Source organism: Anomaloglossus baeobatrachus, chromosome 1, assembly GCF_048569485.1.
Source record: "Anomaloglossus baeobatrachus isolate aAnoBae1 chromosome 1, aAnoBae1.hap1, whole genome shotgun sequence".
In the NCBI taxonomy this organism is placed as follows: Eukaryota; Metazoa; Chordata; class Amphibia; order Anura; family Aromobatidae; genus Anomaloglossus; species Anomaloglossus baeobatrachus.
The window spans coordinates 891446001-891518089 of record NC_134353.1 but is presented as its reverse complement, the minus strand read 5'-3'; the positions used below and the strand labels follow the sequence as shown (position 1 = coordinate 891518089).

The 72089-nt window shown below is 47.5% G+C and overlaps 1 protein-coding gene across 1 annotated transcript; it reads right to left on the bottom strand.

The window, feature by feature from the left end:
* Positions 1 to 41354: 41354 nt before the first annotated feature.
* MRPS30 (mitochondrial ribosomal protein S30) lies at positions 41355 to 63779 on the bottom strand. Its single transcript, XM_075326747.1, has 5 exons — positions 63188 to 63779; positions 61904 to 62049; positions 61224 to 61329; positions 53537 to 53713; positions 41355 to 45145 (listed from the first exon to the last, which is right to left on the bottom strand). Exons 1-5 carry the CDS (start codon positions 63729 to 63731, stop codon positions 44883 to 44885), a joined length of 1236 nt encoding a protein of 411 aa, XP_075182862.1. The 5' UTR covers positions 63732 to 63779; the 3' UTR covers positions 41355 to 44882.
* Positions 63780 to 72089: the final 8310 nt, after the last annotated feature.

Sequence of the window (72089 nt, the reverse complement as noted above, 5' to 3'; positions counted from 1 at the left end):
GACCTGTTAACCTCCTCTGTTGTCTGTTTCCATCAGTGTCTCTCCCGCTGTCTCCCTGTTCGTTCCTTATCTGTTTACCTTTATTCTGTCTTGTCTTCCCACTCCCCCTCGCCTCTAGGCTCTGATTTCCCGGCTACTGACTATTTGCTTCCCTCTGACTACGTTTAGACTTTGCCCTTGTGTACTTACAAGACCTCATGTTGTGACACGGCTTTCTGACGATTCTACTGCCATCTAATGGGCTTGACTAGTATTACCTCTGCTAGGGAATTCCCTGCTCATATGTTTCCTCCACTTTTACGCCCCCTAGTGGTTTACCAGCTAACTACCTTCTCAGATAGTTTCAGGAATCCTCTCAGTTCCACATTACTGCGCTGTACTGCTATTGTACATCTTAGAGTACAGCGTGACACCAGGGCATCTGCTGAATGACCATTACTGTCAAATGGGTGTGGCTATGGGATGTGGCTAGGGGTATGGCGAAAAATTGCCATGGTGCGCACAGCACGCTGCACAGTCCCTCTTTCCTTTCTTCAGAAGTTGGGAGGTATGATATTGTCAGAGTATTACTCCACTTTTAGGGACTGATAATAAAGCATACAAAACCGTAGAAAAAATGGATTTTACAGGAAAATATGTTAGGAAACATTCTTTCCTGTATAACCACTTGTAAATAAGGCAAAATGAAAACCCTAAATAGCCAGGCCATCTCTCACCATATTTCCCCATCATCTATGACTACAGTAAATGACAGTAGAGAGGAAAATAAAACTAAACCCAATGGTAGTCACCAGTAAATGTAATTTTAACATTTTACTACCTTATCTGGGAATGTGATGTGTGACAGGGTCAGACATATCCTGCTTAATTATGAAAGAGGGACTCATACTCACAAACCTATGCGGACAATGCAAGAACTGGCAAAAATTAGAAGGAAAAAGGACTCTGATACACCCTGTATTAGACATAAAGCAGGGCCTAATACACATTCTGTTAAAATAGTTAGGTAATGGGACTCCTAGACTTATAAAGCCTAAGCACCATGTACAAAAGCTGCCAAAAATTAGAAAGAGGGACTGCAATACCCCCTGGAAAACCTCCTTTTTTAAGGAGTGGGACTTCAAGACTGGGAAAGCGTATGCACTAAATGCAAGGGCTAAAAAACATTTACCCCTGGGGGTATACATCTATATATGTAATAGAATTGTAGAGGTAAGCCTTATACACATCCTGAAAAATGAAGAAGGGCATCATAGACACCCTGGAAAAATTAAGAGCGAGGGTCGCATGATGACTCGCTAAAAATGATGAGTGAGGGCAGCCTTTTTACTCTCATAAAATTTGGAGCAAGGGCCATCTGATGACCCTCTAAATATTTTGAGAAGAAGGCGCAGGATGTCCCTGTTGATATGATGAAAGAGGATGAGGAGAAGAAAAAGAGGAAACCATGAACTGTATACCTTTTTGTGTGTAGACTTGTACTGACCCTTTTCTTCTATGCTGACAGTAAAAAATGGACATGTGTCCTTGTGGATCACATGCATATGTACCGCCCCTGCAGCGGTCGAACCGCTCGGATCCGGGGGTGATTATTCGTGGCTCGAGGGTCTCCGAACCTGGGGGCTAGGGGCCACACTTGAAGGAAGAGGGCGTATTTACAGAGGAGATATAGTTTGTGATGCCACCCGTGGTATATGGTAATTGGGAGTACCGCTGCTGCCGTTGGGAGTACCTGGGGTGATTGAGTGGGGCAGCTAAGGTGTAGTCACCCTCCACGGGTAGGGGAAAGCCCTGGGACTCAGTGGGATGCCGTGGGATGCAGGGGTCACTCTCGTACTCACTCAGTCAATAAATCTCGGGGTATCACTGTCGCTTGAGGGGAGCTCGTCCGGGTCCCGTCCCCTATAGTGTTGCCTGGTGATCCGTGACCTGCCTTCTGGCACTAAGTTTAACTTCAACGTGCTGGCCCAGTAGTCTGAAACTTGCTGGGCCTCGCTCCCCACTGTGGCTAAGTGTGGGAGCCTGCTCTCAGGGCTCATGCTTGGAATTTTCTGGACCATTTTGTTGGAAGGCCCTATCCCCCTCGTTGCGCTAGTGCCCCGATTCTGGAGCGGGTGGGAACAGATTATAAAGGCTCCGTTCTCCTCAGGTTAATGCCTGAAGCTTCTCCCCGACTTAGGGTCCGTGTACCACATCTTGCCTTTGGTCCCGGACCAGTGACAGTGCCAGGCTGCTGTCTGTCCTCCTTGACAGGTCCAGGCACCTAGCCACAATCCCCTGTGACTGGGGGTCTGACTCCTCTAGGTCCACACCACCGTCTGCAACCTAGACAGCTTCTCTTGGGAGCCACCACTCCCCACCTCCTCTCACTCACTCTGTCACTACAGACTCCCTACACTATTCACCTCCCCTCAATGACCCCCCAGGTGGGTGACTCTATTCCACTCAAGCCGTCCACTGGTGTGCCTAGTGGGTGTGGTCCAGTGTGTATCTAGGATTTGATTTGCTGTTGGAGGCAACACTGTAAGATAGGAACCCAGAATCATGAGGGACTTGGAATACTGCACGGAAGGGCAGTTTGTGCAGTACCCTGTGACGACCTGATAGTCCAGGGGCGTCACACATACACGTAGGTCAAACAGATGCATGGGCTGTATGAAAAAATAGAGGTGTGAAAATCAACATCTATTTTAATGGGTATTTGTGTGAACGTGTGTCTAGTACATGTGAAAACGGAAGCCACACATACTGGAAACACATGTGAATGGGACCCTAGAGCAACTCTCCCCGAACCGCTTCTAGAGGAGAGTGTGCCGAGCATCGCATCACCAGGTCTTATATAAGACCAAATAAAGCGACGCAGCCGGCCAATCACAGTAATGTCAGTAGCCAACATAGCTACGGCATTACCGTGTATGGCAGGCAATCCTCGCTTATTTATTAGCTGTCTAACAGCTGCAAAACATGCAGGGAGGGGACTCAAGCATAGTGCTCAACCACCTGCGATATTCAATCGACTAATGAAAGTAACCAAGCGCCCCAATGCTCAATCGACTATTTTTTCTTTACTTTTTCCTTTATTATTCCTCTTAGGGAACTTGTGATCGTCTGAACACTTTTTCTATACACAGCAGTACCTTATGTATATCGTAAAAATCACTTCTTCTATGATTCACAGCTACAGGCTGAACATCACAGGAGATTACGTGACAGTCATGGTGACGTTCAGCTGACTCCTGGTTATCATAGCAACTCATTGGTTCCCTGCAATAGAAGTCGGTGGCTATTTGAATTGATGTGCAGGCCGGATTGAGATGTTTAAATGCCTCCGTAAGCACTTGACTGGGGCATTTAAAAGGTTATCAGCAGCAATTGTGACGCCCTGGACTATCAGGTCGTCGCAGGGTATTGTGCAATATGCCCTTCTGCACGGTATCCAAATCCTCCTTGGTGACGGGTCCCTGTCCTTTGGTGTTGCTAAGAGCAGAGCCAGTCAAAACCGTAGGAACACTCTGCACCACACCCACCAGACACACCATTGAGGGGGCCTAAAGGGAATAGGGCCACCCACTTGGGGGGTTGGTAGAGGGAAGTGAGAAGTGTTAGATGAAGGGAGGGAGAGTGGGAAGTGAGAGGAGCAGGAGAGAGGAGGTCAAGAGCAGGGCTCCCTGAAAGTACTAGGTGGCAGACGTTGGTCTGGGCCTGGTAGGAGCTGGAACCCCAGTCGCAGGGGATCATGTCAAGGGGTACAGATCTGCCGAGGAGGGCAGCCGGTGGCCTTGAGCCATCTCCGGGCAGGGGCCAGGGCACGATGGGGTACATGGACCCTAGGCTGGGAAGTAGCTTCACACAGCCCAGTAATTTGCCCGACGAGGGTGAAGTCTTCAGAATTCATCCTCCACCCGCTCCAAAATCGGGGTACTAGCACAACGAGGGGATAGGACTTTCCCAAACATAGTCCAGAAAATCCCATGCGTGAACCCTGAGAGCAAGCTCACTCCGTTAGCCATACGGGTGAGCGGGACCCGACTAGTTCCACACTACAGGGTCCAAGTAGTGAAGAGAGTGCCACAGAAAAGGTCACAGGCTAACAAGCAACACCAAGGGGCACGGATCCACATGTGCTCCCTTCCTGCTGCAGCGGTGCTCAGAATTCTAGTTTACAAGTTGTCGGTGTCAGTATTCTTGGACTGAGTGAGTACACAGAAAACCCTTTCCTCCCCAACGGCACCCTTTCACTACCATCACCGGGCCCCGGGGCAAAACCCCCTACCCACGGAGGGGTTAAACACCTTGCTGCCATACCACCGCCACCGGGTGCTCCCAACAGCAGTGGTGGTACTCCATCTTACCACGCACCGTGGGTGGCGTCACGAACTTCTAACTCCCCTGTACATATCCCCCCTTTTTAATTTGAGTGTCCGCATGACCCCTCCCCGGGTCCGGAGACCCCTTGAGCCACCGCGGTTCCGGATCCAGCGGCTCGGCCGCTGACAAGGGGGCGGTACAAAATCGGTGGGCATGCCAATTACTGCTGTTAGATACAGATGTCAGTGTCGTGGGCGGAGGAGGGGACGCTGCGCTCACCCACTGCTGCTGCTGCTGCTCGGTGGTGGCTCGAGCGGTGGGCCGGATCCCGGGGACTCGAGCGGCGCTCCTCGCCCGTGAGTGAAAAGGGGAATGGTTGTGGGGGATTTATTGTCCATGACGCCACCCACGGTTGTGGTGAGGTTGTGACTCCACCGCTGCTCTGGACGGGGATCCCGGGAGCGATGACAGGGAGCAGCTTGGATGTTGTTTTGCCCCTCCGTGGGTAGGGGGTTTGGTTGTCCCGGGGCCCGGTGAGGGGAGGATGGCAGGTGGGTTACGGGACCTGGGGAGGTGCAGGGTCGCGGGGGCAGCGCGGTGCCGCACGGCACAGTGGTACTCACTCAGCCAATGATGAACACAAAGTCTCCGGTAAAACAAACGGCTGGATAGACGGGTCCCAAAGACGGCTGCGGTGGTTCTTCTCCCGGTAGGTTGGCGGTGACTGCCTTTCCCTGCACCTGTGTTGTGTTCTCGGTTCTGGTGGCTTCCCACCGGTAACCCGCTCCCCAGCTTGGATGAAGGCTGAGGGAGCCCCTTTTGCCCGCAGGCTCTGGCCCTGGGAACTGTAGCCTTGGCGGTGACTGTATTTCCCTTCACGGTTTGAGCTGTTGCCTTCAATCGGGTCTTGGCTGCTGGGAAACCCCGGAGGTTCCCTTCGCTAACGGATTTGACCAGTTTTACGGCAACTCCAAGCCTGGTCGTGGTCCGTAGGCCCTGCCGAATGGTGCTGGCTTCTCTTTGCTCCCCGATCTGGTACCGGCAGGCCACCGCCCATCCCCGGTCCTTACGGTTCACGTCAATCAGCCCCTCCTGCAGACGGTCACCACCGTCTGCCAACCTTGCGGTTTGTGCCCGGGCCACGCACCCGGACACGGTCAGTCTCCTCCACTACTACTTCACTCTCCAAAACTGATCTGAAACTCCCTTCCTTTTTCCGCCTCCAGGACTGTGAACTCCTCGGTGGGCGGGGCCAACCTGGCTCCACCCCCTGGTGTGGACATCAGCCCCTGGAGGGAGGCAACAAGGATTTTTGTCTGACTTCGGTGTGCCTAGCCGGGGTGTGGGGTGTTTTGTTGCAGTACCTGTGACGTCCTGGCTTGTCCAGGGCACCACATTAGCTTTATAGTATTGCCGACAGCTCTCTGTCTAGCCGCTCTACTTCTGAGCCCCTTCCAAAATCTCTGATAAGCTGCATGATGGATATATCTGACATGGGGAGTTAAGGGGTTAAAATATATAAAAATATGAAAACATCAGTCTAACACATTGAACAATAAGGCTTCATCCAAACGGCCCTAAGAGCAAACCACCCCTCTATCAGGCACCACGAATTTTAAGATCTATATTGCGACCATTAGGTTTTAATGTATTTAATTTAGGTATACACTGCAGCATTTTCTTTTTCAACAATCTTTCCTTATTATTGCCCCATCAGGGCATAAGAACATAAACAATAATTTGAAAACGTGGATGTTTCTATGTTTTTGTTTAGTGAAATATTTGCATACAGGGAGGTCCATCCTCATTTTCTCTTATGGTATTGTAAGAAGATGGACATGCTGCCCACATTCCCTCTTGAAGACATGAGTACTGTTATGATGTGTAATGTGTATTGCAAAATGCGTTATTGCTGATAAGAATGTTTTGCCCAACAGTAGAGGGAGTTAGAGTTAAAGTTGGGACTAGCCAAAAGTGGGACTGGCTAAAGTGAGGGGACAGAGACAGTTTCCTTTCCATCGTAGAGATGAGCGAACTTGTTCAGTTCATGTTCGCCAATTTCAGATTCGGTAAGAGTTTTGGCTAGTTCGTTCGGGCTTGGCTTACCGAACACTTTGCTCAAAAGTCGGCAATATTCGATAAGTGTTCATTTGCAGAAAACCCACTCCCAGCCCCAACACAGCCATGTCAAGTATTGGCATGACTGTGTTTGGCCAGGAAAATCACTGTAAAACAAAGGAAGCAAAAGGGTCAAACCAGAACATACTTACTGAGTCTCCCCGTGGCTGTACCTGTTCACACGGCTGTACTTCTGCGGCCGCTCAACCTTCTAACACAGTGTTCCCCAACTCCAGTTCTCGAGAGCCACCAACAGTGCATGTTTTCAGGATTTTCTTAATATTGCACAGGTGATCATTTAATTACCTACACAGGTGATGATTCCAAAACCTCAATGCTATGGAAATCCTGAAAACATGCACTGTTGGTGGCTCTCGAGGACTGGAGTTGGAGAACACTGCTCTTACATATACACTGCATTCCCTTCCCTCCAGTATTTTTGATTGGCGTCAGTAAGACCCAGCTCCCAGACAGCGTCTGTGATTGGTTGAAATCACAGACTGCACGTCTATCTCGTGGCATAAAATAAATAAATAAAATTGGCATAGGTTCCCCCATCGATTGATACTAGCACAGATAAAACCTACAGCTAGAGGCTGCAGCCACCATCCGTGCACTTATCTTGGCTTGGTATCAAAACAGGAGGAACCGCATGCGGCTTTTTTTTTAATTATTTAAATCAACAATTAAAAAAACAGCATGTGGTCCCCCCCAATTTTGATGCCCAGCCAATAAAAAGCCCAACAGTCGGGAGGTGGTACTCTCAGACTGAGGAGACCCATGCTTATTGGGCCCCCCAGCTGAAAAATAGCAGCCTGCAGCCACCCAGGATTGCCGCATCCTTTAGATGTGCAGTCCTAACACTTTACCAGGCTCTTCCCGATTGCCCTGGTGCAGTGGCAATAACGGGTTAATCGAAGCTTACAGCTGCCAATAAGCCCTAGATTAGATGGGAGGTGTCTATGAGACTTCCCATTACTAATCTGTAAGTGAAAAGAAATAAACACAAACACCGAAAAATCCTGTCTTTGAAATAATGTACAAAAAAAATCCCTCTTTCACCAATTTATTAACCCCCAAAAGACCCAAATCCGACATAATCCACACAAGGTCCAGCGACGATTCCAGCTCTGCTACATCTGAACTGACAGCGAGTGGTCATAGAACATGACCTCCCACTGTGGTCTTCAGGTAGAGACTGAGCCGCATCGGTGACATCACTCAGGTTAGTTGCTATTCTATACCTCCTGGCAAAAAAATGCATCAGGTGGAGGACCGAGGGAACCTCCAGCTGTGACTGCAAATAACCAGAGTGACATCACCACTCATCACTGTGGCTCATTCTCTGCTTGAAGCTCACAGCGGGTGGTCATATTCTACGGCCACCCACTGTCACTTCAGATGTAGCAGAGCTGGAGTTATCATTGGACTTCATGTGGATTATGTCAGACCCCTGGGTGTTTTGGGGGTAATAAAAAGGGGTAAAAGAGGGTGTGTTTTGGTATTCTATTTGAAATAAAGGATTTTTTTGGGTGTTTGTGTTTATTTCTTTTCATTTACAGATTAGTAATGGGGGGCCTCATAGACGCCTCACATTACTAATCTAGGGCTTAGTGGCAGCTGTGAGCTGTTGCTAACCCCTTATTACCTCAATTGCCACTGCACCGGGGAAATCGGGATGAGCTCCTGGATTGTCACATCTAATGGATGCGACAATCCTGGGCAGCTGCAGGCTGCTATTTTTAGGCTGGAGGGGCCCAATAAGCATGGTTTCCCCAGCCTGAGAATACCAGCCTCCAGCTGTCGGCTTTATCATGACTGGGAATCAAAATTGGGGGCGAACGCATGTCGATTGATTAAATTATTTAAATAATTTTTATAAAAGCTGCATGCAGCCAAGGTAAATGCATGACTGGGGGCTGCAGCCTGTAGCCATATGGTTTATCTGTGCTGGGTATCATAATATGGGGGAACCTACACCAATTTATTTATTTATTTTTACACTATAGGGATACACACACAGTGACTCTGATTGAAACTAGTCAGACACTCTGTTACACAATGTGGGGCCACATCTGACTGCAACCAATCAGAGATGCAGGGACTGCCAGTGGGAGAGAAGCTGTGCATATGTATGAGGTTAATGAGCGGCCTCAGAAGTTGCGTTAGAGCCACGCATGAGACTCGGTAAGTATAACGCGCCTGTTCATATCCACCTATCCCTTCTACCACCATTTTTAAGCTCCGGAATCGGGTCCACATACACTTATATGGAGACAGACATCTGGCCAGATATGCAGGATTAATTGAGGGTTCAAAACGGGGATTTTTTTAAACCTGATTGGACCCTCCGATCCCGGGTATCTGCGAGTCCGCAAATCACTACTCATGGCCTGTAATATATAACTTGTAGAGCAAAATAGCATATTTATTTAATAATTGAATTAATTTGACATTTCTATATTATCCAGACTTCTCTATCAGGACATGATATTTCCTGGAGATGAGCTTGAAAGAACTCCAAGCACCTTCATCTGGGCTGCGGGCCCTCCTGGCTCGTCTGCCTTCCTTTTTATGCATGTAAGTCAGTTATGGTGAGAATTACTGACAGGTGACGTGTGCATTACTTGCATCATTGCTTTACTTAAAAATGTTTTTCATTATCAGTCATTAACAGTAATATCTTTTGACCTGCGAAGAACATACAGTACAAAACAAAAAAAAAAAAGGTTCTCTACAGAACATCTCCCGCTAAGAAAGTCCAGACATGATGAACCCAGAACTTTGCCAGGTGAACTTTGCTAATTTGAGCGTTATCAACCTAGTAACCTCCAACCACCATTATTAGGGTAAATTGTAATTATCATATGAACTATCTGCTATCACTTTACATGGCTGCACATATCCGAAAAGGCAATGGCTGTAGAATCAGGTATACAGCTTAGATTTGTGCTAGTTCACATTTGCAGATAAAAAAAGACTGAGAGTGGAGCATTTACTTTTTTACCTACATTGGCAGAACTAAACACAAGAGTGAACACTATGTAATAAAAAAAAGTGTTAAAAACTATATAATAAGGGATGGTGCTATACATAACAAGAAAGGAGGCTATATAATAAAGGATAGTGATATAAATAACATAAGACAATTAGCCACTGTGCAACCGGAAATTCAAAATAGAACTTGAAAAGGCAGCACAGTGCCCCGCATTAATTATAATTAGCCACTTTGCCCCAAACCAAGAAAAATATAAATTAATTGGCCATCATGCCTCTTCCCATCCATTTTTTTTGCAATTTCATGTCAGATGTCCTAACCCTTAAGTTCATTGCAATTCCATGTCCTATCTCCCACCCACACAATGCATTACAAGTCGTGTCTAGTGATGAGCGAGTATGCTTGTTACTACTCGGTACTCGCACGAGTATCACTGTACTCGGGCTACTCGGCGGGGACCGAGTAATCTCGCGATACTCGTGCTGTACTCGTGGTCTTCATCCCTGCATGTTGGCGCTCTTTTGAGAGCCAGCCCTCATGCAGGGATTGGCTGGCAGACCACTGCAATGCCACAGCCCTGTTAGTTGTGGAATTGCAGTGATTGGCCGGCCTGCACAGCGTGACCGAGCCTTTATACCGGCGGGCGCGCTGTGCTCTGCACACAGCCATCTTATATTCCCTGCTTTCCCCGCCCACAGGCGCCTATGATTGGTTGCAGTGAGACACGCCCCCACGCTGAGTGACAGGTGTCTCACTGATACCCAATCACAGCAGCCGGTGGGCGTGTCTATACTGTGCAGTAAAATAAATAAATAAATAATTAAAAAAAACGGCGTGCGGTCCCCCCCCAATTTTCATACCAGCCAGATAAAGCCATACAGCTGAAGGCTGGTATTCTCAGGATGGGGAGCCCCACGTTATGGGGAGCCCCCCAGCCTAACAATATCAGTCAGCAGCCGCCCAGAATTGCCGCATACATTATATGCGACAGTTCTGGGACTGTACCCGGCTCTTCCCGATTTGCCCTGGTGCGTTGGCAAATCGGGGTAATAAGGAGTTAATGGCAGCCCATAGCTGCCACTAAATCCTAGATTAATCATGTCAGGCGTCTCCCCGAGATACCTTCCATGATTAATCTGTAAATTACAGTTAAAAAACACACACACTCGAAAAATCCTTTATTAGAAATAAAAAAAAATAACAAAGTCCCTCATCACCAATTTATTAACCCCGACAAACCCTCCATGTCCGGCGTAATCCACGGACCTCCAGTGTCGCTTCCAGCTCTGCTGCATGCAGGTGACAGGAGCTGCAGAATACACCGCCGCTTCGGTCAGCTTTACACAGCAACTGAGGTGAGTAGCGCGATCAGCTGCTGTCAGTCAGGTAACTCACGGCCACCGCTGGATCCAGCGGTGGCCGCGATTAACCTCAGTGACAGCTCAGCTGATCGCGATACTCACCTCATTTGCTGCGTGGAGCTGACCGGAGCGGCGGTGAGTAGTGCGATCAGCTGCGCTGTCACTGAGGTTACCCGCGGCCACCGCTGCATCTACCGCTGGATCCAGGTAACCTCAGTGACAGCTCAGCTGATCGCGCAGCTGTCTTCAGTTGCTGTGTGAAGCTGACAGGAGCGGCGGTTTCTTCTGCAGCTTCTGTCACCTTCATGCAGCACAGCTGGATGCGACGCTGGAGGTCCGTGGATTACGCCGGACATGGAGGGTTTGTCGGGGTTCATAAATTGGTGATGAGGGACTTTGTTAGTGTTTTTTATTTCTAATAAAGGATTTTTCGTGTGTGTGTGTTTTTTAACTGTAATTTACAGATTAATCACGGAAGGAATCTCGGGGAGACGCCTGACATGATTAATCTAGGATTTAGTGGCAGCTATGGGCTGCCATTAACTCCTTATTACCCCGATTTGCCAACGCACTAGGGTAAATCGGGAAGAGCCGGGTACAGTCCCTGAACTGTCGCATATAATGTATGCGGCAATTCTGGGCGGCTGCTGACTGATATTGTTAGGCTGGTGGGCTCCCCATAACGTGGAGCTCCCCATCCTGAGAATACCAGCCTTCAGCCGTATGGCTTTATCTGGCTGGTATTAAAATTGGGGGGACCACACGCCGTTTTTTTTAATTATTTAATTATTTATTTCACTGCACAGTATACACACACACACCGGCTGCTGTGTTTGGGTGCAGTGAGACACCTGTCACTCAGCGTGGGGGCGTGTCTCACTGCAACCAATCATAGGCGCCGAAAAGCAGGAAAGCAGGGAATACGAGATTGTTTAATGAGCGGCCGGCTTTTTCAAAAGAGGAAAAGCCGCCGGAGTTTAGTGAACAGCAGTGCAGCGCCGCGGCAGTGATCGGGGAACGGTAAGTAAGAGAGAGGGGGGAGAATGACTGACAGACTGTGAGAGGGGGACAGACAAGACAGAGAGAGACAGACAGAGCGAGACCGACCGACGGGAGATAGAATGAAAAAAAAAATGACCGACATCGCTAGTAAAAAGCACAAAACGTGCGTTTTGTACATCGGAGTGCCACACAATGTTTTACGTAAAATCTTTCATGTATTAATCTCAAAAAGTAACATACACCAGCTCTATCTCACTATTGGGTATGTGCCCTTAACATTTCCGCCATGAAAATTCATTTTGGTGTCATTTTGGAAGGTTTTCTGGTGAGTCCGTAAAAATGGCGTAAAACTCGGACAAAATTGTTCACAGCTGTGACTTTTGAGTGATAAATGCTTCAAGGGGTCTTCCCCATGCTGTTGCCATGTCATTTGAGCACTCTTCTGAGACTTTTGTGACATTTTTAGGGTTTCTACATGCTGCCGGGGGTCATTTCAGAAAAATACTCGGGTCTCCCATAGGATAACATTGGGCGCGGTGCTCGGGCCGAGTACACGAGTATCTTGGGATGCTCGGCCCGAGCATCGAGCACCCGAGCTTTTTAGTACTCGCTCATCACTAGTCATGTCCTATCTCCCACCCACACAATGCATTACAATTTCATATCCTCTCCCTCAATTCATTACAATTTACTTTCCCCTCTTCCACCATGTAGTTTAATAGAATTTCATGTCCTCTCTAATTCCCCCCCTTAATTGCCTACAATTTTACCTCCTTCTCCCCAATTAATTACAATTATGTGTCATCCCAGCCTCCAATTGATTTTAGTTGCATGTCATCTCCCCCACCCCCAATTAACTACAATTCCATGCCCTCGCTCCAACCCACTCCCACAATTTATTGCCATTTAATTTCCTCTCTCCCATCCACTGCCCCAATTCATTGCAATAGTATGTCTTTTCTCCCCTGCTATGTTAAAAACATAAATAAATAAAAAAAAGAACTGCTTACTTCTTCAGATGATCCCCCGCAGAGCCATTTCTTTCAGTGACATTGGCCTCCACTGGCATTCATCATTGAGTTCATTGAGTTCAAAGTCTTCACCTGAGGTAAATTCACTGAGTTCAATGAGTTCACTTGAGGTCACACCTGGGGTACTGTGGGACCATCCAGGTTTGACCTCAGGTGAACTCACTAATGTCACCACTTTTCACATCACATTTTCAAATGTGACCAAGCACGGTGACCTCAGATGTATCAAAGCCGGATTTGTCATGGGACGTCATGGTATAAATTACGTCGGACCTGCAGGGGTGTTTTGTGGGTTAAATTGGAAAAAGAGGGTGTTTAATTGATTATTTTTAAAATAAAGGATTTTTCCCTAATTAATTACAATAACGTGTCCTCCCAGCCTCCAATCAATTCTAGTTGCATGTCATCTCTCCCACCCCCAATTAATTACAATTACATGTCCTCCCTCCAACCCACCCCCAAAATTTATTGCCATTTCATGTCCTCTCTCCCATCCACTGCCCCAGTTCATTGCAATAACACATCTTCTCTCTGCCGCTCTTTTAATGACATAAGTATAAAAAAAAAAAAAGGAAGTGCTTACTTCTTCAGATATCCCCCGTAGAGCCAATTCTTTCAATAACATTGGCCTCCTCCGCACCAAAGTCATAGAGAAAACGCCATACAGGAAGCCGAGAATGGCTTTCTCCAGATACTCTGTGACTTGCTGCTATTGCCAGCAGTGGAGCTGCAGAAACACTAATTGTCCTGCAATGCACACTACCAATGGTAGTGAAATTCAATATAAATAGGGCAATTCAATAAATGAGTCCCTCTCCCTCCAAACCCCTGGATTTTTAAAATAGCATTTTAAAATACTTTAAAATAGCAATGTAATCATAACTGGCCAACTCAACTGCTGGTCCTGCAGCACAGACATTACATCCAGCATAACATGACCGCTTCGACCAATTACTTAGTTGTCATACTTTGATATAAGGCACGTGATCAATGAGGCCAGTGACTGACTGTAGTGGTCACCTAAATGATGGAAGGAAGTGACATCATCAATACAGAAGAGACAGAGTATAGCGGTGGGGGAAAGCCAGACCATGGCTGAAAGTTACTTAGGAAGGAGCTAAGAGGATAGCGGAATGTGTAAATGGACTGCATTTTCTTCATTTCCTATTGATTTTTTAAGAGATTTTGGAGTGGTAGGGATTGGTTACCTATCGACTAGAAAACTATTTTTTGTATTAGTCATCAAATCACTAGACTTTGGGGGTTGTTTTGGATTTTAAAAATAGTCCTAAAGTGTTGACGTCATGTCGATCATTCATGTGCAATCTCTCATTGGCCTCAGAAGCCATGTGTTATTGTCACGGAGAAGGATATGTCCGTATATAACGCATGACACATGCAAACACCACAAAAAGATGGAAACACCGGGATCATGATACAACCGAGGTCCCTGCTGTTAGGGAAAGAGGTGAGGGGGCACCCCCTGCACTAACCTCAAGCTGTATCCTGAGTTTCCTGGCGTCCCGATACAGGTTCTTTCAACCTATCGGTGAGCAGGATACCTGGGTCCCTCAGCTCACCCTAAACTCACCCTGTCTAGTGAGTAGGCCGACAAGTACACTACACTCTCCACTCAACTAATAAACACGGAGGGAAAAGATAGATAGATAGATAGATAGATAGAATAAACAAAAGGATAGAAAACACCAAACTTCACCGTAGCAGACAGACTCTATAAAAGTAGGTGGATGGGAACAGGAGAAAACCTCAGCAGTTCCTTCCACCAGGCTGGCCAAAGTAGAAATGATCCTAACATCAGCATGGTATTCTGGGAAGGCTCCAGTACTTAACCTAAATGGGCATGAACCAAAGCAGCAACAGCTGACCTACACAGCACAGAGCTGCTGGCAACAAAACCTGAAATTAAATCATGAGGCCAAAGAAAAGGAAACCTTGTTTAAATGAGGAGTCAAGATGGAGATGGGAGACTGCAGTCCTAAGACTTTCACTAGTCTCAAAATGAAATGAAAAAGGAGAGGGCACTCCTGTGTGGAACCTTAAAAGCACAAGATTTAAGGGGTGTGAGATACACACTCACCTGATAGTGTTGTACAGCAGGTACAACACTGTATGATGCTGAAGGGGGAATCCTGGTTCACCGCTCCTCATCAGCGGGGATCCCGTCCTCTAAGACCCGCAGGAATCTGCTCACACGATCGGAACTTCCACGTGTAGTGTGAAGCCGCCGGACCGGCGTCTGACAGCAGCTCCTCCTCCGAGTCGGATGGTCCCGTGATCCCAGCAGCAGTGATTCACCAGCCCCTTGCATGCACATCAAATGGATCGCAGGATCCTGATCTGGCTGCAGCAACCCCGTGAGCTCCCAGAGGGAGATAATTTAGTGGAGAGCAAAAAAAAGGGGAAAATACCACGGTATCGGCCGCGCTGCTCAGAAGAAGATAGTGATAAGATTATTATTGAAGATTTATTAAGGATTAATATGCCACTATGCATTACGGGGGTGCATCCTCCCCCTTCCTCAGGTAGCCTGAGGAAGGAGGAGGATGCACCCCCGTAACGCGCAGTGGCATATTAATCCTTAATAAATCTTCAATAATAATCTTATCACTATCTTCTTCTGAGCAGCGCGGCCGATACCGTGGTATTTTCCCCTTTTTGTTGCTCTCCACTAGTCTCAAAATAGCAAGGAAACGACTGTGACAGTTGTTCATGAAGAAAACTGCTGAAGCCAGTGATTGACCACATGAATAATGGATATTGTAGCACCCCAGCGGTACTAGGTGCCACAAATGTAACTCGTGGAAATCCAAACCCCAGAAAATCCATGCCAGTAAGTACACCAGCACCTTCAGGCCACATACAGAACCTTGACACTAACCTGGGAGACTACTGATTGGATGTAGCCACCCAGTCTGTAGAGATAGACCCAGTGAAGGTGAGGGGCCAGTGGTCAGTTGGGAAGCTGGCAGGAAGTGTGTAGTCAGTTTAGGAGAGGAGGTGAAGGAGAGAGGAGTAGTAGTGAAGTTAAGGAGTAGAAAGTGTAAAGTACTGAAAACAGACCTGCAGAGACAATGGAGAGCTGTAAAAGGAGTGATAACTGTGGAGTACGGAACGGGACTCCAGGCACCGTGGGTTACCTGTAGAAGCAGCAGGCTCCAGGAACCACGGAGAGTCTGTGGAAGTTCAGAACCATGGCTCACAGGACTCAGCACAAGGCGGGGTGCAGACCCTAGAACAGTGGGACACTTTATGCTCAGCTGTTAACTCTGCCGGGTGAGAAGATCTCCAGGGTCAATCGCCAACCTAAGAAGCCTGAAGCACAAGCAGCAAAGAGGGGTCCGGGGACTGAACCCCTTAAATAGTCCAGGCTGCCTGCATTAGGGCCCGGAGAGAAAAGAAGGGACTTCCAAGTAGCTCCAGGCCACGGGAGTCCAATCACAACAAGTGTACACGGAGGACAGCCATCCCAGGTCCAGCTGGCACGGAGAACAAGAGGAGCCGATACACCTGGAACCGGGGCCCGCGGGTTCAGGTACCACCACATCAAAGTAAAGAAAGGCAAGTTAAACTACAATATTGGTGTGGACTGTTTCCTTGACGGCATGCACTTACATAGACTGTTCCCAACTACTACCCCCATCATACACTGCTGGGGCCTGTCCCTGCTTGCGGAGGGCTCTAACCATTCAGGCTGCATCACTCCATCATCCCCAACAGAAACCTGCATTGACGGCCTCCCCTGGCCGCACACCGCATGTGGCGTAGTCGACAACCATTTTTATTTTTTTCTTTTATTTTTACCAAAACTCCCTTTTTCTTTCCTGGGAAACGGCACCCCAAGGACCACGGTACTGGGCTGTGACCACGACTGACCCCACCGAGCACTATAGAGCCCAAGACCGAGTACCCCACAGCCCTGGGGCATCACAATATTATATGATCGCTTCAGTACAAGAATGACCAACAGAGTCATGGTGGATAATTACAGGCTTTTAACTGATAATTAAAGAATTTGTTTGAGGCAAACTGAATTTGCCACAAACTCTATATAAAAAAGTCTTCAAAGTAGGAAGAGAAAAAGGGGTTAATCCCGCACAATCCACCCGAAATGAGATGTAGAAATGTTGATAAATTAATAACTCTTTTATTCCATAGGTCTACGCGTTTCGAGGTGTAAAAACCTCTTCCTCAGGACCAGAATATCAACAAATCTGGTCCTGAGGAAGACCCCTTTTTCGTCTCCTACTTTTAAGACATTTCCACGTGGGGCCGCAGCAGCCACCATTATCTCATGCTATCTATGGTGGATGAGACCCTTCACAACCACAATTGGTGAGTGTATTATATTATATACTACCTCGTTGTTTATCTGGTAAGACCCTATCAGCGCTGTTTTCTAGCTATCTGTAAAAAAAGGGGATTCTTAAAAGGGGAGTCCGTAGTTTTTGCAATTCATTCCATGTGAATTCAGCAAAATCTCAATGTGTTGGCCACCACTGTAGAATTGTAGAGGATCAGAAAATGGGCTATAAAAATGTATGCACTCATCCTTGTTAAACCTATCTAGTTATCACTGCAGGTCACCTGCCTGCTCCATCCGGCCCCATCTTTCCTTACTCCACCGTGCAACGTCCTCTACGCCAGCTTTATTCTGTGCTAGGCCCTCCATCTGTTTTTTCCTTTCTGTCCTTTAATCTCACAAAAACACAAGGAAAATGGTAAAAAAAAATGTGACATAGAAATGAATATACAGCGGGTGGAATAAGTATTGAACACGTCATCAATTTTCTAAGTAAATATATTTCTAATGGTGCTATTGACGTGAAATTCTCACCATATGTTGGTAACAGCCCATACAATCTACACGGGCAAAGAAATCAAACCATAGATGTCTATAAATTTAGTGATATGTATTAATGATAAATGACAGGAAAAATGTGTTGAAAATGTGTATTTAAATTTATTTAATGCTTCATAACAAAGCCTTTGTTGGTGATGACCGCTTCAAGACACCTCCTACCCCTTAACGACCCATGACGTACTGGGTACGTCATGGATCGTGTGCCGTTAAGCCCCGCCCCCTGCCGCGGGCAGGCGGCGGCGATCCGCGCACATATCAGCTGTTTTCAACAGCTGACGTGTGCCTGCTAGCCGCGGGTGGAATCGCTTCCACCCGCGGCCATTAACCCCTTACATATCGCTGACAAAATCTGGCAGCAATATGTATATGTGAGCCGCCATGACAGTCACTTACCCCGCACCCACCGGAAGTCACGTGACATGATCATGTGACTTTCGGTGGTTGCCATGGTAGCACAGAATCATGTGATGACGCCTGTAGCTAACATGACTCACTTCCTCTCAATGCAGGAATACAGCCGGCATTGAAAGTAACGCACCAAATCTGCAGTTCTCAGCTCTGTAGCTGAGATCTGCAGATAGTGCAGAGCGATCGGATTGCTGATCGCTATAGCCCCCTAGGGGGACTAGTAAAATAAAAAAAAAGTAAAAAAAAAAGTTTTAAAAAATTAAAAAAAAATAAAAAAACCTAAAAATTAAAGGGTTTAAAAAATATACACATATTTGGTATCGTCGCGTTCAGAAATGCCCGATCTATCAAAATATAAAATCAATTAATCTGATCAGTAAATGGCGTAGCGGCAAAAAATTCCAAACGCCAAAATTAAGTTTTTTGGTCGCCGCAAATTTTGCGCAAAATGCAATAATAGGCGATCAAAACGTAGCATCTGCACAAAAATGGTACCGTTAAAAACGTCAGGTCGAGACGCAAAAAATAAGCTGTCACTGAGCCTCAGATCCCGAAAAATGAGAACGCTACGTGTTTTGGAATATGGCGCAAAACGTGCGCCACTTTTTTTGGACAAGCTTGTGAAAATTTTTTAACCCCTTAGACACAAGTAAACCTATATATGTTTGGTGTCTACAAACTGGTACTGACCTGAGGCATCGCATAGATACATCAGTTTTACCATATAGTGAACACAGTGAATAAAATATCCCAAAAACGATTGTACGATCACACTTTTTTTGCAATTTTTCAGCACTTGGAATTTTTTTTGCCGTTTTCCAGTACACTATATGGTAAAACTTATGGTTTCATTTAAAAGTACAACTCGTCCCGCAAAAAACAAGCCCTTACATGGCAAGATCGATGGAAAAATAAAAAAGTTACGGCTCTCGGAAGAAGGGGAGCAAAAAAACAAAAACGCAAAATCGGAAAGTGCCCGGGGGCTGAAGGGGTTAATGGAGAAATTTGTTGCATGCATTGCTCAGGGGTGAATTTGGCCCATTCTTTCACACAACACTTTTCAGATCCTGAAGGTTCAGTGGGCTCCATTTATAAACTCTGAGCTTTAATTCCTTCCATAAATTTTTTTTAGTAGATTCAGGTTAGGTGATTTTCTCGTCCATTCTAGCAGCTTTATTTTCTTTCTCTGAAACAAATTGAAAGTTACCTTGGCTGTGTGTTTGGGATCATTGTCTTGCTGAAATGTCCACACTTATTCTATCTTCATCATCCTGGTAGATGGCAGCAGAGTTTTATCAAGAATCTCTTGGTACATTTGTCCATTCATCCTCCGTTCAATTATGTAAAGTTTGCCAGTGCTGTATACTGAAAAACAGCCCCACACCATGATGTTCCCACCTCCAAACTTCACTGTTGGTATGGTGTTAAAGACCTCCAAGCATGATGTGCATCCAAAGAGTTTGCTCTTATCTGACTATATTTTCCCAATATTTCACACTATTTTATTATGTTGTTAAGCAAACTTTAGAAGCATTTAAATATGCTTTTTGTTCAGCAATGACATCTCGTGTGGTGAGCGTGCAATGCGACTATGGAGGGTGAGAGCATTACTTGTTTTCTTTGAAACAATTGTATCTGCTGATTCCAGGTGTTTCTGTAGCTCTCCTCAGGTTGTCCTAGGCTCATTGACAACTCTTCTGTTAATTAATTTCACTTTTCTGTCGAAAATCTTGCAGAGGACACCTGGCTGTGGCTTGTTTATGATGAAATCATGCTCTTTCCACTTCTGGATTATGGCCCCACCTTCAGTTGTTTAGAAATTCTTCTGTAATTAATGCCATCACTATGTTTTGCAACAAAAAGGTTGCAAAGGTCTTGTGAAAGCTCACTGGTTTTATACATCATGAGATGTTTCTTGTGTGGCACCTTGGTAATGAGACATCTTTTTATAGACCATTAGTTGAATCAGCTGATATTTTTATTTTGTAAGTGGCAGAATCGCTTCCTGATTACTGATAGATTTCAACTAGGGTCATGACTTTGTATGGCTTTTTACTTTTTCGCTGTGTCATTTTAATTTATGATTTTCTATGGTTTGATTTCTTTGCTTGAGTGGGTTTGGATGAGTACTTTTAGAAACATATTTGCTTATAAAAATGATGACGTGTTCAATACTTATTTTACCCACTGTACAGTGTATATATTCTGTATATAGAGGTGTAATGGTGTATAGGAATGGCTTTCTATCTGTCAGCACAATGCTGCTGCCTGCCAAGCAAGATATTGTCAGTTTGAATCCTGGGGAAGAATAAACTTCAAGAAAAGAAAATCTGTTCAGTTCCTCCATACTCCTATAGAGTAAAGGTCCTTTGGTCACATGACCATGTTGTCAACAGATCCTTCTAACCTTGGAAATTGTTCTGATAATGCAGGACTGGCAGTTTCTGGCTGAAAGCTTGGACAATTGCCCACAGTTTGTGAAGCTGGATGGCTTCAAATTTAAATAGTTAATTTTGTCACCTTCTTAATCCATGCATCGTCCATGACAGAATTTAATTTTATTTAAGAGGTGAACTCAATGAACTCAATGCCAGATTACCATCTTAGGCTATGTGCGAGTGTCTTTTGGTTCGTTTTCTTCCAGGAGATGCAGATTTCTACTACAAATTACTGCATTGAATTTGCATCTCCTGACAGAAAAATATACAAAAAACATATTTTTTGTTGCATTTTTCTGCCAAGAGATGCAGATTTGGTACAGATTTCTGCCACAAATTTCTGCACCAAATCTGCATCTCCTGGAAGAAAAAATGCATCAAAACTGCATTGCTTTTTTTGGTTTTTGTTTCAGCCGGGAGATGCAAATTTTCTGCAACCAAATACTCAACATACACACATAGCCTAAGCCGGTAATTGGACATGGAGTTCATTCAGTTCCCGTCAGGTGAGATCACTGAGTTCATCTGAGGTGAGTTCACTGGGTTCATTGAGTTTGCTTGAGGTTACAGCTGGGGTACCATGGGAACAGACAGCTGTGACCTGATGTGAAAATACTGACGTCACCGTTTTTCACATCACATTTTTCTGCATAATTTCACCCACACCCTGCATCACTACATAATGTACCCCAACATCATGCACTGATCCAAAATCTGTCCTACATTTCTCCCACTGCATACTCTATCCCTTTCACAGTCCTCCCATGCCCCATAAAGTGTCCTCATAATACTAACCCCCCACTTTCTCCTATAATACTATATTATCTTTGGGTCATCCTGGACTATTTACTATATCCAGCTCCATCCTTGCCTTCTCTGCGGGACCAATGATTGCAGCAGTGTGATGAGGTTACAGCGTGATAACCTCATCACACTGTTACACATTCGGGCGGGGGCTGATGAGCACTGCTCTGCTCTGTCCCAGTCCTGACACTCAAGTGTTCAGCTCCTATTCATGTCTGAAAGATGTGAATACAGTTGAATATAAGAAGATGAGAACCGGACTTTCCTGGTTCTCCACAGGCAACAAAACATCGTTCGGCGGGCCTTATGTTGTACAGGCCTGCATTAGAGAATGCAAAGGTTCCTTTGTTACATAGGACCCAATATTAAATTGAACCTGTCAGCAGGTTTTTGCCATGTAACCTGAGAGCTGTATGACGTAGGAGCAAACAGACTGATTCTAGTGATTTATCACTTACAGGGCTATTTGGTGCAGTTTTGATAGAAGCTCTGTTTTCTCTGCTGTAGATGCAGCAGTGCTCAGTATATTGAGCTCTGTGTAACCCTGCCCACACCACTTATTGGCAGTTTCCTGTCTACACTGTGTATTGTCAGCAAGCTGCCAATCAGAGGTGGTGGGTGGGGATTGCACAGAGTAGCTGGACTTCCTTGCATGAGATCTAGTCCTCTAATGATGATTTCCTACTGATAAAATAGTGACTGTGTTGAAACCACAGCAAGATTCTGAGCTAGTGACCCATTCCTGGAATCAGGATTTCCGCCTTAACATTATACTGCTCTCAGATTAGATAGAAAAAACCTGCTGACATATTCACTTTAAAAAGAGCACTTGCCAGGAGCTTTGTCCTGGCCACAAAAATCAGTCTTTGAGAAGCCATCCAATATTGAGGCAGACTTTCTAGTTTGTGTCTTAAGTAACAAATAATCTGTTACTGAGGACAACAAACCACAAGAATCCATTGCTGATCTAACCAGAACCGCTTTTCTGCAATGAAAATTCCGGGAAGTTTTCATTTAATTTGGCATGTATTAATTGTTTTTGTTTTGGAGAGGGTCAGAAGACGGTCAAAAAATACCGATCTGATTCATTATAAGGGAATAAAAACCTTGATCGTAGAAGTAACAGCTTTTATATTTTGAAAAATACTCTTCCATTCCACATTTATGTGTAATATTTAATTCCTTGAAGACATAAAACCCAGTATTTTATTAAAAACATTTATTTTAACCTTGAAATGACTATTCAGGTTTCCTAAAATAAATCTTCTCGGTTGTATAATTATAAGGGGCAAGCCATTTAAATGTGAGGGTTGATGTCTGGTCTACAATGCTGCGTGCTCTTTTGCAAGAAAAAAGATGGCCCATGTGTGTCATACCCTTCACTGCTATATGTAGAATTTATGACTTGTATTATTGTGCCCTTAAATCTGTATTTTATTGTAAGGCATGGTGATTTCTTAGGGAATTAGGATGTAGTCTACATGCTACGCGGGACGTTCGATATCATGATAGGCAGGGGGCGGTAGGGGATGGCATTAGTTGGTCAAAGACTACATGAGGGCTCCATCACGCAAGAACACATAATCACTTTAATGGAGCCATAATGGACTTACGTTAAGGAACTCCCAAATGTAGAGTATGAACTGACATGTCAGATAAGACACTACTGTTATTTAATATCACTGGAAGGTCTGGAGAATTGCTGCAGCAGCGGTGACAGCATCGGGGACTTGTGTAAGGCATCTAATTGTCACGATGACTATGGGATAGTGGGGAATTGGTGCTTCTAAAGGTGGCTTTACATGCTACGAGATCACTAAAGCGATGTCGTTGGGGTCACGGAATTTGTGACGCACATCCGGCCGCGTTAGCGATGTCGTTGCGTGTGACACCTATGAGCGATTTTGAATCGTCGCAAAAACGTTCAAAATCGCTCATCGGTGACATGCCCCCCTCTTCCCAAATATCGTTGCTGCTGCAGTAACGATGTTGTTTGTTGTTCCTGCGGCAGCACACATCGCTATGTGTGACGCCGCTGTAACGACAAACATCTCCTTACCTGCGTCCACCGGAAAAGGAGGAAGGAAGGAGGTGGGCGGCATGTTCCGGCCGCTCATCTCCTCCCCTCCTTTTCTATTGAGCGACAGTTCAGTGATGCTGCTGTGACGTCATTGTGATGCTGAACGAACCGCCCCCTTAGAAAGGAGGTGGTTCGCCGGTCACAGTGACGACGCTGCACAGGTATGTGCGTGTGACGCTGCCGTAGCGATAATGTTCGCTACGGCAGCGATCACCACATATCGTTACAACGACGGGGCGGGTGCTATCACACTCAACATCGCTAGCAATTGCTAGCAAAATCGTAGCGTGTAAAGCAGTCTTTAGTTGTCCCTCAAACCTGGGGCCTTATACTATCCCTAATCTCAGGGATACTACTGATGGTGGAGATGCCTTAGTCTCCCTCTTGATCCTGCTCCTGACCAGTCCTGATCTGATTCCCCATCCCCCCAGTGAGGGACAGGACAGAAGTGTGATGAAACCCATAGATAAAGACAGGCAAGAGAAAACCAAAAATCTGTCACACAGCATGCACACACAAAGGTAAAGACAATTAGAGATTCAGGAGGAAAAACAAGAGCCGGATGGAATTATAAAACATCAGGGGAAAACTTCACAACCTCACCAAGCAATAAGCACAACTTAGGCACAACATTCACTGAGAGAGTGTGGACACCACACTTCAGAGAACAACATAGAATAAACTATAGCTGGCATGGGTAGAAGGATTCCACCAGCATAAATAGGAGGGGCAGATATGATAGGTGAATTAGCACACAGCAGTTTGATGCCCAAGTCTGCCTGTGTTGATCTTAGATATCGGAGAAACCATCAGGCGTAGTGTCAAAATATGCAATCTGAACAAAAACAAATGCCACCTTGATAATTGCCAAAATTTGTGCAAAACTCTGTGTGACACACTCAGAAAACTAAACTAAATAGTCAAAAAGGCCCACTTAAAATTAAAAATTCCACATGTGTGCCCTTTTCAAGTACTATGGCTATCTCTGGGTCCCTTAACTAATAATGACCCCTCTGAGATAGCTTGAAGTCCCCCTCAGTTCCCTCTTTGAGTAATAATGTTGCTTTAGTGCCCCCATTGAGATATAATGCCCCCTCAGTGCCCGTTTTGAGATTCTCTCGCATTGCACTCGCCCAAGTCATACGCTTGTGTGAGTGTACCCTTACCTGGGGTGAAGGAAGGTGAGTAAACTGCAGACGGTGTCCACCCTTATGACCAATACTGTACCGTTACATGTGGGTGACTTTGATTTGTTGTGAGACATGTTGGTCCATCCCCTGAGGGATGTTGGTCCATCCCCTGAGGGAGCTAGGGCTGTTTCAGAGGGTAACCCGTCTAGGCACCTGATTGCCACTAATTTGAGAAACTAAGGGGTGGACCACAGCATATTAGTGCTTGCTTACTCTAAGTTTTATACCCAAAAACTTAGAGTAGAAACGTTAAAAGCACTTGAGCAGCACCGTATAGAGATCCCCGGGGAACCAGCATTGTTAATTGGCCTTATAGCTATATTTATTATGCAGCTCTTCTGTTTTTCCTCCTAGTCTCCACATGGCAGGTTGTTGTTGGTTTTTTTTTTCAATTTTAAGGGGAATGGTAATATATGAGCCATTCTCCTATTTCCCAGAGGCTGCTGGCTTTGTCCTTTGTGTATTATGGGGCATTCCCAGACAAGCTGGTTCTTTAATGTTCCCATGTAGTCTGGTTTTCGATGTTCTTGGCAGGGCTGGCAGTATAATGTTTTCTGGTGGTCTGGAATTGTATATTCCTGGCAGTCCTGTACATTACATGTTTGTTTTTGCTTTTTTTTTTTTTTCATTTGGGTCATTTCAGGCAGATCTGCCCCTACCATGTCTAATACATGTATTACATTACACTTGGCACAGTAATCACATCACAGTCATGTCACTGACTTTCCAATAAAATGTCAAACATTGCAAATGCTGTGACACTTGGGTAAATATGTGCTGGTTTGATTTTTCTTAGATAAGTGTAGTGTAGACGGTTCAAGCCTAACTTGGAAAGGGATAAGGATCCTGTAAAATTATGGTATTGAGCAATCCTGACAATTAGATAAGTATGGATATGGTTATCGTTACTGACCCTCAATCTTGTGCTTACACAACAAAAATACTAAAAACTACTGAACGATTAAGAAATCACCTAAAAAATCACCTAAAAAATACAGGAATAAAAAAACTAATAGGCACAGTATCTAAGCGCCAGAGGTAAATACACATAGGATAGATGTCTGCAAAACTGTATTCTCCTTCAACCTCCTATAAACGTATATTGTTGGCCATGCCAAGTAAGACCTATGATTTCAAGTACTCTTAAGGCTGCTTTACATGTGTCGATTTCTCGTGCGATCGCACCCGCCCCCATCGTTTGTGCGGCACGGGCAATTTCTTGCCCGTGACGCACAATGCTGCAACCCCCCGTCACACGTACTTACCTTCCAAACGACCTCGCTGTGGGCGGTGAACATCCACTTCCTGAAGGGGGAGGGACGTTCGGCGTCACAGCGACGTCACACAGCGGCCGGCCAATAGAAGCGGAGAGGCGGAGATGAGTGGGACGTAAACATCCCGCCCACCTCCTTCCTTCCGCATTGCCGGCGGGACGCAGGTAAGCTGCAGTTCATCGTTCCCGGGGTGTCACACGGAGCGATGTGTGCTGCTTCGGGAACAATGAACAACCGGACGTTCGATATTTTGAAAATGAGCGACGTGTCAACGATGAACGAGAAGGTATTTCTGCTCGTTCACCGTCGCACGTAGCTGTCACACACTACGATATCACTAACAATGCCGGATGTGCGTCACTTACGCCGTGAACCCGCCGACATCTCGTTAGATATATCGTAGCGTGTAAAGCCCGCTTTAGGGTGCACTCGTATAACCATATTTTATGGTTCAGGTAATGGCCACAATTTCTAGCCACTTTCTTTTCTCTTGATCAAAGTGCGCACAAAGCAGGATTAGTAATGGTGGTATCTCACAGACGCCTCCCCAGTACTAGCCTAAGGCTTGATGGCAGCTGTGATTTTTGACAAATCATAGCTATTATCACCCCCATATATTATCAGATTGCCCCCGCACCAAGGCAATCAGGAAGAGCCGGGTAAAGAGGCATTGATCCTTAGATCTGCTACTTACAGAGGCTGCTGTGACAGAAAACGCAACCACTCACTGCAGCCTCTGGGATACACTGAGGGCAGCGAGGGAGCCCCCAGCTGTGAGAAGCTGTTTTCAGCAACCAGCTTACAGGAAAAGGATAAACTTAAAGGGAACCAATTGATCAGCAACAGGTTGAAAGAACCCGCATAGGGACGTTAGGGAGGGCAGGGATCAGCCTTAGGTGAGTTTAGGAGGTTACCCTGGTCCCCTTTCCCTAGCAAAAGAGTCCACCGTTGCTACATGTACCCTTTCTGTTGCAGCACTCGCCTGGGGTTCCCGTGTACCTGGTGGAACCCTGGTAGTCACTGGACAGCTGGATAATTTCCTCAGTACACACAACATTGTCGGTTATAAATGATTTAGTGACAAAATGTATAATTGGTGGAGGACGGTTGAACTAGATGGATCTAGGTCTTTATTCAACCTACATATCTATGTAACGGATGTCTGCAGCATCTATTCTAACGACTGATTCCATGACATGTGAACTTTGCCTAACCTATTAGGCTACAGATGACATAGTGCAGATACAGTACTGGGGATGTAAGGCCAATTTCAAACTGTGTTCCTCTCCCCGATCAGGGCTTCCGTCTGAACCCCCCACAAAACAGGTTTTGGATGTATGCACCAACAGAGCCACTGAGTATAATGGTGCAGACGGAGTCACCGTGTGCTCAGTGATGCATCATTTTTGGGAGTGTATGCCTATTGGAGGTGGACACCCAGATATAGTAGACTCTGTCTGACTAGTTGCCTCCAGGAAGCATATACTTCCAAAAATGGTGCACAATGTTCCTCATAATATACCATGTTTCCCTGAACATAAGACCTACTTTTGAAAATAAGGCCTAGCAGGATTTTTTAGCCTTTTTGGAATATGCTTATAATATAAGCCCTACTCCAAAAATAAGCCCTAGTTGTGTTGAAACGCCCATGCCGGAGCCTGCAGGGCTGACACAGTCACTGGACTGGTGGTGGTCGGGGTCAAGCTGTGAGTGGCCCGACCTGGCTTTCGTGACCCCAGCGGGTTTCAATAAAAGAAATTTCGATAGTCCGGTGTGACAAGGAGGTAATGGAAAGAGGGTGACGGGGGTTCCTGGGGAGCATGTCACCAGTCGCAGCAACGACTGTGGTCTCGGCCTCCTTTGCTACGGACCCCCTCCCGTTGCAACTCTTCTCTCCCCTATGAGTGGTCTGGGACGGGAACGGGGGTTGCTCGCAGTGCCATCCATGGTATGCGGCCAGGTATTTAGCTGCCGCTGCACAGTCTCTCTCCGGGGCAGGTGTTAGGTGCAGCCGGGGTGAAATCGCTCCCCACGGGTGGAGTGGGAGAGCCCTGGGAGGTTAGTGAGAACCACGGGCGGCAGTCCACGGGAGCACCAGGGCACAGGGCAGTGGCATTTACTCACAAGAGTCACTGGGTGCGGGTTCCAGATTCTTTTATTCACTGGTCTGTTCCAATGTCGCACCCGGGTGCTGGTCCTCCCCGTTGTAACCTCCGGTCGGTCCCGGGCAGGTCAGAGGCAGGGTTTGGTAGGGTAAACTGAGGGTCTTCCTTTCGTGTGCGTATTGTTGCGGGCCCTGTGGTATGGAGCTTCTTGGGGACTCGCTGCCTTTCTCTCTCTCTCTACTCCGGTAGCGCCCCAGTGGCGTCCAGGTGTACCGCCCCTGAGTGCTCGGACTGCTCGAATCCAGGGATGTTCGTGGCTCGAGGGACCCGGACCCGGGGGCCTAGTAGACACTCCAGAATAAAAAGGGGATATATACAGGGGGAAAGTTCGTGACGCCACCTGCGGGTTGCGGTAATGGGGAGTACCGACGCTGCCAATGGAGTACCGTGGCTGATGGTGTTAGGGCAGCATGGTGGTGATTCCCTCCACAGGTAGGGAGTCCCCAGGACTTGGGAGGATGATGCTGGGGAGCGCTGTGTGGGTCGCAGGGCAGGCAGTAGGGTCGTAGGCTGCAGGGTACTCACTCAGATCACCGTAGTAGTAGCAAGCAGGTGAGAAGAATTCACAGGCACAGATGTTAAACCAAGTCTCTGGAGAACCTGTCCGGGTATGCCTCTTCTTATGGCCCCGTTGGGTGATCTGAAGGCCTTCCTCCGTGCACAAATTGTTAATGGTTGACCCTTAGGCGGGCTTTGCACACTACGACATCGCAGCCCGATGCTGCGATGCCGAGTGCGATAGTGCCCGCCCCCGTCGCAGCAGCGATATGTGGTGATAGCTGGCGTAGCGAAAGTTATCGCTACGCCAGCTTCACACACACACTCACCTGCCGTGCGACGTCCCTGTGGCCGGCGACCTGCCTCCTTGTTAAGGGGGCGGGTCGTGCGGCGTCACTGCGACGTCACACGGCAGGCAGCCAATCAGAGCGGAGGGGCGGAGATGAGCAGGATGTAAACATCCTGCCCACCTCCTTCCTTCCGCATATCCTACGGAAGCCGCAGTGAGGCCGGTAGGAGACGTTCCTCGCTCCTGCGACTTCACACACAGCGATGTGTGCAGCCGCAGGAGCGAGGAACAACATCGGACCGTCGCGTCAGCGTAATCATGGATTACGCCGACGCTGCACCGATGATACGATTACGACGCTTTTGCGCTCGTTAATCGTATCATCCAGCCTTTACACACTGCGATGTCGCATGCGATGCCGGAAGTGCGTCATTTTCAATTTGACCCCACCGACATCGCACCTGCGATGTCGCAGTGTGCAAAGTGCCCCTTAGGCTTGAAACCATCCAGGTCCCACTCCCCAGTTTTATGGAGCAATGCCCTTGGCTGCAGGCATGTGGGATTTTCTGGCCATTATTTGGGAAGCCTATCCCCCTCGGTGTGCTGGCGCTGCCAATCTCTGGGCGCATGGGAGTAGAACATAAAGACTCTACTCGCTACAGGCTAATTGCCAGGTTACATATAGCTTCACCCCGACCTAGAGGCCATGTACCCTGCCATGCTCAGTCCTGGACCGGTTACAGAACCACCAATTCAGTCCCCCACGACCAGGTCTCTGACTCCTGTTTTCCCAAACCACATGTCTGCAACCTAGCCGTCTTCTAGGGGCTACAACCCCTCCCTGGGAGCTCCAACTCCCTGTGACCTCTCCTCTTGAGAGTCACCACTTAACTCTCTGCTACTTCCTGAACTGCTCACTATATCCCTCCCACCATCCTGTCTAGCCCCTAGGTGGGCAGGCCCATTCCCAACTGGTCCTACCCACTGGTGTGCTGGCAGGGTGTGGTGTGAGGTGGCTTAGGCTGCTTTCACACATCCGGGTTTTGCTGACGGCACAATACGACGCTTTGCAGAAAAAACGCAACCATTTTTTTTTTGCTGCCGGTTGCGTTTTTTACGCATAGACTTATTAGCGCCGTATTGTGCCGCATGGCCTTGCGTTGCGTACGTTTTTTGCAGGATGCGGCATATTTAGCCCATGCGGCGGCCGGATGGAACGTTGCAATGCGACGCGATTTACAATGCAAGCCTATGGACGCCGGATGCGGCGTCCTGCGGCAAAAAATGCATCCGGCCGCCGGATGCGTTTTTTTGCACTGCACATGCTCAGTATCAAGCCACATCCATCAAAAAACAGACAGGCCGCATGGAAAAACTTATGCAACGGATCCGTTTTTTTCGCCGCATCCGTTGCATAGGTTTTTGAGCCGGATTGATCCGCACTGCAAAAAACGGATGTGTGAAAGCAGCCTTAGGATTTTGTGTGTTGGTGTTCAGTGCCCCGGGTCAAGGCTCCCAGAACCAAGGAGGGTGGGCCCTGCACCTAAGATAAAGGCAGTCCTGGTATAGCCAGGGTGTCACACAGGCACCACCAGGTACATTCTCCACAATCCTCAGTACCTGTCCCTGTTTCCTTCCTCTGGGTATTACTAGCCCTGGTCTGGCTGGTTCCCCTCCGCAGGAGCTGTCCCTGCAGAGGTCTGTGCTGTTTCACATCTCAGACAGTTCTCTCTAGACTTCCTGTCTGCCCTGCACTTTTTCCCATCTCAGGCCCCCTCCCTCACTCACAAGAATTCAACACGTTGTCATGGGGACCTGTCTGTGTGAAGCCACCTGCTTCCTGCCCATTTAGGAGACAGGATGTACTATGCAAAGCTAAGCTGGGTGCTGGAAAAGTAATAACTCCTTCCTAGTTGCTGCTGGTGGTGTGTGTGTGTGTGTGTGTGTGTGTGTGTGTGTGTGTGTGTGTGTGTGCGCGTGCGTGTGCGTGTGCGTGTGTAAACTTACCAGGGTGCCTCTTCCTGCCCGGGAAGGATATTATCCAATACCCTGTAACGACCAAGCTACAAGGGTGTTACAGTGTACCATTCTATAATAGTATCCTAAAATAGGGTTTGCGCAGACCTCTCAGGATATGTAGCTTTTATTGGTGTACATTGCCCCGCTGTGTTGCTGTAAGCCCCAGACATTTATAGTCATGTGCCGGCTAGTTAATGGAAAATTAATACTCATCTCTTCCCCTGCCCAACCCTCTGTGCTGGTGTCAGTGATTGGAACATGTGTTAATGGAAAATTAATACTCACCCCTTTCCCCTCTTATATCCCCCCCACCCTTATGTGCCGGCATTAGTGATTCAGTCAGACTACCTTATTACTCCCCAACAAACTGTTCCTAATTGTCGCTCTGGCTGGTGGCTCTCATCACCTGAGCATAACAGCTGCATAAAAATACACACTGACATGCTCGGATCAGAGGAGCCACCGGCCACTGCAAGGATTACAATGCAATTCTCGGGCAGTAATACGACAGTCATTGATGCCGGCACAGAGGTGTGGGTAGGATTATGGGCAGAGGAAGGAGGTGAAGATTCATTTGCCATAAACACACGTTCCAATCACCAACACTGGCGCAGAGGGGTGGGCGGGAAAGGGGGTGAATATTAATTTTCTATTAGCAGGTGACCCAATCACTGACACCAATACTGAATCCCATGAAAATTGTCAAGCTACCACCACAGGGCGCAGGTAGGAAAAGAACTCCTGAGTGTGGTTAGACAGAAGCCCACTAGAGGCCGCTAACCAGGGCAGGGTTAGTCGATCAGTCAGGGTCTAAGCCATGATGTCACGACGGTGCCGAGGAGAAAACAAGCCAAAGCCAAAGAATAGAGCCGAGGTCAGATACCAAAAGAGCAAGTAAGCACAGGGGAGGATGTGGGAACACAGCACAGGAGACTGGAGGACAGGGAGGTACGGACAAAAAGACAGGTAGGATGGATGGATGGAGGGATGGACGAGCAGGAGGAATGGAGATAATGACAGGCCGGGGAAATAGAGGTCAGGTCAGGTTGAGGGAACAGTGGTCAGGTCGAGGGAACAGAGGTCAGGTCAGGTCGGGGGAAGGGAGGTCAGGTCAGGCAAGAGGGATGGAAGTCAAGTCGGGCAAGGGGAGAGGAGTTCAGAACAACAGAACCTGGTAGCTGGACAAGAACCAGAGAGTGTCTCACAGGAACGGAGCACACAGCAGAGCCGGAAATATCACTGGCGACATCCCGGAAGCAGCAGCACCAAGATATGGCAGCGTGACCTCTGGAATGAGGACAGAACAAACAGTTGCCTCTCGGAGGCAGGATACATGCACCGGCTCAGGAACGGCAGAGCCATGCATGAATCATGATAAAAATAAGCCCTAGCACATCTTTTGGAGCCAGAAATAATATAAGTCCATATCTTATTTTTGGGGATACACGGTATTTTTTGCACTAACACCAGTTTCATACACCCGTCCTTATCATAGTCTAAATACGGACCTGCTGCTGGTTTCCGGAACTAAACTTAACAACCACATAGGTATATACGAGGTTGTTAAATTTGCATCAGGAGACCTGTGGCTGTTTCGGACTTCGGGGTCTGTACCTACACCTTGATGTTGGACATGTAAAACCAGCGCAACTCATAATAAATCCCATCTCCACATTATATTGTACTAATCCTGCTGCATTGTGGGATATTCTGAAAATGTCAAGTCTTATTTTTCTAAATTCCCATGATTAAGAGTGACTCCCGGGCCTCACTCATTAACCGTATGTATCAGCTTAATATGAATAAACTGAAAAGTAACGAGGCCACGGGATTATCAAATCTAATTAGTTAAAATGTCACAATATCCAATTACAAGCATGGACATTTGTGCAATCTCAGCATCTGTTGTACGGCAGCAGATTGTCATTATTAATGACATTTGCTGGTTATCGGTCCTCAAACATTGCAGTCACAGACTAATTAGTCACTAGAAGAACTTTTTTTCTCTTGGATCATTGAATATTAGACTTTTTTCTGCACTTTTACACCCTAAAAAAGAGAATATCACTTTTTCACCTGTAGATCCCCACACCTCTATTTGAAGTTTCTGAACCCTCTTTAAAGAGATTGTGTTTTTGTAACTTATTGGAGTTTAACCACTTAAATGCCTGACAGTGACATGTGGTACAATCTAGGTCTAGGACAAACTAGGTTTAGGTCAAGTCTCCACCAGAGTCCGTTCCTGCGACTTCTGCTTTGATCACCAGGTGCCACCGTATTCCCACCATGGGCAGTGCTGGCAATAGGAGAGGAGTCGGTGCCAGTGGCTCTGGTGGACGCAAGCTCCGCCCAGCCACTAAGCTGGATTTCCCTGGGACCTGCAGTACCACTGGCTGACTGTTATGGCGTGTGCCTTCCAGCTGAAGTTACCACCTTTCAGCTACAGCCAATGGGAAGGCACCATACTCTTCTACTTCTCCCTCTTGTCTGCTGGTTGCCGCCTGATATATTCTTGCAAGTGTACTGCCTCTCGTTCACACCCTGTTCTTGAACTTTGATCCCTGTGTTTTTGACCTCTGCCTGTTCACTGACGACTTTCCTGCCTGCCATGTTTTGTACTTCGCAGCCATCTCCGGTTTGACCTTAGCCTGATTTCCTGACTACACTCTCGCCTGCCGACTCTGATTTCCTGACTACACTCTCGCCTGCCGATTTTGTCCCTTTTTGGTCCTCTTGGTTTTGACCCAGCATGACGACTACTCTTCTCGGGATTGCAGCCTTCCATAAGCAGCGATCTCCTAGACCTTGTTGTAATTCCAGATCACGGTATGTGGTTAAAGGGTGTCAGGGTTCTCTAGTTTGTTTGTGACAGCCATCTTGAGTCAGTGGTCCCAGGCAGACATCACAGATAGATTGCCACAGGAGCCAGAGGCCTACTAAAGGGGTCTACTAAAGTTCTTCATCACTCCCATCTTACTGTTCCTGTGAAGACCAGCCTGTGGCCAAGCTTCAAAGACAACTGTAATTTTCACTATACACTGCAATGCAAGAGCATTGCAGTGTATAGAACAACCATTAAAATGATCACAAATTCAAATCCCCTGTAAGGACTTAATAATATTGTAACGCCCCCCCCCCCTTCACCTAACAAAGCATGAAAAAAATGTAATCACTGCACTCCAATTTATTCCATTTAGAAATAAAAAGAATCCCATTTCGTATCATCTTACTTGCAAGAGTACAATCTATCAAAATATAAAATTATTTAACCCATTCAGTAAACACCGTAAGGAATAATAAAATCAAAATGCGAACATTTCATCGATCTCTGAAATTCTGGATAAATATAATAAAAATTATTCAAAATGTTCTATGTAGCCAGAAATGAAACCACTACAATACAGGGCTCTACCTCCCCCCTCACCGCCCCCAAAATAAAAAAAAGCCCTCACATATCTACTTTGAATGAAAAATAAAAATATTATGGCCACTAAAATATTAAACTTACATAGTTTTTTTTTTGTTTTTTTTTTTAAATCATATTAAATCAGTGGAATCAAGTCGCCAGATCACGCTACCCACAGAACGGATGCAGAAGAAGTGGAACAAAAGAAAACACCCCTGCTTCCCCCTTTCCCCCCAAAAAAACAGGTGAATTCCATGTTGTTTATTTATCTACCTCAATTCAATTTTTTTCCCATTTTCCAGTACATTATATCCTAAAATCAATGATGTCATTCAAAACTACAACTCGGCGCGCAAAAAAGAAGCGCTAATATGGTTGTATGGATGAAAAAGTGAAAAGTTATGACTCTTGGAAGGGAGGAAAAAAAGAATCATAAAAAGAAAATTGCCTGCGTCTTTAAAGGAGTTGCAGGTCTAGAAAACCAAAAGTGAAAAACAGAAATACTGAGGCACTCTCTGCTGCTGCGCTGGGGTTATGGCAAGCTGCAGTGGTGTTGAGACTAAGGCCGGAGTCACACTTACGAGTGACTCGCGTGAGTTTCACATCGCATTACCCGGCACAGCCTGCCGCTCTCCGGACAGGAGCAGGTGAGCTGCATAGAAATGTCCAGAGAGAGGAAGGACGTTCCGGGTGCTGCGATGCGAGACTCACGCGAGTCACTCGCAAGTGTGACTCCAGCCTAATACAGCTCTCAGAACTGCTGCAACTAAGCTCGGCTGTGATGACGAAATACTACCTGGACCACTATGCTCATTAGAAACCGATGTCTTGGGTTTGCTGTATGTGTAGCGCCCCTGAGACCCTCAGGGCACTACAGGGGACTGCATCCTCTTGGGGATGCAGGACCTACCCCCTGGGACCTGGAGTTTTAGTGCCGATAGCACCAAAGCACAACCAAAATCCTAGTTCTCCACTCCACACCAGGCATAGAGGGTTAACCATATAAGGGGATGGTCGCCATGGAATGGAACGAGTCCCTGGGATTAGCCAGCCTAGTGGGAGGGGACATGTGGCGCCCTGGACTAGCCAGGTCGTCACAGGGACTACAACACAACACCCCCACCCCGAGATAGGCACATCAGTCAGACACAAATCCTTGTTGCCCTCCTCCAGGAGCTGATGTCAACACCAGGTGGGGTGGAGCCAGGCGGTTGGCCCCACCCACTGAGGAGTTCACAGTCCTGGAGGCAGGAAAGGAAGTCAGATCAGTTAGGGAAATGGTAGGAGAGGAGCAAACTGACCGTGTCTGGGTGTGTGGCCCGGGCACCAAGAGCAAGGTTGGCAGACGGTGGTGGCCGTCTGCAGCAGAGGCAGAACAACGCGGAACCGTAGGACCGGGGACGGGAGGTGGCCCGCCGGTACCGAACCGGGGAGCGAAGTGAAGCCAGCACAAACCGGCAGGGCCTGCGGACCCCGACCAGGCTTGGAGTCGCCGTTAAACAGGTCAAATCCGTTAGTGACCAGAACCCCAGGGGTTTCCAAACAGCCAAGACCTGATTGAAGGCAACCGTCCAACCAGCACAAGGGAAATACAGCTACCGCCACAGCTAGAGTTCCCAGGGCCAGAGCCTGCGGGCAAAAGGGCTCCTCCAGCCCATATACATGCTGGGGAGCGGGTTACCGGTGGGAAGCCATCGGGACCGAAGATACACAAAAGGTACAGGGAAAGGCAGCCACCACCAACCGTCCGGGAGAAACCACAGCAGCCGGCTGCGGGACCCATCCATCCAGCCGGTTGTTTTACCAGAGACTTTGCATCCATTTGTGGCTGAGTGAGTACTACCATGCCGTCCGGCACCGCGCTGTGCAGCCCAAGCGACCCTGCACCTTGCCAACCCTGCCTCCCCGTCACCTCACCGGGCCCCGGGACCACCAACACCCTACCCACGGAGGGGAAAACAACATCCCAGCTGCTCCCTGTCATCGCTCCCGGGATCCCTGTCACCAGCAGCTGTGGTGCCCAACCTCACCACAACCCGTGGGTGGCGTCATGCACCAAATCCCCAAACCAAACTACCCCTTTCACTCACGGACGAGGAGCGCCGCTCGAGTCCCCGGATCTGGCCCACCGCTTGAGCCACCGAGCAGCAGTAGCGCCGGACCCGAGCGTGGTGAGCGCAGCGCCCCGCCGCCCGCGACAGACACCAGTGAGTGTGTAGCATACAGGAGAGGTGTGCGGACATGCCTGAGCTGGGTCCGTGCAGTGGTGACTGTAGGCAAGACACACTTGTCTTTGTGCTCCTCACCTGGTTGCTGCCACAAACAATGGCACAATCTGAACCAAATATGTTTATCTTGGTCTCAACAGGCCACAGGACATAAGGTCCTAGCTAGCGAGATCGCTGCTGAGTCACTGTTTCTGTGACGCAGTAACGATCCCGTTAGCGATCTTGTTATGTGTGACATCTACCAGCGATCAGGCCCCCGCTGTGAGATCTCTAGTCGTTGCAGAATGGTCCAGGCCATTTTCTTCAAAGGCGATGTCCTGCTGGGCAGGACACATCGCTGTGTTTGACGCTGTGTGACAGGGTCACAGTGACTGCTGAGATCGTTATGCAGGTCGCTACTGCGACCTGTATTGTTCCTGCATCGTTGGTAAGGTCTGACTGTGTGACATCTCACCTGCGACCTCCCAGCGACTTACCAGCGATCCTTATCAGGTCGCATCGTTTTCAGGATCGCTGGTAAGTCGTTGTGTGTGACTGGGCCTTTAGTTTCAGTAATGTCTTTAGTCTGCTTCTCTTCAGTAAACTGTTTGCAGAATCTCTTGTGCAGACCAATGTGATGCAGTGTGTGGAGCATCGTCTGAAGACTGACAAGTGGACCCTCCACCCTTTTAACCTCTGCAGCAATGCTGGCAGCACTCATACATCTATTTTGAAAAGACAACCTCTGGATATGATGCTGAGCACGTGCTCAACTTTTTTTGTCAACCATGGCGAGGCCTGTTCTAACCCCTTCAGCCCCAGAGGGGGGTTTTTTGCTCCCCTTCTTCCGAGAGCCGTAACTTTTATATTTTTCTGTCAATCTTGCCATATGAGGGCTTGTTTTTTCCATAACGAGTTGTACTTTTAAATGAAATCATAAGTTTTATATATTACATATATTACATATAGTGTACTGGAAAACAGCAAAAAAATTCCAAGTGTGGAAAAACTGCAAAAAAAGTGTGATCGCACAATAGTTTTTGCGATATTTTATTCACAGTGTTGTATATGGTAAAACTAATGTGTGGGTGTGATGCCTGAGGTCGGTGCGAGTTTGTAGACACCAAACATGTATAGGTTTACTTGTATCTAAGGGGTTAACAAAATTCACAAGTTTGTCCAATAAAAGTGGTGAACGTTTTGCGCCATTTGCTAAACCCGTAGCGTTTTCATTTTTCGGTATCTATGGCTCAGTGATGGCTTATTTTTTGAGTCTCGAGCTGACGTTTCTAATGGTACCATTTTTGCACAGATGCTACGTCTTGATCGCCTGTTATTGCATTTTGCGCAAAACTTGCGACCAAAAAACAAAATTTTGACGTTTGGAATTTTTTTGCCGCTATGCCGTTTACTGATCAGATTAATTGATTTTACATTTTGATAGATCGGGCGTTTCTGAATGCGGTAATACCAAATATGTGTATAATTTTTTTTTAACCCTTTAATTTTCAATCGGGCGAAAGGAGGGTGATTTGAACTTTTAGGTTTTTGGAGGTTTTTTTAAAACTTTTTTTTTATTTTACTAGTCCCACAGGGGGCTATATGGATGAATAATCCGATCGCTCTGCCTTATCTGTAGATCTCAGCTACACAGCTGAGAACTGCAGATACGCTGTTTTACTCTCCGTGCTGGCACTATGCCGACACTGGGAGGAAGTGACTCATGTTAGCTACAGGCGTCATCACATGACCCTGTGCTACCATGGCAACCACCGAAAGTCACGTGATCACGCACGTGACTTCCGGTGGGGGTGGGGGTAAGTAAAAGTAATGGACGCGCGCATATACATCTCGCTGTCAGACTTTGGCAGCGAGATGTAAGGGGTTAAAAGTTGCGGGTGGAATGCAATTCCACTTGTAACTTGCAGGCACACATGTCAGCTGTTGAAAACAGTCATGATTCAGCAGTCACAGAGCCACTGCAGACTTTTGTCCTAAACCTGCACAACCCCTTTAAAGGGAATCTGTCACCCTATTGAGCTTTTTAAGTTATTAATATGTGCATACAGGTTGTAATAAGTCATACGTGTATGCCTTCTGGATTGATGGCTTGTTCAGTAATATTCATCTTTTATATCTTCTGACTTCCAGGCTATGGGGCGTGTGGTGCCTGGAAGATAAGCCTGCCTCTCGTCTTCATTTTACAAGATTTCTCCTCTCCTTCTCTTCCTTAGTGTCTCTGTGACATCAGTTTTAAATCCCATATTAGAAACCACAGAAGAGCAGAACTATGCATAGAGGCAGTCAAAATGAGCATGCGCTGGATATCTGTCACGATTCCTCTGTGCAGAGCATCTTGCACATTAGGAGATGCTGTTCTGTGTTTTCCTGAACTATTGACCTCGGATCATGACCTGACTATGCCTCTGTTTCCTCCTGGAATCCATTATGTGTCCTCCTGTTACCAGACCCTGGCTTTCCTGACTACTCTTCCTTTTGCACTACCCGTAAGTAGTGACTAGAATCACAATTTCCACCCGCGAACCTGACATCACAGGGACAATAATGAAGAGAAGGGGAGGAGAAATCTTACATAATGAAGACTGGAGGCAGTCTTATCTTCCAGGCAACACACACCCCAATGCTGGAAGATCAAAGCCATAAAAATGAAGTTTACTGAACAAGCCATAATCCAAGAGGCATACAGGTATGACCAATTTCAGCTGTACAGTCATGGCCAAAAGTTTTGAGAATGCTACAAATATTAATTTTTACAAAGTCTACTGCTTAAGTTTTTTTAATGGCAATTTGCATATACTCCAGAATGTCATAAAGAGTGATCAGCTTAACAGCAATTACTTGCAAAGTCAATATTGGCTAAGAAAATGAACTTTAACCCCCAAAACACATTTCAACATCATTGCATTCCTGCCTTAAAAGGAGCAGCTAACATTGTTTTAGTGATTGTTCCATTAACACAGGTGTGGGTGTTGATGAGGACAGGGCTGGCGATCAATCAGTCATGATTAAGTAAGAATGACACCACTGGATACTTTAAAAGGAGGCTGGTACTTGGTGTCATTGTTTCTCTTCAGGTAACCATTGTTATCTCTAAAGAAACACGTGCAGCCATCATTGCTCTGCACAAAAATGGCCTAACAGGGAAGAGTATCGCAGCTACAAAGATTGCACCTCAGTCAACAATCTATCGCATCATCAAGAACTTCAAGGAGAGAGCTTCCATTGTTGCCAAAAAGGCTCCAGGGCGCCCAAGAAGGACCAGCAAACGCCAAGACCGTATCTTAAAACTGTTTCAGCTGCGGGATCGGACTACCAGCAGTGCCGAGCTAGCTCAGCAATGGCAGCAGGCTGGTGTGAGTGCTTCTGCACGCAGTGAGGCGGAGACTGCTTGAGCAAGGCCTGGTTTCAAGGAGGGCAGCAAAGAAGCCACTTCTCTCCAGAAAAAACATCAGGGACCGACTGATATTCTGCAAAAGGTACAGGGAGTGGACTGCTGAGGACTGGGGTAAAGTCATTTTCTCAGATGAATCCCCTTTTCGATTGTTTGGGACATCTGGAAAACAGCTTATTAGGAGAAGAAGAGGTGAGCGCTACCACCAGTCTTGTCTCATGCCAACTGTTAAGCATCCTGAAACGATTCATGTGTGGGGTTGCTTCTCAGCCAAGGGAATCGGCTCACTCACAGTCTTGCCTAAAAACACAGCCATGAATAAAGAATGGTACCAGAATGTTCTCCAAGAGCAACTTCTCCCAACTGTCCAAGAGCAGTTTGGCGCCCAACAATGCCTTTTCCAGCATGATGGAGCACCTTGCCATAAAGCAAAGGTCATCACTAAATGGCTCATGGAACAAAACATAGAGATTTTGGGTCCATGGCCTGGAAACTCCCCAGATCTTAATCCCATTGAGAACTTGTGGGCAATCATCAAGAGACGGGTGGACAAACAAAAACCAACAAATTCTGGCAAAATGCAAGCATTGCTTATGCAAGAATGGACAGCCATCAGTCAGGATTTGGTCCAGAAGTTGATTGAGAGCATGCCAGGGAGAATTGCAGAGGTCCTGAAGAAGAAGGGTCAACACTGCAAATATTGACTTGCTGCATTAACTCATTCTAACTGTCAATATAAGCTTTTGGTCCTCATAATATGATTGCAATTATATTTTTGTATGTGATGTAAACATCAGACAAACACAATTAAAAACCAGAGGGCAACAGATCATGTGAAAATATCATTTTGGTGTCATTCTCAAAACTTTTGGCCATGACTGTATAGAACCTGTATACTCATATACTCATGTCTGTCCCACCCGCATGCTTCCGACATATGTACCTAAGAGGCACGGGTGAATTGTGCTAACTAGTTAAATCCTGCTATCAATCTTTGACAGCAAGATTTAACGAGTTCCTGTGGGGAGTGTGCCATTCCCAAACGCCATCAGCGGCCCCGCAACGTTATCACAGGCTGCCGATGGGTTGTCATGACAGCCGGTAATCAGCTAATGACCCTTGTCATGGTCATGGCTCACTTCCTGTGAATGCCGGCAGAGCACTGGTATTCCCAGATCATCAGCATTTCTGCTGATCAGAGCCGTACTGAAGCATCGCTCTGAACAGCATGTGCAATTACAGTACATCAGCTTCAAGTCCCCTAGTGGAACTAGTAAAATCAATAAAAAGTGAAAAAAAAAGTTATGAAAGATATAAAAAAATAAACACAATAATAAAAAAACAACATAAATGTTCAAATCACCCTATTTTTGAAAATAAAAAAATACACATTTGTTATCGTCACGTTCATAAATGCCCGATCATTCAAAATATAAAATAAATTAATCTGATCGGTAAAGGGCCTAGAGAGAAAAAAAACACCAGAATTTTTTATTGGTCACCGCAACATTACATTAAAATGCAATAAGAGACGATCAATACATCACATCTACACAAAAATGGTATAATTAAAAACATCAATTCAAGATGGAAAAAATAAGGCATCACTGAGCCCCAGATCCGAAAAATGAGAACGCTACGGGTGTCAGAAAATGGCGACAAGAGTGCGATTCTTTTTATTTTCACAAAATTCTTAAATATAAATAAAACTATCCATGTTTGGTATCTACAGACTCGTACTGCCCTGGAAAGTCAGAATGCCAGGTCACTTTTACCATATACTGAACATAGTAAATTTAAAAAAAAACAAAACGTGCAATTATACATTTTTTACAATTTCACCGCACTTGGATTTTTTTCCCGTTCTCTAGTACAATATGTGGCAAAATGAATGATGTCATTCAGAACTACAACTCGTCCCGGGGAAAGGGGGGGGGGGGGGGAGAAAGCCCTCATATTGACAGAAAAATAAAAAAAAAAAGTTATGGCAAGAGAGGAAAACATGAAAACGAACAATGGAAAATCGCCAAGGGGTGAAGGGGTTAAAAACTCTAAAAGCTCCGAAGAGTGACAGATTCCCTTTAACTATAGACATTGCTGCATATCAATAGTCTGATTTAGTAAAATGTAGCAATCCGACAATGCCCTCTAGTGTGGAAAAGGTTTATTGTTTTTACTGTAAAAAAAAAGAAACACAAAAACATATAATTATACATGACTATACGGGAACTGTCAGTGCTTTTTGTTCTTTTTGCCCCTGTCTCGTTTGCTTTCTAATGGGCTTATCCACCACAGCAGATGATTTTGTAAAAACTAAACCAAAAACCTATTCTTGTGCAGTGTATGACCCTTTTTTAGTTTAATGAAGCCTGAAGGCCCTGTCACACACAGAGATAAATCTGTGGTAGATCTGCGGCAGATCTGTGACAGATCTGTGATTGCAGTGAAATTGTGGACAATCAGTGCCAGGTTTGTGGCTGTGTACAAATGGAACAATATGTCCATGATTTCACTGCAACCACAGATCTGCCAAAGATTTATCTCTGTGTGTGACGGGGCCTTAGGGATACTTTGCACACTACGACATCGCACGTGCGATGCCGAGCGCGATAGTCCCCGCCCCCGTCGCAGCTGCGATATCTTGTGATAGCTGCCGTAGCGAATATTATCACTACGGCAGCTTCACATGCACTCACCTGCCCTGCGACGTCGCTCTGGCCGGCGACCCGCCTCCTTCCTAATGGGGCGGGTCGTGCGGCATCACAGTGACGTCATACGGCAGGCGGCCAATACAAGTGGAGGGCCCTATCCAGCCGAAATTAGCATGAAGCACCAGGGAACAGCAAAATCATTGGTGCATGCCCTCATCAACCTCCTGCTCTGTGGCCTCCCTTCTAACACTTTTGCACCCCTCCAATCTATCCTAAACTCTGCGGCCCAGTAATCCACCTCTCCCCTCGCTATTCCCCAGCCTCGCCTCTCTGCTAATCCCTTCACTGGTTTCCAATTGCCAAAAGACTCCAGTTCAAAACACTAACCATGACATACAAAGCCATCCACAACCTGTCTCCTCCTTACGTCTGTGACCTAGTCTCCCGGTACCTACCTGCACGCAACCTCAGATCCTCACAAGATCTCCTCCTCTACTACTCTTCCCACAATCGCATACAAGATTTCTCCCCCAAACTCTGGAACGCTCTACCCCAGCATATCAGACTCTCACCTACTGTGGAAAGCTTCAAAAGGAACCTGAAGACCCATCTCTTCCAACAAACCTACATCCTGCAACAACCCTCAGACCAGTACACCACTGCGCAACCAGCTCTGTCCTCACATATTGTACCATCACCCATTCCCTGTAGACTGTGAGCCATCACAGGCAGGGTCCTCTCTCCTCCTATAGACTGAGCCCTCACGGGCAGGGTCCTCTCTTCTCCTGTACCATTTTTTTTGTACGGTTCATGATTGTTGTACTTCTCTATGTATACCCTTTTGACTTGCAAAGCGCCATGAATAAATGGCGCTATAATAATAATCGTGCATCAGCAGCATAGGATCAACTTGATGTTTTCAAATAAAGGGACTGTCAGCACCAAATGACTGCTCAAACCAAGCACCAAACCATGCCCAGTGCACCATGGCCAAACCTTTAAATGCACCTTCCAACCTGATTGTTTTCCATCTATCTCCACACTTTTCTGGCTCTATGAAGCCAGAGCTGTCAATCAAAGAGGAGGAAAGAGTAGTGAGAGGAAAAAACAAGCAGGTGGGAAGGTGCATTTAAAGGGACTGTCAGCAGAGAAAGACTGTGCAAACAAAGTGACTCATTGCGGAGCCAAATACTTAAATGCACCTTCCCACTGACTTGTTTTCCCTCTGTCTCCACAATGAATGCTGTCATTCAAAAGTACAACTCATACAGCAAAAAAAAAAAAAAAAAGTTATGGCTCTTGGAAGAAGGGGAGGAAAAACCGCCTAGTCACGAAGGGGTTGATGACTGCATGACTTTGCCAGAAGTCCCAGCAGGTGGATGTATTGATTCTCGGCGGTCTCAAACTTGAATAACTTGGTACTGCATAAGCTTTGCTGCTCCCTTGTCCATTAGGATGCAAGTCAGTGACAAGGTCTCTAAAGCGCAGCAGAATATGTTGGCGCTATATAAGAAGAATAGGAAACAAATGATCACATTTACCATCCATGGGAGAGGTCGCACTGTTCTCTATGTCTCCTGTGGTCTCGCAGTATCACCTACTGCTAGCTTATAAATTTGGTAAACCCCCTATAAAGCAGAAGAATGAGAAACTCAAAAGGATTTTGCCAGCTGCCTCCAAAACCAAGGGCATCACCCTCCTTTGCACCTTAGCTGACAAATTGAAGGACTTCGGCAGTAGGATGCCATGTTTAACCTTAATTTTGGTAAGACATCATTTTGTAGGGAATCGGTCACTAGCTTTTTGCCATCTAATCTGAGAGCAGCATAATGTAGAGGCAGAGATCCGGATTCCAGCGATATGTCACTTACTGGGCTGCTTAATGTAGTTTTGATAAAATCACTATTTAAATCAGCAGTAGATTATCATTACAGGACTACTTGGGGTGCTGCAGGTAGTCCAGCATAGTCATGACCTTTATATAATTGCTAGATCTGCAGCAGAAAAACATTGCTGTCATTTTGATAAAATCAAACAGCTCAGTACGTCACACATCGCTGGAATCAGGGTCTCTGTCTCTACATTATCTCAAATGAGGGAGCAAAAACCTGGAGACAGATTCCCTTTAATGCTTTATAGGCAACTAGAGGATGTTTCTTGAATAATCACAAAAGCTCCAACATTACAGAAAGACATTTGCTTTCTTATATCAAAATGCACAAATCTCAAGACGGTAAAAATCTGATGTTTCATTTTATTTCCTGAAGAGTAAACATCTGAATATAAATATGTACATATGAAATGACTAAGAAGGTTTATTCTTTTCTTTGAGGCCATGGAGCTACGCCGGAGCGTTGAGGAAAAAGCGAACTAGCTGTCTAAACACATCATCATTAAATCCTTTGATGTCGTCTTTTTCCACCGTTTCATAAAGAGGAGCACTTTCAGTTCCCCAACAAATGTTCTTCCGATTCGGGTCTTTGTCTGAATCCGCGGCCAGAGCCAAAGTATTCAGCTGGTAGCAGAAAAATGAAAAATGCCTCCCGTCAGAAATAACACCTTGTGAGACAAAAGGCCGCGTGACATCTGCCTGACTCCAGAAGCCTGCGGGACAATGAAAGAAAAGGGGTTAGGAGTACAAAAAAAAAAGCCGCTCGCTCTGGGCGATTTTTATTAGGTCTGCAATGCAGCACACAGCCATTGTGGGAGACTATCCGTGCACATGAATCATGGAGGAACTCTCGATAAGAAGGCTTCAGACGGCACATACCACTAACAACCACCACAGCTGTGTAACCGGACCTACATGGCTCTGTATTACAAAGCCAACAGAATAGAAGTGGCCCAATACGTCCTCCAGTTAAAGACGTTTACACTACCAAGGTGATCCCTTTTCTTTTATCCTAACTCTTCCTAACTAAACACTTTCCTAATATACAGTGGAACCTCGATTTACGAGTAACCCAGTTTGCGAGTATTTCGCTTAACGAGCAAAGCTTGCTGTAAATTTGTAACTCAGTTTCTGAGCAAGCTTTGCTGTACGAGCAAATACTCACCGCACACACTTCCGGTTCCGTACATCCACCGCACTCTGACCCGCTCTTACAGTCCACACAAACACGCACACACAAACACGCACACATATTATGCTCACCTTACCTTCCGGTTCTTCTAGTTTGCCGCTACAGAATGTGTATCGGTAACCATCGCGACGAAGAAGGAACCTCCGCTGACAGCCACTACTCAAAGGCAGCACGCTGACCGATCAGAGGCAAGGGGCTCCTGCCTTTGACGTCAGCGCTCTGGCAGCGGAAGTCCCGGCATTGGTCACGATGGTTACCCAATACACATCCTGTACAGGCGGACTACAAGAACCAGGAGGCCGGCGAGGAAGAAGGGAATTTTGTTTACTTACCGTAAATTCCTTTTCTTCTAGCTCCAATTGGGAGACCCAGACAATTGGGTGTATAGCTTCTGCCTCCGGAGGCCACACAAAGTATTACACTTAAAAGTGTAAACCCCTCCCCTCTGCCTATACACCCCCCCGTGCATCACGGGCTCCTCAGTTTTGGTGCAAAAGCAGGAAGGAGGAAACTTATAAATTGGTCTAAGGTAAATTCAATCCGAAGGATGTTCGGAGAACTGAAAACCATGAACCAAGAACAATTCAACATGAACAACATGTGTACACAAAAGAACAACAGCCCGAAGGGAACAGGGGCGGGTGCTGGGTCTCCCAATTGGAGCTAGAAGAAAAGGAATTTACGGTAAGTAAACAAAATTCCCTTCTTCTTTGTCGCTCCATTGGGAGACCCAGACAATTGGGACGTCCAAAAGCAATCCCTGGGTGGGTAAAAGAATACCTCGGTAAAAGAGCCGAAAACGGCCCCTTCCTACAGGTGGGCCACTGCCGCCTGAAGGACTCGCCTACCTAGGCTGGCATCTGCCGAAGCATAGGCATGCACCTGATAGTGTTTTGTGAAAGTGTGCAGACTCGACCAAGTAGCCGCCTGACACACCTGCTGAGCCGTAGCCTGGTGCCGCAATGCCCAGGACGCACCCACGGCTCTGGTAGAATGGGCTTTCAGCCCTGAAGGAACCGGAAGCCCAGAAGAACGGTATGCTTCAAGAATTGGTTCCTTAATCCACCGAGCCAAGGTTGACTTGGAAGCCTGCGACCCTTTACGCTGGCCAGCGACAAGGACAAAGAGCGCATCTGAGCGGCGCAGGGGCGCCGTACGAGAAATGTAGAGCCTGAGTGCTCTCACAAGATCTAACAAGTGCAAATCCTTTTCACATTGGTGAACTGGATGAGGACAAAAAGAAGGTAAGGAGATATCCTGATTGAGATGAAAAGGGGATACCACCTTAGGTAGAAAGTCCGGAACCGGACGCAGAACTACCTTGTCCTGGTGAAAAACCAGGAAAGGGGCTTTGCATGACAGCGCTGCTAGCTCAGACACTCTCCGAAGTGATGTGACTGCCACTAGGAAGACCACTTTCTGCGAAAGGCGTGAAAGAGAAATATCCCTCATTGGCTCGAAAGGTGGTTTCTGAAGAGCCGTTAGCACCCTGTTCAGATCCCAGGGTTCTAGCGGACGCTTGTAAGGAGGGACTATGTGGCAAACCCCCTGCAGGAACGTGCGTACCTGCGGAAGTCTGGCTAGACGCTTTTGAAAAAACACTGAAAGCGCCGATACTTGTCCCTTAAGGGAGCCGAGAGATAAACCCTTTTCCAGTCCGGATTGAAGGAAGGACAGAAAGGTGGGCAAGGCAAATGGCCAGGGAGAAAAACCCTGATCAGAGCACCAGGATAAGAAGATCTTCCACGTCCTGTGGTAGATCTTGGCGGACGTTGGTTTCCTGGCCTGTCTCATAGTGGCAATGACCTCTTGAGATAACCCTGAAGACGCTAGGATCCAGGACTCAATGGCCACACAGTCAGGTTGAGGGCCGCAGAATTCAGATGGAAAAATGGCCCTTGAGACAGCAAGTCTGGTCGGTCTGGTAGTGCCCACGGTTGACCCACCGTGAGGTGCCACAGATCCGGGTACCACGACCTCCTCGGCCAGTCTGGAGCGACGAGGATGGCGCGGCGGCAGTCGGACCTGATCTTGCGTAACACTCTGGGCAGCAGTGCCAGAGGAGGAAATACATAAGGCAGTTGAAACTGCGACCAATCCTGAACTAATGCGTCTGCCGCCAGAGCTCTGTGATCTTGAGACCGTGCCATGAATGCCGGGACCTTGTTGTTGTGCCGGGACGCCATTAGGTCGACGTCCGGCTTCCCCCAGCGGCAACAGATCTCCTGAAACACGTCCGGGTGAAGAGACCATTCCCCTGCGTCCATGCCCTGGCGACTGAGAAAGTCTGCTTCCCAGTTTTCTACGCCTGGGATGTGAACTGCGGAGATGGTGGAGGCTGTGGCTTCCACCCACATCAGAATCCGCCGAACTTCCTGGAAGGCTTGCCGACTGCGTGTGCCGCCTTGGTGGTTGATGTATGCCACCGCCGTGGCGTTGTCCGACTGAATTCGGATCTGCCTGCCCTCCAGCCACGGCTGGAATGCTTTTAGGGCTAGATACACTGCCCTTATCTCCAGAACATTGATCTGAAGTGAGGACTCTGTCTGAGTCCAGGTTCCCTGAGCCCTGTGGTGGAGGAAGACCGCTCCCCACCCTGACAGACTCGCGTCCGTCGTGACCACAGCCCAGGATGGGGGCAGGAATGATTTTCCCTTCGACAAGGAAGTGGGAAGAAGCCACCACTGAAGGGAGGCCTTGGTCGCCCGAGAAAGGGAGACGTTCCTGTCGAGGGACGTCGACTTCCTGTCCCATTTGTGGAGAATGTCCCATTGAAGAGGACGCAGATGAAACTGCGCAAATGGCACTGCCTCCATTGCTGCCACCATCTTCCCTAGGAAGTGCATGAGGCGCCTCAGGGGGTGCGATTGGTCTCGAAGGAGAGATTGCACCCCTGTCCGTAGTGAATGCTGTTTGTCCAGCGGAAGTTTCACTATCGCTGAGAGAGTATGAAACTCCATCCCAAGATATGTCAGCGATTGAGTCGGTGTCAATTTTGACTTTGGGAAATTGATGATCCACCCGAATCTCTGGAGAGTCTCCAGAGCAATGTTCAGGCTGTGTTGGCATGCCACCTGAGAGGGTGCCTTGACAAGAAGGTCGTCTAAGTAAGGGATCACCGAGTGTCCCTGAGAGTGTAGGACTGCTACTACTGTTGCCATGACCTTGGTGAAGACCCGTGGGGCTGTCGCCAGGCCGAAAGGCAGTGCCACGAACTGAAGATGTTCGTCCCCAATGGCGAACCGCAGGAAGCGCTGATGCTCTGGTGCAATCGGCACGTGGAGATAAGCGTCTCTGATGTCGATTGATGCTAGGAAGTCCCCTTGGGACATCGAGGCGATGACGGAGCGGAGAGATTCCATCCGGAACCGCCTGGTTTTCACGTGTTTGTTGAGCAGTTTGAGGTCCAGAACGGGACGGAAAGATCCGTCCTTTTTTGGCACTACAAACAAGTTGGAGTAAAAACCGTGACCCCATTGCTGAAGGGGAACCGGAATCACTACTCCCTCTGCCTTCAGAGTGCTCACCGCCTGAAGCAGAGCATCGGCTCGCTCGGGGGGCGGAGATGTTCTGAAGAAACGAGTCGGAGGACGAGAGCTGAACTCTATCCTGTAACCGTGAGACAGAATGTCTCTCACCCATCGGTCTTGGACATGTGGCAACCAGGCGTCGCAAAAGCGGGAGAGCCTGCCACCGACCGAGGATGCGGGATGGGGGATGCCGAAAGTCATGAGGAGGCCGCTTTGGGAGCGGTTCCTCCGGCGGTCTTTTTAGGACGTGACTTAGACCGCCATGAATCAGAGTTCCTCTGACCCTTCTGTGGCCTGTTGGGTGAAGAGAATTGAGACCTGGCCGAGGTCCGAAAGGACCGAAACCTCGATTGTACCTTCCGTTGTTGAGGTTTGTTTGGTCTGGACTGGGGTAAGGACGAGTCCTTTCCCTTGGATTGTTTAATGATTTCATCCAATCGCTCGCCAAACAGACGGTCGCCAGAAAATGGCAAACCGGTTAAGAACTTTTTGGAAGCAGAGTCTGCCTTCCATTCACGTAGCCACATGGCCCTGCGGACTGCCACTGAGTTGGCGGATGCTACCGCCGTACGGCTCGCAGAGTCCAGGACGGCGTTCATGGCGTAGGACGCAAACGCCGATGCCTGAGAGGTTAAGGACACAACCTGCGGAGTAGAGGCACGTGTGACTGCATTAATCTCAGACTGACAAGCTGAGATAGCCTGGAGTGCCCAGACGGCTGCGAATGCCGGAGCAAAGGACGCGCCTATGGCTTCATAGATGGATTTCAACCAGAGCTCTATCTGCCTGTCAGTGGCATTCTTGAGTGATGCCCCATCTTCCACTGCAACTATGGATCTAGCCGCCAGTCTAGAGACTGGAGGATCCACCTTGGGACACTGAGCCCAACGCTTGACTACGTCAGGGGGGAAGGGGTAACGTGTGTCATTAAGGCGCTTAGTGAAGCGCTTATCCGGACAAGCTCGGTGTTTCTCGACTGTATCTCTGAAGTCTGAGTGATCAAAGAACGCACTTCGTGTGCGCTTGGGAAATCTAAAACGGAATTTCTCCTGCTGAGAAGCTGACTCCTCAATCGGAGGAGCTGGAGGAGAGAGTTCTAACACCTGATTGATGGACGCTATAAGGTCGTTTACTATAGCGTCCCCCTCAGGTGTATCAAGGTTGAGAGCAGTGTCAGGATCAGAGCCCTGATCTGCCACGTCCGCTTCATCCTCTATAGAGTCCTCATGCTGAGACCCTGAACAGTGAGATGAAGTCGATGGGAGCTCCCAGCGAGCCCGCTTAGCCGGTCTGGGACTGCGGTCAATGTCGGAGTCCTCACCGTGGGACCCATGAGTCACCTCAGGAGCACTTTGCTGCTCCAACCGAGGGGGGCCTGGGGGCAATGATTCAACAGTGCCCAGGGCCTGTGTTACCGGTCTGGACTGCAAAGCTTCTAGTATCTTAGCAGACCATCTATTCATAGACTCAGAAAGTTTGTCAGCAAATACTGCAAACTCTGTCCCTGTCACCTGGACAGTGGCAGCAGGTTGTTCCACCGGGGCCGAGGGTCCCACCAGTGGTAGAGGCTCCGGCTGAGTGAGTGTCACGGGGGCCGAGCATTGCACACAATGAGGGTAGGTGGAACCTGCAGGCAGCATAGCCGTACATGAACTACAGGTTGCAAAGTAAGCCTGTGCCTTGGCACCCTTGCTTTTTGCGGACGACATGCTGTTGTGTCCTATAGCGATCAGTGAGGGTATATAGCCAAAGTAAAAGTGCGGCCGTTCAATGTAACTGTATGCAATATAAACATATAATATACACTTCGGCACCCAGGGGGGCCAGCACCCAGTAACAGGTGCGGCTTACCGACCGCTTTCAGCGGTTGTGTGACTACCAGATTCCCTTGTCTGAGCCTCCCAGAGCTTGTGGAGCTCGTCCCTGAGGTTCTCCACCGGCAGAAGTGCTGATAGCAATGGCTGCCGGCGTTCTGAGAGGAGGAGGGAGCCGTGGGCGTGCCTCAGAAAGTGCGGGAATCTGGTGCCCACGGTGCTCAGTGAGAGGGGAGGAGGATACAAAGTATGCTCCAGCCCTCAGCTCTGACGTGCAGTGCAGCGTCCCGCCCTTGCCCCTGACTGGCAGGCTCGGGGGCGGGAGAATGCGGTTTAGGCCGCAAAAGCCGGGGAGTATAGTTATAAGTGCGGCCGGGAAACAAGCGCGGTCAGCGCGGTAGTCCCGGCGCACAAACACACCCAGCAGCTGCTGCAGCGTCCCTTACACAGGCGCTCTATGCGCCGTCCCCAAGGGGACACAGAGTACCTCAGAGGAGCAGGGCCCTGTCCCTGACGATACCCGGTCTCCTGTCCAGCAGATTCCCTCAGGGGCTGTGGAAGGAGCACGGTCCCAGTGCTTGGTGACCGGTTAGGATCCCACTTCACCCAGAGCCCCTAAGGGATGGGGAAGGAAAACGACATGTGGCTCCTGCCTGTGTACCCGCAATGGGTACCTCAACCTTAACAACACCGCCGACCAGAGTGGGGTGAGAAGGGAGCATGCCGGGGGCCTTGTTATGGGCCCTCTTTTCTTCCATCCGATAAAGTCAGCAGCTGCTGCTGACTAAATTGTGGAGCTATGCGTGCATGTGTGCCTCCTTCAACACAAAGCATAAAAACTGAGGAGCCCGTGATGCACGGGGGGGGTGTATAGGCAGAGGGGAGGGGTTAACACTTTTAAGTGTAATACTTTGTGTGGCCTCCGGAGGCAGAAGCTATACACCCAATTGTCTGGGTCTCCCAATGGAGCGACAAAGAAACAGAAGGTAAGGTGAGCATAGTGTGTGTGTGTGTGTGTGATGACACAATAGAGGACCTGAATGGAACATTTAACAAGTTGTGGAATGACTTGTTTGCATTGCAATGATTTCCTATGGGAAATCTTGCTTTGCTAGACGAGTAACTTGGTTAACAAGCACAGTCCCAGAACGGATTGTTCTCGTTAATCAATGTTCCACTGTACATTATTTCCGGATTATCAGACGCACTTTTTCCCCTCCCAAAACTGAGTGAGAAATGGGGGTGCGTCTTATAATCCGGATATGGCTTACTTGGGCGGCGATTGTCGAGAAGGTCACAGGATGCAGGGTTGGTGATACTGTGGGATCAGAGGAGGGGGTGCCACTGCAGTGGAGCAGCTCAGGAGAATCACAGGACGGAGGGATGAGGATATAGTGGCTGTGGCGCCATTGATCTGCCAGCGCGCTGCGGGCTCCATTGACGCGATGGACGTCAAGAAAAAGGCCGCAAAGGCCAATCCGCGCACACGCAGCCTCTGTAGCCATTTTTTTTTTTTTTTTTAAGTACATTGCGTCAACAGCTGGCAATTCAATGGAGCCCGCAGCTCACATTACGCCGACAAATCAATGCTGTCCGCCGCCGCGATACCCCAGATCCCGCAGTATCACTAACCCTCCTGAGCTACGACACCCCCTCCTCCTCCAAGCTCGCATCATCACCAACCCTCCGTCCACTGACCTGCGACACCCCCTCCTCCGAGCCCGCAGCATCACCGACCCTGTCTCCTGCAACCCTCCTGAGCCGCTCCACCACCGCCGCTGCCCCCTGGTGAGTCATTATAAGGCACACTAGGATTATAAGATGGACCCTCATTTTAACATTAAAAAAAATATTTTCCAATTTTCCTCCTCTAAATTTGGGATGTGTCTTATAAAACGAAAAATACGGTACTTCTGCTAATGACTACTCCTATAAGCTTATCTATAAGAGGCTCGTAAATACCTTTATTGTTCTAGCTTTTATCCTTCCGGTTCCAGACCGGAAATGGACTAACTGAGCAGGACACGTTACTAGTGGGGATGGATCTGCCTGTCTGTGAGTGACAGCAGTCTGGGCACACATACCTAGATCACACTTCACTCTCCTCTTAACCCCCACCAGTGACTTACCCTGCTCAGTTGGTCTGATTTTGGTCTGCAGCTGGAATGATCAAAGCTACAACCATAAAGGTATTTATAAGCTCTTAGAGCTAAGCTTACAGGAGCAGAGTAGATAGCAAGAGTATATTAGGAAAGTGTTAGTTAGGAAGAGTTAGGACAAAAAGAAAGGGGATCACATTAATAGTGGAAACCTCTAAGCTCCCATCATAATACTTTGTATTCTCTGCACTGTTCAATAATGTTTTTGGAAATCACAAAGAAAATCAGCACACATGCAGCCACCTAGGTTTTTGGTGACAAGACGTGGGCCACGATCAAGAGATAAAGTCAGGTCTCAAAGGTAAAATCTTCATCTATCACACATTTATAACATATCTTAAGTACCTGTCATAAATGCCCAACATGGAATCACCAGTATTAAACAATTGCGCTCACAAGTATACCCCACCTTGGTACATGGCCTGTGCGCCCGTCCAGGCAAAAAGACTTGCTATGGCATTTGCTCGCAGGAATACTTCTACATGGTCTTCTCGGTTCAGCTTTTTAAGCCTCTCCCTTAGGAACTTGTCCGGCACAAGGTGGAACTGTGTGTGGCCAAAGCTACAAGGGTCATCTAGCTTGGAACCTATAAAAAAAGGGCAGAGAATAAATTTTGCCTGGGTCAATGACCAAGAATGCTTTGTGGGTGAAGAATCCGCAAACCTCCAAGTACTTCTACAGGCCTTTTGCTTGCTTCACAGAATTTCAGCTTCTCCAGCAAAACAGCCAAAAGGTAATAAAGAACAGAGGCCATTATAGCCTCAGCAGGACCACATCAGTATAATAATAATAATAATAATAATATTTATTATTATTATTAATACTACAGGATTATTACTCATGCACAGGATGGATTATTCCAAAAGCTTACCTGAACCTGAGTTTACACTTAAGTTTAGAAGCAGTTTTTTTTTTGCAGTGGGACTTGGAAAGGGGAGCAGCGCCCTATGACTGTTGATTGGAATAGATTGCGGATGCCATGTTGCATTTGCAGAGCCACTTCGGTGCCAAAACAGGAGAAATCTCACACACACACACACACACACACACACACACACACACACACACACACACACACACACACACAGCCACACACAGCCACACACGTGACCCCATTTTAGAAATTACACCTCTCAAGAAAATAACCTAAGGGTGTATTGAACATTTTTGAACCCTCAGGTGCTTCTGAGTTTTAAAACATTGGGTCGTCATTAAAGGGAATCTGTCAGCAGGTTTTTGCGACTTTATCCGAGAGCAGCATGATGTAGGCAAAGAGATTCTGAAACTAACCATGTTTCTCTTAGATCACTGTGTGCAGCAGTTCTGACTATCTCAGAATTGAGTGCAGCAGAGCTGGGAGCTGTCCTCGCCCACACCAAGCTCACAATAGACATTGCGCATTGACTGTGAGGTGTCAATCACAGCAGGGGGCATGTCTGTCTGCTGTGCACAAGCAGAGGAGTCACACCAATGTTAATCACAGAGCAATAAACCCTAAAAGCCGCTTTACACGCTACGACATCGCTTTAGCGGGTCACGGTCACGGTTTGGGGTCACGGAATTCGTGACGCACATCTGGCCGCGTTAGCGATGTCATTGCGAGTGACACTTATGAGCGATTTTGAATCGTCGCAAAAACATTCAAAATCGCTAATCTGTGACATGAGGGTCCATTCCCAATTATCGTTGCTGCTACAGGTACGATGTTGTTCGTCGTTCCTGCGGCAGCACACATCACTGTGTGTGACACCGCAGGAACGAGGAACCTCACCTTACCTGCGTCCACCGGCAATGAGGAAGGAGGTGGGCGGGATGTTATGTCCCGCTCATCTCCGCCCCTCCGCTTCTATTGGGTGGCCGCTTAGTGACGTTGCTGTGACGCCGAACGAACCGCCCCCTTAGAAAGGAGGCGGTTCGCCGGTCACAGCGACGTCGCTAGGCAGGTAAGTAGTGTGACGGGTCCGCGTGATGTGCGCCACGGGCAGCGATTTGCCCGTGACGCACAAACGATGGGGGCGGGTACGCACGCTAGCGAGATCGCAGCATATAAAGCGGCCTTTAGATAAACAACAGGTCACACACATAAGAGAAGAGTTGAGGGCCCCCCTTTTATCACTGTCTTCTGTGCCCACTGCCAGTGTTTGTCATCAGATACACCCAGAAATGTAGTGAGCGGCTGCAGAGGTGATGATCAGTTACTGGAGCACAGTATAGGTGAAACTTCAGCGATGATTTTATGCCGCTCCTGGTTGTATCAGTGTAGAAAGGAGCGGCCACTGTCAGAACGATGCTTGTTCATAAGTGCGCACACAGAGGTTATGGTTCATGCGAGCTCACGTCAATCAAAATCAGGAAACTGCTCTATATGCAAAATTAGGGGAAGTAACGGTGCTCTGGGCTTTTGGTCACACCAAGAGTGCCCCAACACCCCCTCAATTGTATATAAAAAGTATTGAAAGTAATTACAGCAATTATTTACTGCTCATCTGTTAGTAGGGGGCGACTTCCCATACATAACTTTTTAAATATTTAATTTGCATTTTGAGGTGACAGACTTCCTTTAATAACTTTAGCCAAACTGTGCCCATATTCTGAATTCCAGGGTAGAATCTGTATTGTTACATTACTGGGAAAGGAGAGCAGTTGGTCCGGATAATATTCTCTGTAGAATGGAGAGGTTCTGCCTCCGGGTCCCTCCTTCCATCTACACAGAGTCTTACCAGTTCTAGCCGCCATCTCCTATCCCGGGAACGTAGCAGATTTTACCCTGGAAGTGAGATTTTTGACAATGATCAGTCCTGAAGGAGGGGAAAATCCCTTAGCGATCTCTGCTAGGAAATATTACACAGCTGCTTATTAATTTAGGAAATAAAAAACAACAGTTACTCATTATTTGCAGCTTCACATCCATGTTTTCCATCTATCTCTACTTCTATAAAGCCAGAGCGGTCAATCACAACTCAAAATAGAAGAGGGGTGGGGTAGATGAAGAGAGAAGGAAATCAAGTAGATGGGTGCAATTAAGAGGTTTAGCTACGGCTGCGGCGAGCCCCTGTATTTGACTCAGCCATTCTGACGACGATATCCGCATCTGTTCCTGAGAAAGCGCATGATCAATTTCCAATTCAGAGAATCTTTTTTGATTTTTAAAATGTCGGGAGGGTCTGAACGAGGGGGTTAATCACACCCTTAAGGCCCTGTCACACACACACACAGATAAATCTGCGGCAGATCTGTGGTTGCAGTGAAATTGTGGACAATCAGTGCCAGGTTTGTGGCTGTGTACAAATGGAACAATATGTCCATGATTTCACTGCAACCACAGATCTGCCAAAGATTTACCTCTGTGTGTGACGGGGCCTTTAACGATATTGAAATCTTGAGGGGGACCAGTTAGATTAGATTAGACTCGTTAAAGGGAACCTGTCAAATGTAATAGTCACCCAGAACCATGAGCAGTTCTGGGTGTATATTGCTAATCCCTGCCTAACCGTCCCTGTATACGCCAGCATAGATAAAGGGAGCTTTAGAAACAGTATTTCTAAAGACCTCATATCTTATGCTAATGAGCGTGAGGACTAGTCCCCAGTGCGTTAGTTCCCCCGGCTAGTTGGCTCCATGTTAGTATGTCCCTGTGGGTCTGCGAACATGCTAATGAATGTGCAGCGTCAGAGGATGATCTCACTCACCTCTCCGCTGGATTTTGGCTCAGTGCGCATGACCCCGGAGTTTGGGTCAGGCGCACTGTGAATCCAGGTGTACGCGTCCTGGCTTCAAACTCATGTAATGCGCATGACCGGAACTCCGTAAACCCATGTGCACTGAGCTGAGAAACAGGAGTCAGACGCGGTGGCAGAGGAGAGGTGAGTGAGATCATCTGATGCTGCGTATTCAATAATAATAATAATAATAATAATAATAATAATCTTTATTTCTATAGCGCCAACATATTCCGCAGCGCTTTACAATTCAGGAGGATCATAAGCAAACAACAGTTATAGAAAATACAATGTCTTTAGGAGGAGAAAAAAAAAAAAAAAAAAAGAGACAACCCTGCTCGTGGGAGCTTACAATCTACAATGCGATGAAGGAGGGGCGGGGGGGGTGTTTGACAAGGTACAAGTGCTAATTTACAATGACAATCCAGCCAACTCAAGGACATGGGGGATAGATAATGGCTTCCTGGACCAGTCAGCCAGAACTTTGAGATGCATTTGGGTGCCATGGAGTTTGATGTGGGGTTATGTTCTTAGAAGGCGTGGAGGGACTATGTGAATTTAGTTCGGCTAGGGAGTGTGATAGGCCGCCCTAAAAAGATGTGTTTTTTAGGGTGCGTCTGAAGCTGAGTAAGTTGTGATTCGCCCTAGCTTCTTGGGGTAGAGCATTCCAAAGGATTGGTGCAGCTCGGAAGAAGTCTTGGATCTGGGAGTGGGAGGTTCGAATTAGTGTGGATGTTAGTCGAAAGTCATTTGCAGAGCGTAGAGAACGGGTAGGATGATAGACAGAGAGGAGGGTGGAGATGCAGGGGGGTGCGTCACTGTGGAGAGCTTTGTGGGTGAGAACAAGCAGTTTGAATTGGATCATGTGATATATGGGCAGCCAGTGCAATGACTGGCACAGAGCAGAGGCATCCGAGTAGTGGTGAGCCAGATACAGTCATATGAAAACGCTTGGGCACCCCTATTAATATTAACCTTTTTTCTTTATAACAATTTGGGTTTTTGCAACAGCTATTTCAGTTTCATATTTCTAATAGCTGATGGACTGAGTAATATTTCTGGATTGAAATTAGGGTTTTTTGTACTAACAGAAAATGTGCAATCCACATTTAAACAAAATTTGAGCGATGCAAAAGTATGGGCACCTCAACATAAAAGTGACATTAATATTTTGTAGATCCTCCTTTTGCAAAAAATAACAGCCTCTAGTCGCTTCCTGTAGCTTTTAATGAGTTCCTGGATCCTAGATGAAGGTATATTTGACCATTCCTGTTTACAAAACAATTCCAGTTCAGTTAAGTTTGATGGTCGCCGAGCATGGACAGCACGCTTCAAATCATCCCACAGATTTTCAATGATATTCAGGTCTGGGGACTGGGATGGCCATTCCAGAACATTGTAATTGTTCCTCTGCATGAATGCCTGAGTAGATTTGGAGCGGTGTTTTGGATCATTGTCTTGCTGAAATATCCATCCCCTGCGTAACTTCAACTTCGTCACTGATTCTTGCACATTATTGTCAAGAATCTTACCAAATTTGTCACCAAATTTTACTGTGGGTAGTAAGTGCTTTTCTTGGAATGCCGTGGTTTTTTTTGCCTCCATGCATAACGACTTTTTGTATGACCAAACAACTCAATCTTTGTTTCATCAGTCCACAGGACCTTCTTCCAAAATGTAACTGGCTTGTCCAAATGTGCTTTTGCATACCTCAGGCGACTCTGTTTGTGGCGTGCTTGCAGAAACGGCTTCTTTCGCATCACTCTCCCATACAGCTTCTCCTTGTGCAACGTACGCTGTATTGTTGACCGTAGCACATTGACACCATCTGCAGCAAGATGATGCTGCAGGTCTTTGGAGGTGGTCTGTGGATTGTCCTTGACTGTACTCACCATTCTTCTTCTCTGCCTTTCTGATATTTTTCTTGGCCTGCCACGTCTGGGCTTAACAAGAACTGTACCTGTGTTCTTCCATTTCCTTACTATGTTCCTCACAGTGGAAACTGACAATTTAAATCTCTGAGACAACTTTTTGTTTCCTTCCCCTGAACAACTATGTTGAATAATCTTTGTTTTCAGATCATTTGAGAGTTGTTTTGAGGAGCCCATGATGCCACTCTTCATAGGAGATTCAAATAGGAGAAAAACTTGCAAGTGGCCACCTTAAATACCTTTTCTCATGAATGGATACACCTGCCTATGAAGTTCATAGCTCAATGAGGTTACAAAACCAATTTAGTGCTTTAGTAAGTAGTTGGGAGTGTTCAAATCAAGAAATTGATAAGGGTGCCCAAACTTTTGCACCGGTCAAATTTTGTTTAAATGCAGATTGCACGTTTTCGGTTAGTACAATAAACCTCATTTCAATCCAGAAATATTACTGAGTCCATCAGTTATTAGATATATGAAACTGAAATAGCAGTTGCAAAAACCTGCCCTTGGTCCTGGGGGCATATTGGACCTGACAGGTTCACATTAAGTAAATCTATTTTTATTGTATGTGATATACTATACCCATTTTATTGTATATCATTTTTTTAAAAAAAATAGTACTTTGATAGGTTTTCATTAATAAGTATGACAGCTGTTTAGACCATGTGTAGTGAGAATCATGTACAAGAGTCATTTTTCTCTTACAATCTGTGGTTAGAAAAAGAACCAAACCGGTCCGAAATACGTTCTCCCCCCAGGTTTTTGCTCCCCCATCTGCGAGCATGATGATACAGAGACCCTGATTCCAGCGATGTGTCACTTACTGAGCTGTTTGCTCTCATTTTCATAAAAATCAATGTTTTCTGTTGCAAATCTAGCAGTTATACATAGGTCATGAATATGCTGGACTACCTGTAGTACACCAAGTAGTCCTGTAATGATACTCTACTGCTGATTAAACAGTGATTTTATCAAAACTACATTAAGCAGCCCAGTAAGTGACACATCGCTGGAATCAGGATCTCGGCCCCTACGTTATATTGCTCGCAGATTAGGTGGCAAAAACGTGTTGATAGATTCCCTTTAACAAATCATATTTTCAGGATTTTCTTAGTATTGCTCAGGTGAGAGGACTTGTGGCAATTTCACATTCATCGATGATAATTCCATCACCTCTGCTAATACCAAGGAAATCCTGGAAACATTTGTTGGGGTTTGGGCCATGAGGAATGAAGTTTGGAAAACACCGATTTATACCATACAGGGAAATACTACAATATTTTAGTATATCATGTAGACAGTGGTCTCCTTGTAAGCTTATACTTACAGCAAAGATGGCCAGAAGTTGTAAACCACCCAGAACAAAAACTAGTACTCTAGCAGGATGCAGCTAAACCCCCACTAAGTGGAGGCATCACAGGTGCAGGAGGAGCTAATCACACACACACTTCCAAAACATGGAGGGGCGATTGCTGGATGATAAAACTGTACATTGATGGCTTGCATAGAGCGCTGTTCACACATGCAGATGCACAGTCACAAGCCTGCAGCCTATTAGGTGATGCCCATACTATTAGATCAGGCGGGCTGCCAAGCTGTACACCATCTGTATACCATACAGGGACAGGAACTCTAATATGTAAGGCCTAACAAAAAGGGGCCTGGCTCTATCCTGTACAAAAAATATGAGTTTTTTTGTTGGTATTATGGCCATAAGACGTAAGCCTACAACCCTCGCCACGGGAACCTCATTCTTGTAGGTCCCTACACTAAATATAAAAATAGCAACAAAAAGAGGAATTAAAATCCTCCAAAAATTGTCAATTTACAATCTCCTTGTAAGAGGTAAGAAGAGGCTGCTCACACTGCTGTCCACCCTGACTCTTGTCCAAATCACAAAAATTGGTGTTTCCTACTATTAAAAGGGTGGTTCATGGGGGATCCGGTGACGTCACGTCAAGTTCCGGACACGTCACATCCCTGCGGCCGGCCCCAGTCTTCTTGACTCACTGGGCTGTGGGCGGTGTGTCACAGCAGATGGGCTGTGACAAGCGGTGAAACACTGACCACAGCCCATCACTTACGGACACTGCGGCCGGCCGTGGTGTCAGGAACTTGACGTGACGTCACTGGAACCCCGAGGTCACAAAGCGGGGAACAGCGGTCTGCGATAGCGCTTCTCACAAGCACTATTGTCAACACAAGGTACTTGAGAGAAACATTGTTTCTCAATAAAATATCGATCTAGACAAAAAAAAAAAATATGGGTGAACTACCCTTTTAACATTCTAGAACAAATTTCTGTCATTCTAACTAGACAGCCAAATTAATAGAGAAAATTATTCCAATTTGCTAATTAACAGTATTCAGGAATTTCCATTAGTTTATTTTTTTTGTTGGCAGTACAACCCCTGTAGAAAGTTTCCTTCTTTCTCTTCTGATTTACCTATGAATATATTGTTCTCATATTGTCTCTGGAACAGCGGTAACCGGCTCGGCTCGTATGGAACAACAGGGACCTCCTCAGGTACAACAAAGTCTAAAGGAACAAACTGAAACAAAAGATACAAAAACACATTACTAGGTAGCATTATTCTGCAAATCAGGTTTACAGGCATTGTGGAGGACACTGATGATGATGGCCCATCCTACAGAAAGGCATCAATGTCAAAGTCCTGGACGACCCCTTTAGGCCCCAAACTGTATTTATAATGTCCTACAAATCCGAGGACATGACAGAGGAGAGCTGGCAGATCAGGAGAAACATCCCAGAGGATGTGTATGAGGAGAATTGGGACCCGGATCTGCTAAAAATCAGTCCTCCTGAAATCAGATACTGAGAAACCGGTCTGAGGCACCACCGAACCAGGGGAGGGGGGGGCACTACACTGGAAAAAGGAGGCACAAATACATTGCGGGTCGTACATGTGAAAGCTTTTGATTGGTGAAGATCTGGCTCAGACTCACATTGATGAGTTCCCCTATTTCAGGGATCAGTGGAGCTTCCACCAATCAAAACATCAGAGACCCAATGTCAGTAAGGGGTTAAATAGCAGCGATCAGAGGCACTTGCATTTATCAATACCAGGCTGGTATAACTTATCACTACACAGTGGTCACACTTACTTCTTTCAGAGGTTGAGGTGCTCGGATCTGCACGAGGGGGACATCATCCACCTGAAATCTGATGGGGTCTATACAGCCTTTTCTGTGGCCCCGAGGAACCCTGGTCTCACCGTGCGTCCAATAAAAGTTAACCTGCGGCTTCACATCTGTGAGAAAAAGGCAACACGATTACTAGTATACTAAGGGAGAGAACGACAGGCGTGACGTATCTCATACCGACACCACGGGGGCCGCAGCGTGGGCTCCACACACTGCAGTATTATAGGGGTCTGACAGCAGGATCCCACTGATCCCGGGAACGCAGCAGATATCGAGCAGGAGCACCCCCGCTCCACTCATTCTCCATAGGACAGAGAGACCAGGGCTGCACAGGGCTCCCCCTCCCAAACAGGACACTCAGAGACCAATTCTTAGGAGCGCGGGGGGCGCAGGGTCACACACTAGTTATAGGTGATGACTTTGCACAACATTCAACTTTTTCTTGTTAAAAATGGGGGGAAAAAAACCCCAAAACTGTGGGGATTACATTCCAGGAAGGTGCAGCCTCAAATGCCCTCCCCCCAAGATGCTCTCGGGCACTCAGCACTCCTTCACAGCCCCTGGGAAACTGCCCCCCGCACCACCCCGCTGCCACCCTCCCCCCAGGAATCTGCACCCCCTTCTCCCCTGGAAAGCTGCTCCTTGCGGCCCCCCTTTCTCCATGAATATGCACCCCACTTACCGTTATGCTTCCTCTTCCCTGGGAAGCTGCTCCCTGCAACCCCCCAGTTATTTACATCCCCTCACTGGCACCACACAGCCTTACTGCCACCTCACTTTGATTCTGCACTCCTATCACCACCGCAGTGCCCCCCTCCCCCCAGGAAACTGCACCCCCTTCACCATCCCGCTGCCCCCCTCCTCCAGGGAATCTGCACCCCCTCACCACCCCGCTGCCCCCCTCCTCCAGGGAATCTGCACCCCCTCACCACCCCGCTGCCCCCCTCCTCCAGGGAATCTGCACCCCCTCAACCCCAGGGAATCTGCACCCCCTCACCCCCAGGGAATCTGCACCCCCTCACCACCCCGCTGCCCCCTCCCGCAGGAATCTACACCCCCCCTCCCCCCAGCTGTCCCCTCTACACCCCCCCCCCCAGGAATCTACACCCCCCCAGCTGTCCCCTTTACCCCCTCACCACCCCCTCCCCCAGGAATCTATACCCTTTACCCCCTCACCCTGGGAGGCTGTCCGCCCGGGAATCTGAACCCCCTTCCCCGCCCCTCCAGACCCCAGCTGTCACTCACCCAGGCTGCAGCGGGTCAGGGCCGGGTTGTACTGGGCGCAGTGGCTGCTGAGCACGGACACTGCGCTGCTCAGGAAGGGCCCGGCGGAGACCTCCTGGCTGCGGTACAGGAAGCGGCGCCCCCTGCTGGTGTAGTAGAGGTGCTGCAGGAGGGCCTCGCACAGCGCAGACTTCAGGCCGCTCAGCTGCTGCTCCCCCGGGCCGTCCGCACTCTCCCCGGGCAGGCCGCTCACGTACGCCGTCTTGGTGAAGTGCTGGTACCAGCGGTCCGCGCCCTGCGCCGCCGTCTGCGGATACACCACGTACTTCAGCCGCCGCAGGCCGGTGATCAGCTTCAGCTTGCAGGCGATGTCGGTCTGCGCGTGCACGCGGCTGTAGTGCCCCTCTATGCGCCGCCGCCTGGACGCTTTGCTCTTAGCAGTCATGGAGGCCACAACCGGCGGGTACAGGGAGGGGACGGCCGGGGGCGGCTCCGGGGGTCGCAGCAGCACGGCCGGCAAGTCTACATTGTGCTGCAGCTTCCCGAAGATCTTGCGCCCCGCCATCTTGCGCCCCGGCAACCAAGGACGCGACCTTCCGCAATGTGTTCTGAGTGGACAGCTGAGGATCAGCTGACAAAATAACTGGCCAGTGAGGGCGCTCGGCTTCTGACGTATGACTCCGCCCTTGTTAATGCGTACACACGGCCTGGAGCACCACGTGTAGGAAGTGACGTCAGAGTGACGCGCGCAGAATGGATGCCTTTGGGAGGGGATGATTGCTCCGGAGCGGCGCTCACTAGTGAGGTGTCCGGACTGTAACACACTGACGGGGGGAGCGCTGTGCGCCAAATATTCATCCGCTATATACCCTGCATGGCGAGTAACGGCTGTGGCTGATCCCAAGGGGATTTCCACTGTCTCAGCTCTGCACACCATCCTCTTCCTCACCCTCCCCGGGTCCAGCTTCAGTGACTGTTTACCAGCAGTCGTGGTGACATTACATCAGCAGCGCTGCAGCCAATCAGCAGCTCTGCCAACAGTTTCTATTATGGGGTTGTCCACTACTAGGACACCCCTGCTCGCTCCCTATGTTTCCCCTGGTGCTGGTGCTCCTAATCTCAGGGCTCATGTGACATTGATTTACCAGGTGACCACTGCAGCCAATCAGCGGTGCTGTCAGCAGTTTCTATTATGGGGTTGTCCACTACTAGGACACCCCTGCTCGCTCCCTATGTTTCCCCCGGTGCTGGCGCTTGTAATCTCAGGGTTCATGTGACATTGATTTGCCAGGTGAACGCTGCAGCCAATCAGCGGCGCTGCCAGTAGTTTCTATTATGGGGTTGTTCACTACTAGGACACCCCTGCTTGTTCCCCATCTGTCCTCTGGTGCTGGTCCTTATAATCTTGGGGCTCATGTGACATTGATTTGGCAGGTGAACGCTGCAGCCAATCAGCGGTCGTCCAGAGCGCATCGGATCCAAGGTTCCTATCACTAAATCAGGCCACTATTAGGATTCCTATATTTAGGGACCAATAACACCAATTGGCCGCCCTCTCATGATGCTATGCCAATTAAGTCTCATCAACCCATTGATTAAAAACCACTCAGGCGATGAATATTGACACATATTGGGGATAGCAGTTCTGGCACAGAGCTTTTAGATTTACCATGTAGCAGATCTCAGAAAGCTGCCCCTGCCCAAACCAGGCTCTCTATGTACATTTCTATACACCGTGAGCTGCTAATCACAGCAGGGAGAGTGCCAGACTAGCTAACCTCTATGTTACCTAGTTTGGCAATAATAATCTCCTGAAGCTAAAACAAACATTGCAGGTAAACAACTTCATAGTGTGAAAATAAAGACGCATCACTGAAATCATTTTAAAGATGAGTCAATTTACCTGGTCAGTGATTTGTTTCCTACATTATGCTGCTCTCAGATGTAGCATAAACCATCTGACAGATTCCCTATAACAGGATGCGTGTCTCCAGAAGAACAGCCTGGGCACAATGTATGGGCACTATACTGGCATAGTTGTAATTTTCCAGAAAAAAAGGTATGGAAATGATATTGCTGAGTAAAAAAACACCAAGGGGCCTAAATAGTCACTGCAGCCATAGTTGAATTCATAGAGAGGAGTCATTTTCATGAATGGGTACATCTGGGGAGTTGTTCTGACACTGTAGGGGCTCTACGAATGGCATCTGCTAAATATCCCAGCAAAACCTGTGTCCAAGCAGCGCTCCTTCCTTCTCAGCCTCGTCTTGTGACCAAAGCGTAGTTTCTGGCGGCATTTCTGTGTTTGGGAGAAATGGCCTAACTAATTCTAGAGACCAGGTTCTCCTCTTATCTAGAAATGGGAAGCTAATATCACATTTCAGTGGTAAATATGCACTTTTTTTAATTACACAATTTAATGTTCTAAAATTGTTTGATGCACTTGTGGGATAAAAATACCATACTCTCAGGCTACTTTCACACTTGCGTTGAACGGCATCCGTTGCATTGCGTTGTGTGACGGATGCAACGGATGCGTTGCATATAATGGCACAACGGATGCAACGGATCGTACAAAACAACGGTAAGCTTTTCTTTTTTTCATTTTTGTTTTCTTCTTTACATTTTTACCGGCAGCAGACTATTGTGAACGATCAGCTGATCACCCGGCTGCCGGGCAATCAGCTGAGCGCTCTCAATAGCCGACTGCCGGGTGATCAGCTGATTGCTCTCAAAAGCTGGCTGCCGGGCGCTCAGCTGATCGCTCTCAATAGCCGGCTGCCGGGCGCTCAACTGATCGCTCTCAATAGCCGGCTGCCGGGCGCTCAGCTGATCGCTCTCAGTAGCCGGCTGCAAGGCGCTCAGCTGATCGCTCTCACATGCCGGCGGCCGGGCGCTCAGCTAATCGCTCTCAATAGCCGGCTGCCGGGCGCTCAGCTGATCGCTCTTAATAGCTGGCTGCCAGGCGCTCAGCTGAGCGCTCTCAATAGCTGACTGCCGGGTGATCAGCTGATCGCTCTCAAAAGCCGGCTGCCGGGCGCTCAACTGATCGCTCTCAATAGCCGGCTGCCGGGCGCTCAACTGATCGCTCTCAATAGCCGGCTGCCGGGCGCTCAGCTGACCGCTCTCAGTAGCCGGCTGCCAGGCGCTCAGCTGATCGCTCTCACATGCCGGCTGCCGGGCGCTCAGCTGATCGCTCTCACATGCCGGCTGCCGGGCGCTCAGCTAATCGCTCTCAATAGCCGGCTGCTGGGCGCTCAGCTGATCGCTCTCAATAGCCGGCTGCCGGGCGCTCAGCTGAGAGCTCTCACATGCCGGCTGCCGGACGCTCAGCTGATCGCTCTCAAAAGCCGGCTGCCGGGCGCTCAGGTGATTGCTCTCCAAAGCCGGCTGCCGGGCGCTCAGCTGATCACTCTCAAAAGCCGGCTGCCGGGCGCTCAGCTGATCGCTCTCAAAAGCCGGCTGCCAGGCACTCAGCTGAGCGCTCTCAATAGCTGAATGTTCGGCCACCAAGAGACAAAATAAAGTTTCTGTGATAAAAAAAAAAAAAAAAAAGATGAGCATGCACAGTGAAAAATCAAGGATTCCACCGCTCAAAAAACGTTACGTGCTGCGTTCCTTCCGCCCGGCGGAAGCAACGCAGCGTCAGCCAGCGGAAGCAACGCAGGTCCTTTTGGCACAATCCGTCATCCATACAAGTCTATGGGAAACAGCGAATCCGTTAACGGATTCCGCTGCTTTCCAAAAGGGGCGGATTGCGCCAGAAGGAAATTAACGCAAGTGTGAAAGTTCCCTTAGATGAATTCCTTGGGGGTGCAATTCTCGCGGGGTAAGCAAGGATTAGTGAATCCACTGGACTGAAGGTACTGATCACTGGTCTGGAGGAGTGAACTACTAGAACGGCTCTACTGAGTCTTCACTAAAGCCACTGGAGGTGGCGGTAGATGCACACGCTGGTAGGTAGTAGTGATGGGTAGTCCGGCTCTTTTTGGTGATATGGTTCCCATGGGTCCACTCACCAAAAAGAGCCGGCTCATTCGGATCGTTCTCGGCTCCCTATTAAATATGTGTTCACTCCAGGTGAACACATATTTAAGATTATAGTAACACCGATGAAACCCCGCCCACCCGTGGCTAAACCCCGCCCACTTACAAGGGACCGATTAGATTCTTGAGTGGCTGGGTTAGCCGCGGGTGGGCGGGGTTTCAGCGGCAAAAAGAGACGTTTAGAGATTTTCTCTCTTTGACAGAGATTTTCTCCTGTCAGTCACAGCAGGGAGGCGGATCTTTGTGTCGGATTGTTCGCCACTGACACATCACTAGTAGGTAGCCGACAGAGGGCATCCCTAGGGGATCAACAGTGCTGCGCCACAAATATGAACACAGTCTCTGATAGCAGCTGCTATTGTAGATTCGGCCGGGATGGATGGATGTAGTAGCAGATGTCGGTATGGGTAGTTGTAGCAGCAGTGGCTGGTATCATAGGAACGGGCGGCATGCATAGTTGTGGCAGTGATATCGTAGGAGCAGCCAGAGAGGATAATTACAGCAGCAGATATCAAGGAAGTGGTCGGCATGGTAAGTTGCAGCAGAGGACTTGTCATGTGTTGAAACACAGATAGGAATCAGTAACAGCATCGGCAGCACAAAGGTACCTGAGAACTAGCAACGTATAGAACTCGTTGCCGAGGTACCTCCCTTAAGGGGAAGGTGCCTTAAATACCTAATTCTTCTTAGCCATGCTGAGAGGCACTTACAGATTAGAGTGTACTGGCCCTTTAAGAAAGGGGTGTTTCTGCATGTGCTCTCTAAGGGCATTCCTGGGAGGCCTGTGCTGCGTGTGCAGGCCTCAAGAGACAGCAGCAGGAAGCGGGGAGGGAGCCGTTGCTACTGGGCGCCCAGAGAGGTGACAGCTGGTGTCCCCACCGGAAAAGGGGGGCAGAACAGCACAGGGACGCCGGTATGTGCTTTACAGGAGGATTAGTTTCCTCTATTTTGGCACTTCAGGAGCTCCAATCTGCACGCTAAAAATCAAATAGTCCTTTTTTTTCTGTCTGAGCCTTATGTCCCCAAAGATTAGTTTTTGACACCATATAGGGTATCACCACATTCAGGAGAAATTCCGTAGCAAATTTATTACATATGAAAATTACAAATTTGGAGCTAAAATAACATTTTACTGGAAAAAAAATTGTAACTTTTTTGTTTTCAAATCAAAATGTTATAAAGTTCAGTGTTGCAATTTTGGGTTAAAAATGCTCAACGCCACCTTAGATGAATTCCTTGAAGGGTTCAGTTTCCAAAATTACGTAAGGGTGGGGTTTCTGTTAATCTGGCATGTCCACATACTGCATATGACCGAGTTCGGGAAGAATTGTGTAACAAATGTAGAGTCCATTTTTTCCTGTTAGCCCCTGAGAAACATACAGATTTAGGTCTAGAAGAATATTTGGAAAATTTCATTTTTCGTTTTTACGTCCAAATGTGTGTTATAAAGTTCCGTGAAGCAGCTGTGAGATCAAAATGGTCAACACCACTGTACATACTGTAGATAAAAGTCATAAGGTCTACATGGGATTCCTTTTTTTCCTTCTGTTTTGCACTTCAGGGAATTTTCAAATGCGATCTGGCATCTGTTCCATTAACATTTCCGCAACAAAAATCAAATAGCGCTGCTGTGGAATGATAATTATTTTTTTGGAGAATGATCATCTTTCATGACAAAGACATAACATGAATAATGGGTTCATGTCATACAGGACATCCGGTAATGTGTCTGTGGTTTGGGGGATATAAGACCTGATCAGAGCTATAGCGGTTCGATGTTTTGCAGTTGAGAACTGATTGGTTTAGGTTCTGATTTTGGCGCCAGGACTAACGTCCATAATGGTGCAATCCATGGGCGTAAATGATGCGGGTGCAAGTGTTTCAGTCGTGCCCAGGCACTGGAGCCTAGGTGGGGGTACCAAAAGGTCCCTTGGGTTTATATAAAAAAAACAACTGTCACGGATGTGTCTGGACCTTCAGGTACTGCTGCTGAACCAGGTGCAGAAGGGCAGATCGTCCAAACGTTAATGGATGCTGTCCCTTTAAGGGCTTGAATTAGTTTTTTTCTTCTGTTTCCTTGCCAGGTTGGAGGAGCCTTTCCTCCAGCTGGTAATTAAGGGCCTTTATAATGTGGGACCTCTCACTCCTCCAGTGCAGGTTATACTCTTCACTTGGAGAAGTTGCTTGCTCAGGAGTACATGTGGCTTCAGACTACCGTTGCTGTATATTCTGAAGATTCCCTCTCAAGATAAGTTGTGGTTTTTCCTTCTTGTGGCTTCAGACTACTGTTGCTGTATATTCTGAAGATTCCCTCTCAAGATAAGTTGTGGTTTTTCCTTCTTGTGGTTTCAGACTCCTGTTGCTGTACATTCTGAAGATTCCCTCTCAAGATAAGTTGTGGTTTTTCCTTGTTGTGGCTTCAGACTCCTGTTGCTGTATATTCTGAAGATTCCCTCTCAAGATAAGTTGTGGTTTTTCCTTGTTGTGGCTTCAGACTCCTGTTGCTGTATATTCTGAAGATTCCCTCTCAAGATAAGTTGTGCTTTTTCCTTCTTGTGGTTTCAGACTACTGTTGCTGTACATTCTGAAGATTCCTTCTCAGGATAAGTTATTGTTTTTCCTTTTTCCCCTTTTTGCTGTTTATTTTTGTGTTTGTTTTTCCCTCCGTGGATTGGTGGGTGGTGGAATTTAGTCCTAGGGTCTGGCTAGGAGACAGGGGCACGTTGGCGGGCCACACCTCTTAACCATTATAGGTACCTGTGGTTTGACGGCAAGCGCAGGGCCCTCCAGAGTCAGGGTCAGCGCAGTAGCCCTTTGTTACCCCCCTCTTTGTGTTTCAGCCTCCCTTATTCCCAGGAGTCCACTTGCTGGGTGTCTCTCCCCACACCCACATAAGGATAAGGCTGCACATCAAAGTTAGATAATAGTATAATGCTATAAGCATACCGAAAAACATTGAAGCATACAATGAAAAATGCCATTTGCTAACTTGAAAGTGTGAATAATGAATTGCATACCTGCCATGAATATTAGGAAAAAGGAGATATTTAGCAATTGCATTGATCAATGTAACTGAGCCCCAAAACCTCGCCAAGTTATATCTCTATATTGGGGTCCCTAGCTCTATGACCCTAACTGTGTGTCATCTCATTGCAATTAAAAACTGCTGTGGGTGGAGAGGGGTAACAAAGGACTTACTTATATAGAGATAGAAAAAACATGGCCGAAAGGGGCGGAGCTGTGTTCACATTCAGAAAAAAAACTTCATAATACTAAATAGGATAACTGAAGTGAGTACTTATATTATGAGTGCAAGCCAAAAAAATACATAGTACATCTCCCCACACCCAGCGTGAGACCAATATTATTAAAGTCCAAAGATTATTGGGGCAGCGGGCATAATGAAGATTTTACATTGAAGCCCAAAAGCTGTAAGTTACGCCACTCACTCCTGGATTCTGTGTTCATGCTACTTGTGACTATGGTCAGCCTACCGCCATCAGTGCCTGATAGGCGGCTTTAGGTTGATGTCATAAATCCAACATTTAGGCTCTGTGCGCACTGGGAAATGGAATTTTCTTGAGAAAATTCCGCATGCTCTCAAAGATTACCGCACCCGCGGTAAAAAACCGTGGGAAACCGCACCCGAAAACCGCATGCGGTTTGCCGCGGTTTGCTGCGGTTTTACCGCGGTATTGTTCGCGGTATTGCCGCGGTTTTGCCGCGTGCGGGTTGGGATGTGCTTTATTGCATTCAATGCAATAAAGCACATTGAAGAAAAAAAAAAAAAATACATTTAATTCTGATAGTAGATAGACAGAAGAATAGATAGAGGGATAGATAGATAGATAGATAGATAGATAGAGGACAGATCGCTGCATTTCCCACGGTCGGCAGTGAGTTCACATTACCGGCCGTGGGAAATGACCGGTAATTACCTCTGCTGTCTGCTGCTTTCATTCAGCCTGTGTCTGTGACACATCGCGGCTGGATGTCAGCAGTGCAGGACCCTGTGGATTACGTCGGACCTGTGGATTACGCCGGAGCTTTGTTTGGGGGGGGTTAATAAAATGGTGAACGAGGCTTGTTGGTTTTATTTAAAATAAAGGATTTTTCGGTGTCTGTGTTTTTTTCACTTTACTTACGGGTTGATCATGTCAGCTGTCACATAGACGCTGCCATGATCAAGCCTGGGGTTAATGGCGGTGGTCCCCCATCACCATTAACCCCTTGTATTACCTTGCCACCACTGCTACACGGTGGCAAGAAGAGCCGAGGACACTCAGGTAGTGCCGCATATTGCATGCGACAGTGCCGGGGCAGCTGCGGCTGATATTCTCGGCTGCGGGAGGGGGAGTGAGGCGGGGGACATTAACCCTGCCCCTCTCCCTCCCCAGCCTGAGAATACCGGGCCGCCGCTGTGGGCTTACCTCGGCTGGACGGTGAATATGCAGCGGAGCCCACGTTCTTTTTTTTCTATATTTCCGTTTTCTTTCTATGTGTGTTCTATGTGTCTGTGTCTATGTGTTCTGTGTCTGTGATGTGTTCTGTGTCTGTGATGTGTGTGTGTGTGTTCTGTGTGTGTTTACTCTGCACGGCTTCCTCTTCCTGTAATGACATCACTTCCCTGCAAAACCGCAGACAGGCGATGCACATTACCGGAGGTAAACCGCGAAATACCGCAGGGAATAACGCAGCAAAACGCAGTGAACCGCACAGAATTTGCTGCCTGCGTTATTCCCTGCGGGATTTCATGATTAACATTGAGTCAATGGAGTGAAATCCCGCAGCGATGTGCGGAAAAGAAGTGACATGCACTTGTTTTTGCTGCGGGATTCCCGCAGCAAAACATGCAGCTGTCAAATTCCGCCCAGTG

What these genes read in the sequence shown, in the direction of transcription:
- MRPS30 (XM_075326747.1), bottom strand. Translation starts at nt 63,731, where the DNA reads ATGGCGGGGCGCAAGATCTTCGGGAAGCTGCAGCACAATGTAGACTTG. An exon ending in CCTGACCCGCTGCAGCCTGG is followed by an intron (nt 62,050 to 63,187) that starts GTGAGTGACAGC and finishes TTTTTCTCACAG; the next exon opens with ATGTGAAGCCGCAGGTTAAC. An exon ending in CGCACAGGCCATGTACCAAG is followed by an intron (nt 45,146 to 53,536) that starts GTGGGGTATACT and finishes ATTGTCCCGCAG; the next exon opens with GCTTCTGGAGTCAGGCAGAT.